This window comes from Engraulis encrasicolus, unplaced genomic scaffold, assembly GCF_034702125.1.
Source record: "Engraulis encrasicolus isolate BLACKSEA-1 unplaced genomic scaffold, IST_EnEncr_1.0 scaffold_28_np1212, whole genome shotgun sequence".
NCBI lineage: Eukaryota > Metazoa > Chordata > Actinopteri > Clupeiformes > Engraulidae > Engraulis > Engraulis encrasicolus.
In genome coordinates this window covers 1,823,546-1,895,634 of record NW_026945577.1, presented here as the reverse complement: position 1 = coordinate 1,895,634, position 72,089 = coordinate 1,823,546, and the positions used below count along the sequence as shown (strand labels likewise).

General features: G+C 41.7%; 3 long non-coding RNA genes and 3 gene segments (V, D, J or C); 5 read left to right on the top strand and 1 right to left on the bottom strand.

Annotated features, from left to right (window-relative positions):
* Positions 1-9,449: 9,449 nt before the first annotated feature.
* LOC134443207 (immunoglobulin kappa constant-like) lies at positions 9,450-11,693 on the top strand. The segment is given in 2 exon segments: positions 9,450-9,484; positions 11,234-11,693. A coding segment is annotated over 1 exon segment (237 nt).
* Positions 11,694-25,131: 13,438 nt separating this feature from the next.
* On the top strand, positions 25,132-25,576 carry LOC134443218 (immunoglobulin kappa constant-like). The segment is given in 1 exon segment: positions 25,132-25,576. A coding segment is annotated over 1 exon segment (237 nt).
* Positions 25,577-26,286: 710 nt separating this feature from the next.
* LOC134443147 (uncharacterized) lies at positions 26,287-29,064 on the top strand. The gene is made up of 3 exons (XR_010033581.1): positions 26,287-26,443; positions 28,180-28,270; positions 28,503-29,064. It is a non-coding gene; the product is annotated as an uncharacterized LOC134443147 (long non-coding RNA).
* A 5,155-nt stretch (positions 29,065-34,219) lies between these two features.
* On the top strand, positions 34,220-35,627 carry LOC134443199 (immunoglobulin kappa constant-like). The segment is given in 2 exon segments: positions 34,220-34,251; positions 35,231-35,627. A coding segment is annotated over 1 exon segment (237 nt).
* Positions 35,628-43,521: 7,894 nt separating this feature from the next.
* On the bottom strand, positions 43,522-54,014 carry LOC134443141 (uncharacterized). The gene is made up of 8 exons (XR_010033575.1): positions 53,590-54,014; positions 47,289-47,358; positions 46,928-47,020; positions 46,392-46,482; positions 46,092-46,167; positions 45,774-45,989; positions 45,396-45,540; positions 43,522-44,676 (listed from the first exon to the last, which is right to left on the bottom strand). It is a non-coding gene; the product is annotated as an uncharacterized LOC134443141 (long non-coding RNA).
* Positions 54,015-54,411: 397 nt separating this feature from the next.
* LOC134443214 (uncharacterized) lies at positions 54,412-57,925 on the top strand. Its single transcript, XR_010033606.1, has 2 exons — positions 54,412-54,647; positions 57,181-57,925. It is a non-coding gene; the product is annotated as an uncharacterized LOC134443214 (long non-coding RNA).
* Positions 57,926-72,089: the final 14,164 nt, after the last annotated feature.

Here is a 72,089-nt window from a genome sequence, read left to right as displayed (position 1 = left end):
ATGCCTTCTTCAGAGAGTCAAACTGTGGTAATGGTGGAACAGAAGCATTTTAAACAATAAACAACCAATCAGAAACTGACACATTGTTGGTGCAGATCTGATGACCCACTGTCTTTACAAAAAGCGTCCAGCAGGTGTCCTTCTCCCATACCAGGGGGTGTTCACTCACGGAACTAGCTACTAGCCACAACTGGCTAACCCTAACCACGGGCCAGTGCAAAATGAATGGGTGTCAATGGAGTTTTCTACCATTATAATTTTTGTGATTTTTTATAATTTTTTGTCCTGAAATATTAATGTTTAAGGATAGTTCCGGCGTAAAATGAAAGTTTCACCATCGCTTTCCCATGCCACATAATGTATCTAATGATGAGCCATTCCGGGCAATGCCGCACCGTTATGGAGTTAGCTAATTTTAAGCTTTTTGGTGAAAAACGCAGCCAATGCATCACGGCGGGGCCAATTATAAGCCTATTATTTTCTGATGTTTCCCCGCTATAAACAACTTCAAAAACGCTACACACTTCATCACAAAGGTCTCGTCAATCAAACCGAGGCACAGAGAAGGTCATCAGACCACATGGGCCCAATTCGAAACAGGGAAGGCAGCTGTCCTTCCAGTGAGCTAACTGGACATCGAGTCATGAAGTGTGGATCGAAACAAAAAATTGCTTTATTTCCTCTCTCGGCAGTTGACTGCATTTGTGGGCGTAACGAGGATATTTCGAGGATACATCAGATGCTGACTTCGCTGCCTTGGTACCCAACATGCTATGCGTCACCTCCCTCTCAACCGGAAACCTGAAAAACAAACATGGCTACTACCCAAGCTACTACCTTATCATACTCTTTATTCTGACACTTATGTATGTAGATATTGAAAATCGAATGCATAAATCAACATTGTAGTATCTAAATATGCTGTCGCTAGATCTATTTATGGCCTATTTTACGATTCCGCCGTCTGACGATCATTCACCGTTCAAATAGCATGCGTAAGCTAAGCGCTAACGTGATGAACGTAACTCCCGCGATAGAATCGCAAGAATCGCCGTAACATCAAATGCGCAAGGCGGCGCACTCGTTAGTGCCGTTCGTAACGGCTGCCTCATCAGCTAACTTCGCCTCTCTGATCAGTGACCTGTTTATGTAGGAGGAGAGTCATCGAGTCACTGCCTCCCGTTTCGAATTCAGCCACAGTCTTTCACTGGCCAGCGTTTTGAGAGGTGTCTCACTGTTGCAACTCTCTGACCCGGATGCAGGCTACTCAATCAGGTGGCTAGGTAGGCTAAACATGGTCCGCGGTTCTTACACCGGCTGCGACCGTAAAATGAAAAGCTGGAACCCCGACCGTTTTCACCGACTGCCACTGTCTAAACCAGCCATATTCCGGGAATGGCTAATAGCATTAGAAGTGGACGAAACTGACGTAAAAACCCGGAGGGATCGCTACTACCGTGTGTGCAGGCAGCAGATTTGAAGAGTTGCATGGAGAGTACAGGTAGGCAGACTACTCTTACAAAGTAATTGCAACACGGTATAATATAACATGGATTCAACTTTGTAATAACACACCACTGGTGGTGTACTTACATCTGAGCACTTCTAGTACGAATTTATAAAATTCCTCCAGCCCTCCTCCGTTGCGTAATGGTCCATCTGACCTCGCGCGCCCTCGTCATTAGAGTCTACTTCACTGAAACTACTCTAGCATGCTTGACATCAACCACATCGAATGCCTCAGGTCGCACAATTTCACAATTTCACTTGCCATCCCGCGCTAGTTTGTTTTGACAGTGTATTTATCTTCTGTAGTGGGCTACATTTACTGCACCTGTAGGCTATGCCTTCCCAAAACAGAGTGCTCGCTGGTAAAGATGCGCGGTGTTGCAACCAGTTTCACAGATTCACAGACAGTCAAGATTCATGAGCCAGACACATTTACACATGTTCTCTCTCCTCAAACATACCTCCATAGCCATGCGCCTTTTTGGCACAGCATTCCTCTTTAGACGGTTTCGTTTAGGTGTTCCATCTCCCTTACTCTTCTTGTAGCCATCATCCTCGAAATGCTCCCTCCACACACGGTAGTAGCGATCCCTCAGGGTTTTTATGTCAGTTTCGTCCACTTCTAATGCTATTAGCCATTCCCGTAATATGGCTGGTTTAGACAGTGGCAGTCGGTGAAAACGGTCGGGGTTCCAGCTTTTCATTTTACGGTCGCAGCCGGTGTAAGAACCGCGGACCATGTTTAGCCTACCTAGCCACCTGATTGAGTAGCCTGCATCCGGGTCAGAGAGTTGCAGCAGTGAGACACCTCTGAAAACACTGGCCAGTGTGTGTGGTCCGATGATCTTCTCTGTGCCTCGGTTTGATTGACGAGACCTTTGTGATGAAGTGTGTAGCGTTTTTGAAATTGTTTATAGCGGGGAAACATCAGAAAATAATAGGCCTATAATTGGCCCCGCCGTGATGCATTGGCTGCGTTTTTCACCAAAAAGCTTAAAATTAGCTAACTCCATAACGGCGCAGCATTGCCCGGAATGGCTCATCATTAGATACATTATGTGGCATGGGAAAGCGATGGTGAAACTTTCATTTTACGCCGGAACTATCCTTTAAGTTCGAAGCTAGAAATAATAAGACCCCATTTGAGTAGCGTTTCGATTATTTTGCGCCACTAGATTATTATATACTGGGTCACAAAGCTCAATTTTTATGGGGCCAAACCCATAAACATTAGCGCGATGCTAGCGAGTACAGGGTGAAATCTTCTAACCTGCTGTAAAACTACACACCTGAACGATTTGTCAATACAGCCTATTGTTAAACAACAGTCATAGTGCTTACCAGGAATGTTTTGTTGAGGATATTTGTGACTGGAAATCGCAGTAGCAATGTATTTAGCATGGGTTCCCCTTTCCAAGCCATACATTTTCCCACATGAAGGACTGGCCTACGCTCGTTACTGCAGTATGCATGCAAAGCTAACTGGCTACAATGGGAACCAATGAGACTGAGCCTTCTCCCTGTTAGAGATTCTCTGCCCATTCTAAGACTTAAAAAAAAACACTTATAATGTGTCAATTTCTCAGAGACAAGTTAATAAAATGTCAGAACCTACCAGCACTTGCAGCATTGTAACATTCTTTCTTGATTACACATCCTAGTAAAGCAATATAAAGAAGGAATGTCATAGAGAGCTTGAATCCTCCAAATAGTAAAAGTACAGACAGAACATACAGCATAGTCAATCAAAGGAATACACTGAAATCCAGGTCCTCATTTAGACCTGGATATTTTGTTGCTTGCAATTTATATATCCAAAATGTTTCTCTTTGATTTAGTTGCCTCTGTCGATCACCTTTAATGAGACTGGAATGTGATCTATTCCACAGGTCTGTAGAGTAGATGGGTCATTATTATGGCATTTAGGTAGTGTCTTGCCATTGGGTAATTGTCGATGTTGCCTGTGCAGATGGCATATTTGTGTGTGGCAATCTATCTTGCAGGCGTCGTTTGGTTCTGCCTACATAGAACACTTTGCACACAGGACACTCCAATCTGTAGATGATGAAGGTGCTTTTGCAATTGATGAAGTGGTTAATTATATTCCCAAAAGGCGGAACGTCGAGAATGTACTGGTTTTGTGTGCACCGCCGCCGCGCTAACTCACCAGTTTAATTCTTAATAACCAGAAATGAAACCCCATTGAAAATGAATGGGGTTTTATTTCTGTTGAGTTAGAATTAAACTGGTGAGTTAACACCAAAACGTGGCATGGAAATCTACAGGGTATATTGAAGAGTGAAGTGTGGGGCACCAGGTCAACAAACAAGAACAGCTGACAGCAAAGCATCAAGGATATCTGGGCTTCCATAACTCCCATGCACTGTTTTTGCCATTGACTTCAATGTTCAACGCAGCATGGCCATTATGAAGACAGAGAATGTCCTAACCAAGTATTGACCATTGCATGTTATGTAGAAAGTACCAAATTTCAACTGATTTAATGTGACCCGAATTTTGATGAAGAAAATTTTGATTTTATAACAATATTCTAATAATGCGAATTCCCCAATTCATGGGTTTTTTGAGCTGGAAGGCCAACGTATATAAAAAGAAAAAAAAATAATGATTGGAATAGTTAAAAAACTGGGCCATGAATCTACAATCCATGACAGTTTAACATTATTGATGGAATTATGGAAATAAATCAACTTTTTCATGGTAATAAAAAGGCCTGGAGCTGTATATATAAAAGAAGAAAAGAAAGACATCTTTTCTTGATCATACACTGAAACAGACAAAAATATAAAATAGAGACAGACAACAATTAATAACTAACTAAATGACAAGAAAAACAACAACAACAAAACAGTTCATAAATGAGAAACCCCTAACACAACACAAAGTGGACAACAAAACTTGAAATCTGACCAAGATTACATCCTAAAGGATTATGTACAGTTGGCCATAAAATGCTGCTTTATTTGCCTTTTAAAACTAACTTTACATTGGGTTTTTAAAATATGGTCTGGGAGGGAGTTCCATTCCACCATAGCTCTACATAAAACAGTGCGTTGCTTTGAGTTTGTTTTTATAGTTGGTATTGTGTAGTTACCATTATTGGCATGTCTTGTGGGGTATGTGTGCAGAGTGGAGCTCAGAGTAAGACGTTCAAACAAACTGTCAGGTTTGCTGAATGTATTAATATGTTTAATAAAGGACAGAAGGGATACTTTTAATCTTTTGTCAACTTTAAGCCAGGATAGTTGGTTATGTAGGACATCTGTATTAGCTCTCTGTGTGCATTTAAGGGCAAGCCTGGCTGCTCTGTTTTGCACCCTTTGAAGCTTCTGAAGATTTGTCTTTGTTGTGCCTGACCAGACCACTGAGCAGTAGTCGAGGTGGGACAGTACCAGGGTCTGCAAGACCTGTTTAGTCAACTGAGGTGTTAAAAAAGGAGAACATCTTTTGACTACGGATACATTCCTACCCATCTTTTGCACCAGGAGATCGATGTGTAATGATAAATTACAGTCTAGGGTTACCCCTAGAAGCTTGATTTCTTGCACCTGCTCCACCGCCACATTGTTCAGTGACAGGTTCAGCTGGGGTTTGGATCTTAATGAGTATTTAGTCCCAAAAACAATACTCTTGGTTTTTGATATGTTAAGTACCATTTTGTTATTAGTTATCCATTCATACACCAACTGCAGCTCTTTGTTGAGGACCGAGGTGATTTCTTCCATTGTTTGTGCAGATTTGTACAGTGTAGAGTCATCTGCATACATAGGCCTACACACACAAGCACTCTTACAGACCTATGGGAGGTAATTTGTAAAAATGGAGAAGAGCCAGGGCCCCAATGAAGAACCTTGCGGAATTCTACATTGCATTTGTCGTGCATTTGAGAGACATCCATTAAAAAACACTTTCTGGGTTCTGTTGGTTAAATAACTTTCAATCCAAGATACAGCAGATAGCACCTTTAGTCAATAAAATGTTGTGGTCAATGACATCGAAGGCAGCACTAAAATCTAACATTACTGCTCCTATCATGTTTTGTTGGTCGATATCAGTTAGCCAGTCCTCTGTCATTTGTGTCAGTGCTGTAGAGGTCGAGTGTCCTTCTCTGTAAGCGTGTTGGTAATTACTAGTTAAATTGTTCAGTGCAAAGTAGGATTGTATCTGATTAAATACAATTTTCTCCAATAATTTGCTTAGAACTAGTAACAGGCTGATGGGACGGCTGTTTGAGCCAGTAAATGCAGCACGAGGATTCTTAGGTAGAGGGATTACCTTTGCCTCTTTCCAGACTTGAGGGAACCTGTTGCTATTAAGGCTTTGATTAAAAATGTGGGATACAGGGATGGCAATGTGATCGGCAACAATCTTCAATAATTTTCCATCCAGGTTATCAATACCTGGTGGTTTCTCATTATGAATAGACAATAAAAGTTTTGTCACTTCTTCCACCGTTACTTCACAGAATTCAAAGGTACATTTTATATCATACATTATTTTGTTTTGTATATATGAACACAGTGACTCATTGTTAGATGTTAGAGTTTACATACCTTATCAATGAAGTAATCATTGAAATAGTTTGCAATCTCCACAGGCTTTGTTATAAAACAGCCTTCCACTTCAATGAAGGATGGAGTCGTACTACTATTCCGCCCCATGATGTCATTTAGGGTACTCCACAGTTTCTTCCCATCATGTTTTATGTTATTTTATCTTGATTCATAATTCAGTTTCTTTTTCTTTCTGTTCATCTTAGTGGTATGGTTTCTTAATTTACAGTACACCTGCTAGTCAGACATGCAGTGCTGTTTCTTTTGCTTCCTTTCTCTCTGACATGCATTGTTTTAATTCATCATCGATCCAGGGGGCTCTAGTGGTTCTGACAGTCAACTTCCTGACAGGTGCATGTTTATTCATAATTGGAACCAACAGTTCTGTAAAAGCATTCAATGCAGAATCGGGGTCACTCTGCTTACTGACACTAGTCCAGCAAATACCGTTTACATCATTGACATACAAGTCACAACAGAAACCCCTGTATGATCTCTTGTACACAATTTTTGGTCCTGCCTTTGGGATTGAACTGATTCGAGGTTGGAGGTCAACACTTTCAAGATGACTGAATTCAAGATGGCAGAATTTTTGTTTGGCCCATAACTACTGACCGGGTGGATGGATTTGTCCCAGATTTTGTGTGTGAATGCTCTAGGGTAGGTTCATGAACTGATTCGAGTTTGGAGGTCAACACTTTCAAAATGGCGGAATTTTCATTTGGCCCATAACTTCTGACTGGGTGGATTGATTTGCCCGGTAACACCTTATTTTAATGGTTCGCCATTTCAGTGAATCTACCATATTAGGTACAGTGTAATAACCAGTGTAACAATATGCAATACCATGTAATACCACTTACACACAAATACATGATGTAAGTACAAAATTGGTACATGGTGTTACACTGGTATTACATGGTATTAAATATTGTTACACTGGTTATTACACTGTACCTAATGTGGTATATCCACTGTAATAGTGAACCATTAAAACAGTGTTACCATTTGCCCCATTTTTTGCTTCATTTTCACAATAGTCGTTTGGTTTTAAGCCTATGCACGTCATTGATCTATGTATAGATATTAAATATATTTCTTTTATATTTTGTATTTATCATATACGTTTATGAAAAGGTGGACGGGAGTGGTAGGAATGATGGGGGACTGGAAGCGTCGCGTTTCGGGGATATACCTTAAGCGGAGGTGACTGCACAGGCAGTCTAGTTGAAAAATGTCTTTGTAGATTCACATCTTGGAAAGTCTTAGTTGGCACTACATTGGTACAGTGGTTACAGTGATGACACGTATAGCAACCTTTGGGCCTGTTGTTCAACCATGTTTGTTTGGTCTGGAGGTAGCTATGAACCAATCTGTCTTGCAGCATTGGGCATCTTCTAAAACTCACCAGGGGGAGCTCAAGACAAATATGTCTTAGTTGATCATCGCTTTCTATAATACCCCAGTTCTTCTGAATGGTTTATTTTATTTGCTCAGCCTGATTTGATGTCGTGACGAAAATAGGTCTGTCTAACAGTGAGGTTCTGTCTGTTTGTCTTGCGATACTGTATGCATTTTGGAGGGTAGAGTTATTATAACCTTGCTTGACAAATCTTGATCGCATTTCCTGAGATTTGTTTTCAAAATCCTGGTCTTGATCACAAATCCTTCTAATCCTTTGGAATTGTCCACAGGGTACATTGTCTTTCAGCCATTTAGGGTGAAAACTTCTGCCATGTAGAATGGTGTTTCTGTCAGTGGGCTTTCGGTAAACTAGGATGAGTAATGTACCTTCTTCATCTTTGGTGATGGTAAGGTCAAGAAAGTTAATTGACTCTTTACTGTACTCCAAGGATAATTTTTCATGTTGTATAAAACTCATGGACTTTTTTCACAAAAAAGGTGTTTGACTTGCCATCTAATCTGATGTATTTTTTATCTAAATTTGTGGTTTAAATTTGTAGCATCATGAGTACATCTCAAATGTGGCAATATTGTTATTAATAAAACTCAACTTGGTCTTCAGACACACACACACACACACACACACACACACACACACACACACACACACAAACATACCCCACAGCACCTGCAGTGAGCTCCATTAGCAGCAGTGCAGTCATGTGGAGCCTGATTGAGGGAGGTTTTTGTACGGCGCTTTATCACTGTGTAAACACATGGCTCCTATGGGAACTCTGACAGTAGTAAACTCCTGCATCCTCAGCCTGGACATTACTGATGGTCAGACTGAAATAACTGCCATCCCTGACTCCTCCGCCAACAAAGCGGCTGGGAGTTGATCCAGAGCGGGTGCTTATATAATACATTAACAGTTTAGGAGCTTCTCCAGGTTTCTGAAGGTACCAGGAGACTCAGTTGCTACACCATGATACATCAAGGCTTGTGCTGGTCCTGCAGTTCAGTGTGATGGTTTGTCCCACAAGAGCAGCATTCACTGCTGGAGTCTGAGTCACAGTAATCTGACATCTGCATGCTGAAATACAGGAACACATATACACTGTAGGCCTACTGCGAAAAACGTTGTCAAAATATGATTATAATTCTCATTCTTAAAATAGTTCACTTTGCTTAGACACATTACCTGTGATACAGAGCAGGAGAGTCCAGATGAATTTGATGTTTGTCATTTTCTTTAGATAACGCCCTCTAAAGTTGAGTGCTCCAGTCCTCGTCTCCCTCACATATAAAGATGTTAAGTAGCCTACATGCGTTTCTCAGTTTAGATATGCAAACTATACAGTACTTCCCTCCCTTATTCCCACAATACATTCTCATCAACAGTGTGTGTTCTCCATCCCCTGTAGACCCATTACCCAGTAGAGTTTGAGGATAGAGGATACTTTGACTAATCTACTGACAGTTTATATGCATCATCAACATAACACAGTTTATGCATCAACAATGTAACAGCATTTGCTGTATGATGGCTTCAAATAACGTTGAGTGGAGTTTAATTATATCCATACCATATTTACTGTCTTGCAGTCAATAATCAGCCCCTCATACATGTAGACTGGATCAGTGAGTTAATCCTGTCATTGCTTCGGTGAAGGTATCACATAGCAACGTCCAATGCTGTCTATCCCTGAACATCACCATTGGCTAATATCTGAGTGTGTGTCAAAAGACGTGCAATGTTTATTATAAATAAATAAAAATCAACTGTCATTTAAATGGCAACTGATGAGGGCTACAACACTGAAATCATCCAAAATTATAAATGACTTGATAAGCTGCTGTATGTTCCCCTCCCTGTAACGGCACAGTCACACAGTCAGGCCCAGTGTAGCGTGAAGAGGTTTTTGTACGGCGCCTCTATGAGTCTGTATCACTGTGGTACACGTTTGGAGGAGGCAGCAGACTTGACGTGGTCGTAAGTAAGTAAACCCTTTAAACCATTCTAACCAGCATTCAATGTTTTAACCTAAAGTTGTAATAGTGTGTGCTTTATGCTGTGACAAAATTACGTCATTTAATTGCATTGAATAAGCTAATTGTATAGGCTCACGAGCCCCATTTAAGGGTCTGTTTTAGATTGATCTAAAACTGGACTACAGTTCAATGTGTTTCTCAGATTCATTTGAACTTTTAATCGTTTACAGTGATTTGAGTGCTTTAATAGTTGATGTTGGTGAAATAATGTCTTTTCATGGGTTCTGAAAATGTTAATTTTTAATTTACTGTACACACTATCATGGGTTTTAGTATGGGTGCAAATACTGTGCGGTCAATTGTACTGTGGTGCACATTTAGATAGGCCTTTAGATTTGATTTGAGAAGCAACTGAGGGACAATAGTTTTTTACATATAACTTGTGTGTGGGTCGGGGACTTTTCATCAATGATATGGTCTATATATATACTATGCATACATCACACTTGTGTGAGTATAGTATGAGGACTTTATAGCGCTAGACCGTAGACTCTTATCATGGGGTATTAAAACCTGGATCAGAGTCAAGTTGGAGCGGAAAAAAAAGTTTTTCAACATTGTGGTGTGACTTTTATACATCATGAATTGTTTAGTATAGTGCATACCCATTGCAACATGTTTCAATCATGTTTTATTTCATTAGCTGTAGTTTTGGCTAATGTAGTGTGTCCTGTTGCTTGAAAGTATTTGAGGTCGTATTGCATTGTATTGTATGAGCATTTATACAGATTCAGAAATCTTGGCATATCTGTAGAGCAAGATTACAGGCTAAGACGTACAACCTGAAACTCAGTCAGCTTGGTTGAATGTTGGATCTTTAGCTGACTGGGGGGAAAGCTGAAAAGAAGAACTTTTCTTGAACAAGGCACTCAATGAAGTTAAACATTATTGACAATTAAAAGTATTTGTGTCATTGCATATAATATAAATGAAGAGTTCAGATGCAAAACCCCCTAAGAGCCTTTTCAGAAAATAATCTTGATTCATTTTTATTTAATACGAAGGTATCAAAATTGCATATTTTTTATTTTATTTATTTAATAAAACTATTTATATGTATTATCAAGTACATGAATGTAAACCAAGCCAACAACGGGGTTATCTAAAAATATAGAAGTGCGGGTCTTCAGAAATGGAGTTCGGGGGTTTTGCATCTGAACTCTTCAAATATATTTTAACTTCATTTAGTGCCTTGATCAAGAAAAGTTCCCTGTTTTCAACCTGTTTTTTGAACTAAACTTCACGGTATTCTCTAAAATACAGTACATGTAATTTACATGCTACTAAATATGCTTTCGAGTAACCAGTGAACAACACTATAATATAGTGATCTGTTATACTGGAAGAAGAATTTCCCCTTGTACTGATCATTATGAATCCATGACTAGTTTGAATTCGTCATCTCATTTCTCTCATTTCGTCCCTTTTTTATTATTCCCCTGGTGACACCTTGGGTATTTCTCAAAGTCAAGTGTCTTAGCCTTGCTAGGACGAGTAACGCCCATTTGCACCCGGTGTGTCCAATTATTCATTACACTTAGAACTAGTGATTGGATACTCTTTGGTGATTCCTGCGAAAAATGGGTGTTAGTCGTACTAGCAAGACTAGAACAATTGACTTTGAGAAATACCCCTTGTCTTTCATCTCATACCCTCGTTTCTCTCATTTTGTCCCTCTTGTCTTTATTCCCCAGGTGACACCACTCCCAAACTGACAGTGCTGCCCCCCCTGGACACCAGCGGGAGTTCGGCCACGCTCATGTGCCTGGCTAACGGAGGCTTCCCGTCTGACTGGAGTCTGAGCTGGTCTGTAGCGGGGAGCAGCAGGAGCGGGGAGACCAGTCTCTGGGGCCCACAGAAGGACGGCCTGTACAGCTGGAGCAGCACCCTGACCCTCCCTCTCCAGGAGTGGACCCAGGACGTCCCAGTGACCTGCCAGGCAACACGGGGCTCCCAGACTGTCACCAAGATCCTGAAGAAATCAGACTGCTCCTAGACTCTGCTTTAATGTCTGCCATTATTCTGATTTAGAGGGTGTCTGATAGGGACTCTTCCTCTCTTCCTCTCTCTATGTCTGTGCAGCACTGAGAGACATTTTTAATCATCCCTTTGTTGTTCTTTCATATCATTTCAGAATTTGAAGTGCTTGTTACTTTGCGGTTTCCTTGCATTTTGACTATTTCTACAAATAAAGAATATTAATCAGATTTTAGAGTTGTTGTTATCATTGTTTTTGTCTTTCAAATGGTTATACAGAAGGCCTATTGGTTGTATTTCACTGCTACTCAATGATGAAAGAACAAACAAATAGCAAAATAAATAAATGATTTAAAAAAGTACCAAGGGCTTGACTTTTCACATACTCAAAATCTTGAAAAGGATCGGTTTAACAATTACAAGTTACTTACTTACTTAATTATAAGTACTTCTACATATTTCCATCATACACAAGTTGTCTGCCTTTTTCAAATCTGGTGGGAGCTCTTGAACATCTGGCAGTAGTGATGCTCTATTCTGGGACTAGCAGACCCACTCAAGCCTGGCAATGCAAATACTAGTTTCCCCCACAGAGTGCACTGTTTCCTGGGTTACACCTAACTGCCCTGAGACATCTGTGCTTAGTCACACTCTTTCACTTTCACACAGGTTAACTCCACATGCACACACACACACACACATGTACACATACACAAATGCACACAACCACACAGTGTCCTGTCTAAAAGCTCCCTCTAATGTCCCTTCCCTGTAGGTGAGTTCAAGTTTAATCGGTATCAGGGATGAACATTTAAAAATTGTTCCAGTATTGCTTTATATATTAACTTTGTTACAGATGCATACAAGTGCGCTTCCCAGTTCACTAATTTAATATGATTTAGGAATGATTGTTACCATATTTTTCAATAATTTCATAACGGGTGTATACTCTGTATTTTCTCCACTTATTGCATGTTGCTGATGACAGTATGTCCTCTTCCCTGGCACCTCCATGGTTGTACAAGTGCAGGGCCCACACAAGAGGTGGCATGTTATTCCTGATACCCTCCACTAGGGGGAGATGCTTGATCAGGACCAGACTGTACCAGGCACCATGTGTCATGCTGGGTGGACCAGACTGTACCAGGCACCATGTGTCATGCTGGGTGGACCAGACTGTACCAGGCACCATGTGTCATGCTGGGTGGACCAGACTGTACCAGGCACCATGTGTCATGCTGGGTGGACCAGACTGTACCAGGCACCATGTGTCATGCTGGGTGGACCAGACTGTACCAGGCACCATGTGTCATGCTGGGTGTCTACCACAGAGTCTTGTCAGTCTCTACAATGAATGTTCACACATGAGCACCTTGGAAGTGTAGGCTTATATTTGCAGTAAGAGCTCTAGGCCTGACGACAGACCTTATACTGGTGTGAGGGTGTCCTGGTGTTTCAGGACTTGATTGAACACACTCCTCTGAGGTATGCTCGCTTCATGTGTTCAGTCCTTAGTGTGTGGATTATCCTATTCTGTTAGTTTATATAATAGCCTTTTAAAAGATAATACTACAGCTAATACCACCCAAAAATTATATATTTTGCTGTGATATGGTTTTTATAGACCTCTTCCACTTTCTGCAAAATTATGGATTTAACCAGTCCACATTTCACAGCAAGGTAGATGGCAAAATAAAATAGCCTATATTAATACTGATACTTCCCCCCTATTTTCCCATGTTCCCCAAATCCAGAGAGTGGGGCTCTAACTAGTAGCCTCTGTATCCCCACTGTCTCCAGAGAGCCAATAGGAAGCTGCCTGCCTTTATCTGCACATGTAGCAGAGAGAAGCAACACGTCAGTGGAACACAGTCATTGGGAGTGGCCTACCACAGCTGCCAAGGAGAGGGATATAGATGATATTTTATTTAGTTATGTTGAAGGACACTTACTTATCTGCCTGTGTTGGGGGGAAGGAGTAACCTGACTCTCACCAGATGAATGTAGTGGGATTACATTCATTTGATGAGAGTCAGGTTAGGTAAAGACAGCCTGGAGTTATCATAACAATAGGGGTTTGGGGAGCTGTAATAGTAGTGTTTGTGCTTTGACATGTATTCCTCTCTCTGCTGCTCCAAATGAGTCCATCCTCCACATGCTGTCCTGGGATCAGCACTGTCCCCTTTGGCTCCTCTTGGTTGTGTCCACTCTACTCCACCTGCCCTCTCTCTTCTGCTGCTGTCCATGGTGCTGAAGCTTCTGCAGATCACTCATGCCAAAGGGTCAATTCGAAACGGAAGGCAGTGACTCGATGACTCTCCTCCTACATAAACAGGTCACTGATCAGATAGGTGAAGTTAGCTGATGAGGTAGTCCTTACGAAGGGCACTAACGAGTGCGCTGCCTTGCGCATTTGATGTTACAGCGATTCTATGGCGGGAGTTACGTTTATTTGAACTATTTGAACGGTGAATGATCGACAGACGGCGGATTCGTAAAATAGGCTATAAATTGATCTAGCGACAGCATATTTAGATAGTACAATGTTGATTTCAGAATAAACAGTACGATAAGGTAGTAGCTTGGGTAGTAGTCATGTTTGCTTTTCAGGTTTCCGGTTGAGAGGGAGGTGGCGTACAGCATGTTGGGTACCAAGGCAGTGCAGTCAGCATCTGATGCTGCCCTCAAATATCCCCGTTACGCCCAAAAATGCAGTCAACTGCCAAGGGAGGAAATAAAGCTATTTTTCGTTTCGATCGATCGTGACTCATCATGACTCGATGTCCAGTTAGCTCACTGGAAGGACAGCTGCCTTCCCTGTTTCAAACGGACCCACAGTCCATTTGCACAAGTCCCTTCACTTGGCGGACATTTTGGCCATGCCCAGTGGAGTAGTCTACTTTTTTGTAGTTGGTATACTGTATATTCAAGCATTTTTTGAATTGGGTATACTGTATATATTTGTGCTATTCTAAATAATGGATCAATCAATTTTAAGTGGGTATACTGAAATCCCTGAAATTTTGAAGTGGGTATACTGCGTATACCTGCATTCTACGTAGACTACACCAGTGGTTCTTAACCTGGGGTGCGGGCACCCCCTGGGGGTGCGCCAGAGATTTCAGGGGGTGCACGGAATTTTGTTTGTGTTGAGGTTGTGACCAAAATTCTGCTTTCAAACATTATAATTAGGCCAAATGAAGACCAAATTTAAACATGTTTTCTTTCCCATGTAAAGTCAATAAAGTATTGATTAATGTCTAAAGTAAGAATCATTGTAATTAATCACTTAAATCATTTTTTGGTGTGTATACACGTGTAGACCTTTGGGTTGGGGGTGCGCGGCTTGTCTTGGGAACATATAAGGGGGTGCGTTAAGAGAAAAAGTTTAAGAACCACTGGACTACACCAATGGCCATGCCTCAGGGCAGCTATTTCGGGCAGCTATTTCTCTATATGTTTCAACAGCCCATGAGCAGCATTTGCCTGAGAGATGATTGGTTCAATGACTTTCAATGAATTGACTCTTTTTTTCCCGATATTGGAAATGAAAAAATGCTCCCTCATGCTGCTTTCCCTCTATGCTGAACTCGTACAAAAGGTGTTAAACTTTCCATGTGATTTCATCTGATGTTTATCTAAATATGTGGTTTAAAATGGTTGCAACATTCTGACTACATCTCAAATGTGGCAATAAAACAATTACATTTGGTCCCCAAACTCAAAACCACCACTACCATCCCACCCACAAACACACACACACACACACACACACACACACACACACACACACACACACACACACACACACACACACACACACACACACACACACACACACACACACACACGTGCGCACACACACACACGCACGCACGCACGCACGCACGCACGCACGCACGCACGCACGCACGCACGCACACACACACACACTAACTCTCTCTCTCTCTCTCTCTCTCTCTAAACCACAGCACCTGCAGTGAGCTCCAGCAGCAGCAGTGCAGTCATGTGGAGCCTGACTGAGGAAGGTTTTTGTACGGCGCATAATCACTGTGTGAACACTGGGCCACTGTGTCCACTCTGACAATAGTAAACTCCTGCATCCTCAGCCTGGACATCACTGATAGTCAGAGTGAAGTCACTGTGAGTTCCACTGCCACTGAATCTGGATGGAGTCCCAGACTGGAGTGTTTTGGCGTAATAGATGAGGAGTTTAGGAACTGCTCCAGGTTTCTGTTGGTACCAGGCTAACTCACGATTTGAATATACGTTACTGCTGGTTCTACAGTTCAGAGTGACTGATCCTCCCTGTTGAACAGCTTTCACTGCAGGAGTCTGAGTCACAGTGATCTGTCCATATGACTCTATAGAGAAGACAAAACATCATTAACTTACAGTATATCATGCAGAAACATTCCTCATTTCTATCTGAATACGAAATTAAAGAAATGCTTTACTTGTAAAGGAGGATATAAATATCCAGAAGACCATGAAGATGGGAGTCATGTTGTGTGATTATTTCTCCTCAATGATGACAGACTCAGTCACTGTAGAGTTTGCTGAAAACACAAACACATAAATATGACCTGTGCCCATTCATGCAAATCAGTGTCTACATGCAAATAGTTCACCAGAGCTGCATCCACTATGTCGGCATTAATGCCAATTAATGGTAGGCTATATACAATGCAAATGTTTAAAATAAATACTATTATTTTACAGTAAACATTTTCCAATGCTGTCTAACACTGAATACTAGACAGCATGATCATGCATTTTAATATCTGAGTGTTCCTAACAAGACTTGTGATTTAAAATAGAAATAAAATTAAGTAAAAATTTGGAAATGATTAGGACTACAACCCTAAAATCCTTGATGATCCTCCAACCTTTGAAAAGAGTTTGTAAGCTACTGTATGTTCCCCTGCCTGTAACGGCACAGTCACACAGTCAGGCCCAGTGTAGCGTGAAGAGGTTTTTGTACGGCGCCTCTATGAGTCTGTATCACTGTGGTACACGTTTGGAGGTGGCAGTAGACTTGAAGTAATGGATTTCAGGTTTCAAGTTTATGTGGCCATGGAGTGTGCTTTTATGCTGTGGTGAAATTATGTCGTGGAGTAAGCTTATTTCATTTTAAGTGTCTGTTTTAGAGTGATCAAAAGACTTCAGTTTTTTTGTATTTCTCAGACTTCTTTGTCTTTTGGGTAGACAGTGACCTGTGTTCTTTCACCTTTGTAGTTAGTGAAATCATGTAAAAATGTGAGGGTGATTCACTTAAACTGCTGCGATGGGTTTTTGCAAAGCTGCAAACACTGTTTTTAGCACTGCTGTACACATTTAGCACTTGATGTGAGAGGCGACGGAATGGTTAAAGATTTGTTATTAGTTGGTGTGTAATTTTTTTAGGGTGAAGGGGGAACCTTTCTTTGATGATATAAACTGTATACAACATATAATGTATATTGCAGTTATAGTTGTGAGCACAACAGCACTCTATAGGGTAGTGGGATACTGTAAGCATGGTGTGTACAAAAATAGAAATACATTATGGACTTGAAATGTTAAATATTATGAAAAATACAAATATAAATATTTTCTTTTATTCCTTGTTTTGACCTTTTGTGAACACAAACACACATGGGGCATTACGTATGTACTGTGGTGTGATATTTATGCATCATGACTTGCTTTAAAATTGTGCATACCCATTACATGGCAAAATGATTACATCTTGTTTTATTGCATTAGCTGTAATATGTGCTTAATTTATCTAGCGTCTTGTGTGTCTTCTCAAAATAATTTAACCCTTATGTTGTGTTCGGGTCATTTTTGACCCGTTTTCAAGTTTTAGTGTGGAAAAAACACACTTTCCTTTATTTTCTTGGAATAAGGCTTCATCTAATCCTCAGTCACAATCATTTCAACACAAATAAAATATGTTTTATAATTTTAGTACATTTTAAAGGTCTAAAAAAAAAAGTTACATCTGTGGTGTTCGGGGTCAAAATTGACCCGGCATAGATTTTTGGTTGTTGTATGCATTTCTGAAAAGCTGTTGGTTGCCCTTTGTCTTCAGTTTGGTGATTTATGGTGAGGAAAATATATTTCTTGCCTGGAAAAAAAAATTGCCAGCTTTTTCATATTACAAATCCAATATGGCCGCCGGACAGTCCCATACACTACAATACGTCATATCTCCTGTTGTGAAAGGAGTACAGATGTATTTCTGGTGTCTACACATATGTTTTCATGGTCAGGGAATCCATTTCTGCATTATATAATGAGATTTTTTGCACATTTGTTTGCAAAATACATTTTTGCACATTATTTTTTCCAAAAACGTATCAAAAATTCATAATGGCACCCAAACATGTAGAACTGGTCTTATACTTTATATAAAGTTGATGTGGCAATGACATAATGGTCCATGTTCATGGCATAGGGGATTCAGATGAATAGTGTGACTTTTTTCATGTTCATTGAGGTGTTCATTTCCAATATCTTTGCATTAGATTGGCGGAATAGCTGTGACTCTGACAGAATTGTTATTTTGTGTATTTACCACACTAAAATCATATAAATATTGAAAAACACCAAGTCAACATGTTTAAACATTGATTTTATGCACTGAAAAACTAATTTAGTTGACATTTGGTCTTTATCCTGCTATAAATCTCTTTGGGTTGGTTTGGACCCGAACACCACAAATGCCACTATTGATGATATTTTTTAATATTAGAGAGAAACTACTAAAATAAATTTGGAGGTTTTTGTACTCTCATATCAGCTGTAATACAAGGACAACATAATCACTAATTTTATCACTTTAGGAGGTATTAATAGTGAATTTATGCAGATTTTGATTTTTTTTTTTTTTTTTTATTTGACCTTTATTTTACCAGGAAGGTCCCATTGAGGTAGAAACCTCTTCTTCCAGGGAGTCCTGGCCAAGACGGCATTAACCCTCTACTGCATGAATTATTATTTTTACAGTGTAAAAAATGTTTCAGTGCTTTTTTAGTGTTAAAATGAGTTAAATAATAGATTTCCAAAACATTTTTTAAATTTTTATTTTAAATTAAGTTTTTAGTTAATGGTTGCCATATGGCAACTTCATGCAGTCGTGGAATCTTGTGTAAAATCAGGTTTTTCCTTAAAAAGAGAATTTTCCCTTCATAAATCTTCAATATATTACTTTCCAAATGTTAAAACTCATTAAATGACATAAATAAAAATGTATATTTTTAGTATTTAGTGAAAATATTTTCTGTACTATAGCAAAATATGGTCTACAAGACGGCCCATAGACATGTACACACATTTACATAAAAGCTTCCGAAAAGGTTGTTTACACTTATTTGCAGACATTTGCAATGCATTTTCACATTAAGCATGTCTAAAATTACAAATATAAGTTCAAATGATTAATTTGGCACCAAAATTATAAGAAATATCTGTAAAAATAGCCTCATACTAATCTAATTCTAAGTCATTCCAATGGGGTTGATTGGGGTGAATGGCCAACAATGTTGTTCCATAACTGCATGAAGTTGCCATATGGCAACCATAACATTTTACCTTTTTCCAAAAAAACCTTTGCATCTAAAGTTGTTTTAATGATGAAAAATAACAGTTTACATATTCCAGATAGTGTTTGTATTTTTTTCATAACAATATTTTGGGCTGAAATGAGAGTAATATCTTGGTTTATGGAGGCCTCGAGCAATGACTTCCACACACAAAAGTAGGTGATGAAAAAGGACTTCCTGTGTTTATTTCTTAATCATGTGACCTGAAAAGTTTTTTTGTTTTCAAAGTAAAAGGCTGTCTTATCACAAATAAGTATAAATAAACAGGTTATAGTGCACCCTCTATTAGAAAAACTGGAAAAAGTTTACGGTTGCCATATGGCAACCCCATGCAGTAGAGGGTTAAGACAGTGGAGGCACTTGCATATTATTATGACATAAAAAACTGATTTTTTTTTAAAAAAAGCACACGTAAGGATAAAAGACATATCAGACATAGGGGCAAACAAAAATAGACACTGGACAAGACTAACAAGTAAGAACATCAATCACTAAACAGTAAGAACTAACAAACTAATAAAATCTGACATAAAAAAAACACACACACACACAAAACCTCTGTAAAACTGAGTTTAAAAGCAGTGACACTCCTCTACTAAAGTTGTTTTTAAAAGATTTTTAAAACTCTCTACAGAGGGCACAGATGCCAAGCTTAATGTGTTTTGGAGGTTATTCCAAACATGTGGGGCATATGAACTAAAAGAAGTCTTACCTAATTCAGTACGCACAGTAGGGATATTTAAGATAATTTTATTTCCTGACCTAGTGCCATAGGAGCTGGTTTGGCGTGACACCAGACAATTGATATATGATGGGAGTTTACCCACCAATGCCTTCACAATAAAAATGAGGAAATGGCTTTTTCTCCTAAGTGATAGTGAAGTCCATGTTACCATTTCATACAATGCGCAGTGATGTGTTTTCATATTTGCGTTTGTAATAAAACGCAGTGCCGCATGGTAAACTACATCTAGTTTCTTTAGAAGAGAGGTGGACGCATGCATGTATAATATGTCACCATAATCTAAGATGGGTAAAAATGTACTCTGGACCAATCTTAGCCTAGCAGCAAAAGGAAAACATTTTTTCAAACGGAAATAAAAACCCAGTTTTGGTCTAAGTTTTTTAAGAAGATGGTCAATATGTGATTCAAAGTTCAACTTTTCATCAAGCCAAATCCCTAAGTACTTGTATGTTTTAACCCTTTCTAGCAAGGTACCATCAGTAGTGGACACTTCAACATTAGATAATGATGAGCGGGTACGCGTGAAAACCATGTACTTTGTTTTCTTTGCATTTAGGACCAAACGCAGACTTAGCAAAGACGTCTGCAAAACACTAAAAGCAGTTTGAAGAGTCTCAACTGCAGTATTTACAGAGGGGGCAGATGTATACAGAACAGTGTCGTCAGCATACAGATGCACCTTTGCTGAATCAAGACCAACACAGAGGTCATTTATATAAATAGTAAACAAAATAGGCCCCAAAATTGACCCTTGAGGCACACCCATTTTGACCCCTACCAGAGCAGAATTACTATTGTCAACAGGGGCGTATCCAGGACATTTTTACTAGGGTGGCCAAGATGACACACAAATATAGTCTGAGGTGGCCATGGAATCATGGAATTATATACACATACGGGGGTCCTCCCACACAGAATGGGTAACTTAAAATAGAAGGAAATCATAATGGTGGTAACTAGAAACATAAAATGTTACAACATACCGTGAGGTCCAGGGGGAGCAGCATCATTATCACCTATTGACATGCTAGGACCTAAAGCAGTGAAACGATAACCATTAAAAACACAGACTGATTGTGGGCAGATTAGTCTCACATGTTCTAGATATTGTATTGAAATGTTCTATGTTTAGGTCTTTGTTTTCTATGTACATATTCACAGAAATTAAAGATAAATGCACACACATATCCTCATTAAGTTATTTTAATGTGCCAGGCTTTTAATTGAAAGTGCAGTGTAATCTGGTTAAATGCTATGCATTCACATATAAATATGCATAATTGGCCATTTTTAAATAACTGAAGTATGAGAGAGTAGACACCAACTTCATGAATGACATCTGAACCTGACATACCATGCTCAGTAGGTGGAGATCCAGACAACACAGATTCACAGTCCGTCTCCTCCTCCTCCAAATGTGGCTGGTCAACTGTGGTAATACAGGGATAGTTTAAAATGACAGACAGACAGACAGACAGACAGACAGACAGACAGACAGACAGACAGACAGACAGGTCCATGCACATATACATATAATACACATCTTTAGTTCATCATCTTCTGTCTCAACATTTGTCAGCTGTTAAACCCTTTAATGCATGGCGTTATACCTTTGTCGTTACCAGAGTTACCATAGTGTATTACTAAAGACCCTGTGTTATGTAGTGTGGCACTATGACAGAACCTTTTTGATGACAATAACAGTGTTCCACTGGTTGAACGGCGGGCATGAAAGGGCTACATGTAACTAATTCAAACTTTCCATGCACAACCTACCATCTTGTATTGGGGTAGTGGACTGCTCATCAACACTATCCCTAGGCTGCTGGCTTGTGTGGGCATCTGCACTGGTGCTGGTACTGGCTGTAGCTGACTCTGACTCTTTTTTTTTCTTGATAAAGAAGCTCTCAATATCGTTTCTTCTCTTCATCTTAATGTCACTCACTGGAGGAAATGTAATCAAATCAATGCAACCAATTAATCATTCAATCAACTCACTTCTAAGCATAGTAACTGGCTACAATATCAGAGGGATTATTGTCGAATTGGCAGAGTACACATGTTGTGTTCATGAGTTTTGTGTTCGTGGTTGTGGTTCCCCTTAGAGTAACAACTTTGACTTCATTCAACAATGTCAGAATACAAAAAAAAACCTATATTATTGATGTTGACAGTGTCAGATGTCAAAGCAGTGGCATATGGTTTTAACAAAGAAATTACATGACGTGAATTTCAAGTCTGAGGCGCCGTCGGCCTGCAAGGCAATTACAGCTGTGAGCAGTGGCTGATTCTAAAGCCGTGGCTGCAGGGTTTTAGCAAAGAAATTACATGACGTGAATTTCGTTGGTGAACAAACTCACATCTGTACCATGATTTTGTGTGCGTGACGATTTATTTTCGCTACGTTTGAACAAAAGGATTACGATATATTGACACATTTGAGGTCAAATATGTACCGCAAATTTAGCTATTGGGGGGGGGGGAGTCATACTCTGAAGTGGACTAGCGCTGTGGGTTTAGGCAAAGAAACTCAAGAGAAAGAACAATCTCTTGGCAGGGAATGCATTGGCCACGGTGTAGTAGGGGGGCGTTGCCTGAGGACACGAGTGGATGGAAAATTAACTCCCTTGCGCATGGTCATTGGTCAGTGGGTGCGATGGATGCCATTTTCGTACTCCCTTGCACATGGTCAGTGGGGGCGACACCATGATGGATAATTTGTGGCCAAGTAACGGCAGCTGTTGGTCAGCAGTAATTGCTGGGGGTAATTAAGGACAGCTGACAGACATTCACGCTGTCCTATGACCTGTTCCACAGTGAATAACATTTCCGTACTCCCCTCGCCATCATTTCCTACTACGCTGTTATGACGTGAGTAAGCCCTCTTGTCTCAAGTCTCTTTGGTTTAGGCAACACATCTGTGAACTTGCTTACTCTAAAGAGGCAGAGGTGCTCTTCACTATGACTTACTCTGACTTTATTTAAGTTTGATTTAAACTCCAAGAAAAGTCAAGACAATCGAAGAAGCAAAGGAGAAGCTTCTCACTGAGAGAAGGCATCACAACAATCATAGTCCAGCTTAGCATAGATTCTAGTTCATTTCACATGCTAGGTTTCGAGCTAGGTACTGACGTCTGCCTACCGATCCTGACTGTAGATAACAACAGAGACTACCCTTTCCAATGCGTGGCCAATGGGCCAATGCTATCCATGCCATGTCCCTATCCAAACGGTTTCATATTAACTATCCTGTTATCAACAAAAAAATAAACTGACGTGCACGTTAGGATTGTGCTGTGCTACTAACTTGGTTTGCAGCTGCCACAACACTAACTTGCTCTCATTTAGTCATGTTGTTGTTTCGTGTAGCTATCTCGTATTTTGGCTCTTCCTGGCTGCTAATACTTGCATAAAGTTTTCAAAATTAGGTTTTCCAACACATTCAGACAATCAACAAATCATTAAATTGCCATACCTTATTGTCCAAATTAGACTGTCCAGGCAGTTAGTGGATGCGGTCTCTCGTGAAGGAACTGCAGGTGACACAGTGCTGCTCAGCATCGCTGGTGCGGGGTTGCCAGATCTTTCACGATAAATAAGCGACTATAGGGGCAGCAGGCGACACGCAGTGGTCATCTCGTGTAAGCCTACTGATCAGAAATCAGCCTTGTGCAGCATCAGTCCAACGACTGTCGTGTTAGTTAAAGTGTAAAACTGACCCTAGATCTGTCAGCCAGCGATCACCATGGATTGACAGTTTTCTCTTGTTTGTTGTTGGGTTGACGAACTTGAATGATTACAATTACCTATTATTGGTCTTATACTGTTGTTATTATTGTATATTTATTTATTTATTTTTAAAAATATATTTTTTTATTAATTACTTGTCGAATCAAGGGTGGCCAGTAGGGTGGACAATGGCGTCCCAGGGGTGGCCCTGGCCACCCCCTGCCCCCCCCTAGAATCGCCAGTGATTGTCAACAGCTACACATTGGGTTCTCCCAGATAAATAATTTAAAAACCACTTCCGTGTCATGTCACTAAAACCAATATGTTGTAGTCGTTGCAACAGAAGGTCATGATTTACACAGTCAAATGCCTTAGAAAGATCAACAAAAAGAGCTGCACAGGACCTCTTGTTATCTAGGGCAGAGATTATGTCATTGGAAACTAAAGTAGTGGCGGTGATAGTGCTGTGATATTGTCTGAATCCTGATTGTGTAGATGATAAAATTTCATTTGCAGTCAAATAATGTTTAACCTGCTCATTCACTAAAGACTCAAATATTTTAGCAGTTACTGATAATCTAGAAATGGGCCGATAATTGTCAGGCAATGAGGGGTCACCTCCTTTTAGTAGCGGGAGAACCATTGCTGATTTCCATGACCTTGGAATTTCACCACTTGTGAGGCTAAGATTAAATATTGAGGCTATAGGACTGGCAATCACACTTGCTGCTGCCTTCAAAAAAAGGGGCTCAATTTTGTCTGCACCAGTGGATTTTCTTACATCTAATTTTGACAGTGCTTGATACACTTGGAAGGGTGTAATAGCTGCGAAATTAAAACAGGATGAGATTTCTTTTTGAGGCAGAGTAAGGTTACCTGACACCGGAAGGTGCGATGTAACTTTCTCTGCCGCCATATTAAAATGTTCATTAAATGCATTTATAATATTATCCTTCCCTTTAACCTCACCTTGAGATGATAGTTTTGGTCATCAAAAACGATTTGCATAATGTAAGATAAAAGACCTGTAAAGTCAAAAAGATGAATACATGAAGAAATATTTCCATGGATATGAATACATACCAAGTTAACCATAAGATGAAAAACAAAATTTGATGATAACTAGTGTTTTTAGGTATTTTATGGCTGAGTTTTGTTATCACGGGTCAAAAATGACCCGAACACCACAGGTGTATGCAGCTTACGAACACAACACAAGGGTTAAGAACACATTGCACACTGTGAAACGTGCTTTAAAAGAAAAATCTGACTCTGAAATCCAATTCTGTAAATCAAGACCAAAGGCTGAAATATAAGGCCGAAAACTCACTGTGTTCCCTAAAAAAAGTTTTAATTTATTATTCAAAAAATGTATTTGAATGCTTTCGCAGATTTAAAATTAACCACAAAAAATTATTGTGATCATTTATATTGTTTTAAGAATTACTCTTGTGCTTCTGTCCTACTGCATGACTCGCTTTTCACATGTTTCATATTATAACCTTGTGTATCCCTTTTCCTCCCTTTCATTATCGTTATTCCCCAGGTGACACCACTCCCAAACTGACAGTGCTGCCCCCCCTGGACACCAGCGGGAGTTCGGCCACGCTCATGTGCCTGGCTAACGGAGGCTTCCCGTCTGACTGGAGTCTGAGCTGGTCAGTAGCGGGGAGCAGCAGGAGCGGGGAGACCAGTCTCTGGGGCCCACAGAAGGACGGCCTGTACAGCTGGAGCAGCACCCTGACCCTCCCTCTCCAGGAGTGGACCCAGGACGTCCCAGTGACCTGCCAGGCAACACGGGGCTCCCAGACTGTCACCAAGATCCTGAAGAAATCAGACTGCTCCTAGGCTCTGCTTTAATGTCTGCCATTATTCTGATTCAGAGGGTGTCTGATAGGGACTCACCCTCTCTTCCTCTCTCTATGTGTGTGCAGCTCTGAGTGGCATTTAAAATATATGTTTCTTTTTTATTCTGTCATATCATTTGAGAATCTGAAGTGCTTGTTGCTTTGAGGTTTCCAAACAAAAATACATATGACTAAATGCAGTCAAAATGTCAAAAATAATTATGCTAGCAAAATTATAAGAAGTACCTCGGAGCTTAGAGACGCACGTCTCTTCACCAGCAGCTCTCTTGCTAGAATGAAATCAAGCACCATTTCTACACACTGGTCTCGTGACCAAAATGGACTGTACCAAGCTGCGCTATGAATACAGGGGTGCCAAACGGTGATACTCTAGAAATCGCTTTAAACAGCTTTTAAAGACATCATCTGAACATGACATGACACACAGATAAGTATTAAAAACAATCGCTGAAGTTTGACGATGCAAACATGAACACTGCAGCCTAAATAAGCATTTTAAAATAATGAACCGGTTTCCTTCCGGGAAACCGGAAGACCAAAGACTTTTATTCTGACCGCTAAGCGGTTCAGACTCTTTTAGTTACTGGAGGTGATGCTGCTGAGCTGGTAAGCTGGAAAACATTTTACTCATGAGCATTTTAAACTTAAAGCTAAATAAACAGAACCAAAGAAATGAGTTGTGTGGTTATTTTAACTTAAGACGAATGGGATGTAATGATGAAATGGTTTTTAACTGTAAGGGGTTGTAATGGCAGATGACGCTAGCGTTTGTAAACCTCACCGTAGTGTTTTGATGTTTCAGCGCGCTATTAGAAACATTACGGGAGTCTAACTCAGAGTCATGAATAGGAAAGAGTTGTGTATATCCCATTGGCATACGTGGGCAAGGGGCGGGGTCTATTTTCCGTGTCATGGCTCCTCCCTGTAGACTTCAAGAAGTTCCATATCCGGAAGTGGGCCCCGTAGACTTTCGTTTGACTGTCGACACCTTTCTCGGTAAGTTGATAAATGGGAGAACAAATCGAAATGTTTTCTGTGTTTCAGTATCCGTTGTCTAAAGTATAGCCTTCAATTATGTAATTGCATGTGGTTTGCATGAAAATTGCGATGTCGATGTTAAAGACGAACGCTGTTTAGGAATGAATAACCACTTCTGGTAGCTTAAGTTAGCATAGCGGCTTGGCTCCGGTCCAACTTCACAAGTGGCTACGTTACAATCCTATACAATGCGCTACTATCTGTATCATAAACGACTGTGTTTTCTACTTCCCACATTCATATAACGCCATATTACCCGTGTACATTCGTGGTTTGATCTTCCCAGCTATTTGAATGCATGTAGCTGCATGTGGTTAGCGTAGCGAGTAAGCATTTACGTGTGGATGTGTTGGCTAGCTACAAAAATTACAATTGAGTCCCGAATATTAAAGTACTGAAGTTGATGACCCCAGGTATTTCAGAAACCGAGAAATATATATTTCTGTTGAGTAAACCATGGATGTTTGCTGAACAGTTGCTGAACAGTTTGCTGAACAGTTTTGAAGTTGGCTAGTCGAACTACTATGCACAGTCCGTAGCCAGATGTGCACCGCATTGACAATGCGCCGTATACCTGTATTTCTCCTTTTAGATCTGTGAAATCAAATAGTTTCTGATTGATTTGAATGAGTGGTGGATTCATGTCTATTTTTTTTGTCTGCCAGTCTATCACTCCTCTATCACTCATCTGTTTTGTGTGTTTGATTAGGGACTTTGGTTCGGCATACACTGCTGGCTGTACCTATTGTTGTCATTACTACCATGTGGGACACAGTAAGATGCGTAAGATGCCTTGTGAATCTAAGGTAATTATTGTATTGAAATTGACACGACATATATACCAGTATATGTGAATAGTCTGGTACTATATGTTTGTAGTTCATATGTGTAGGTCCAAACTCCATGACAGCTGATGAGGTATTGAAGGCACAACTGTAATATTTATTTCAAAGCAATTGAGGTTCTTTATTTCATTGCTCCAGGTGTGTCATGTTCACTCATCATTCACAGATATCCGGCCCTTCTTCATACAGCTTGCCCCCCTCCCCACATTCACAGCTTGGTGTGTTGCTATCATTACTATGTGATTCCTTACTTCACTGATGATTATTATTACTATGTCATTCTTTACTTCACTGATTACCCCAGAACTTCATGTGTTTCTTTATTTCATTGCTCCAGGTGTGTCATATTCACTCATCATTGACTGATGACCCCTGAACAGATTGTCAGTGCCCTTCCTAACTTCATGTGATTCTTTATTTCATTGCTCCAGGTGTGTCATATTCACTCATCATTGACTGATGACCCCTGAACAGATTGTCAGTGCCCTTCCTAACTTCATGTGATTCTTTATTTCATTGCTCCAGGTGTGTCATATTCACTCATCATTGACTGATGACCCCTGAACAGATTGTCAGTGCCCTTCCTAACTTCATGTGATTCTTTATTTCATTGCTCCAGGTGTCATATTCACTCATCATTGACTGATGACCCCTGAACAGATTGTCAGTGCCCTTCCCAACTTCATGTGTTTCTTTATGTCATTGCTCTTCCTCATACAGCTTGCCCCCACATTCACCGCTTGGTGTGTTGTTATTATTACTATGTGATTCTTTACTTCACTGATGACCCCTGAACAGATTGTCAGTGCCCTTCCTAACTTCATGTGTTTCTTTATTTCATTGCTCCAGCTGTGTCATATTCACTCATCATTGACTGATGACCCCTGAACAGATTTCCGGCCCTTCTTCATACACCTTGTCTTCCACCTTCACAGTCATGGTGTGTATATTGTTATTACAATGTGATTCTTCATTTCATTGCTCGTCTTCATACAGCTTGTCTCCCACCTTCATCTGGTTCTTCACTTAATTGCTCCAGGTGTACCATATTCACTGATAATGATATTTGTTGTTCATATACAGCAGCATAGACCCCTTTTACAGTTTTAATTTTCTGTCTATTTCAATGTTACACGTTGAGTATGACCGCTGCATGTCTGTGTTGTTGACAGGCACAACACTCAGGAGTGCTGTGAGTTGCATGACACCTGCAGAGGCTCCATACTACAGACTACTACTACTCGGTACTACAGAAACCGGATCACTTGACAAGCCTGTGTCCTGTTTTGGCCTTCCACACTCTGTAGGATTGCATAGGCTCCATTTCTTCTCCCACATCACCATTCCAAAACAACTCCAGATGTTTCGTTTGTATTATGGCCAGTTTCTTTACATCTGTTACACTACCTGTGTTTTGCACCCAAAACTGGACTGCTCTATCTGTTTCTTGTTTTTTATCATTATCACTTGCATTGCTGTAAATATGTTCCATTAGCTCAGTTTTGCAACTATGAAGTGTACAGTTTTGTTGTTGTATTACTGTTACGCTGAGCAAAAAGAAACCTCAAACCTTACTCTTAGGCCTATGTGAATTCTTCATGCGTGTCGTGCTCTGTCAACAGTTTGATGCTTACAAAGCATTCCAAGTGTCTGTATGATGTTCTACCATTATGCTATGCCTTCACACAGTTAATAACAAAAGGTATACAGTATTAAAAATGCATATTCACACTAGGTTATTGTCTAACTTGGCACCATAGCAGTGAGCATCCAGTGTATTTCTGTGTTCAAAACATACATAAATACATTTAAAAAAAAAATTAATTGACCCACTCAAGTACTGGTTATACAGTTGTTGTCTTTTTTTAATTATAATTTATTTAGTCCACATGACAGATCCATGGCCCTGCTCCATGCCACTAATTCAGAGTCGTGTGTAGGGACTACACGTCTCTGCCCTGATCCTCTTCACTCTGCCTGCATGCAACGATGCATGTTTTTGGCAGGTCTGATGCAGCCTCATAAAGGCTAAAGCTGGCCTGCGTCTCACTGCTAGAGATCTATAGACATACAAGTGTATGTGATTAGTTTTTAACGAATTAATATTTGTAGTGTAAATAATGAACACAACGCTTTTGCGATTACAGTCAAAAGCTACCAAGAAAGTTAGCATCTCATAGGTAAGTGGCGGGCTCCTGGCTAAGCTAATGGTGATTTCCCTCAAAACGTGATAAAAACACACCAGTTCTACGACAGTAGCGTGTAAACAACACAGTATTTTATATCACCTAGATGTACTAGACGAATTACCTAAAAAAATGGGATGGATCCCGTTTGTGTGCATATTTATTCAATGCTTACCGTAGAAAGGCTTATTCTGCTCAGTAGAAGTCAATGACGGCTCTCTGTTTGTTTAGAACTTTAGCGTGTCAATGGCTCTGTACACAGCCACTAGGTGACTTTCCCGCCGAGATCAAAGGTAGGCGTAACTCTGTTATCAATGGCTCTGGTCTAACTGTAAACATGAAATGGTGACTGGAATGATTAAACAATGCTCAACGGGAAACAAAAACATATTTAGAAAACAATGTGGCAGAAAGCCAAACAAATGTCCGTAGTGGATACAAAATGTTCATGAAGGCAACTTGTATTGGTAAGCAGCACCTGGCTGCAGTGACGGTGCAGACTTGCCCCGTCACACCCCCACAGAGTGCACTGTTTCCTGGGTTACACCTACAGCCACACTGCCCTGAGACATCTGTGCTTAGTCACACTTTTTCACTTTCCGTCGGCTGACTTCTGCAATCTACAGTAGCATATAGGCATATAGGCACACACATCCACACACGCGCATGCACGTGCAGGCACGCGCACACACACACACGCACATGCACGCACACGCACGCACACGCACATGCACGTGCGGGCACGCGCACGCACCCACGCGCACGCACACACACACACACACACACACACACACACACACACACACACACACACACACACACACACACACACACACACACACACACACACACACACACACGGCGTCCTGTCTAATAGCGCTCTCTGCTGACAGTAAATGGTACTATCACTCAGAAGAGTTCCTTTGGGGGAAGACATTTAAGCTTGACGATAGTCCTAATTCTTCTAACACAGTGATTCTCAAAATGTGGGCCAGGGACCACTAATGAGCTGTGATGGTATTCTAACCATAAAGTCTAAATAATTTTCTAAAAATCTAAATAATATGTTGCTGTGTTGCTGTGGACTATTCATTTGAGTTGTATTGTTTATTCAGCAGAGGCGTGGCCCCAAACATTTGTCAAAATTTCAAGTGGGCCCCAAGCTGGAAAATGTAAGGAGCCCTGAGGGTTGAGGGTGTTGCAGGAATAAACCATTGCTGGGGAAAAGGGGCAACAACACAATGCAGGCTACTAATATTGAACACCCAAGGAAGAGACTTTACCACACCAAGTGTCATTCTGGGGGTCTGCCCTAGAGTCTGATGACAACTCATTTTCTGACGTGTGAGTCTTGGTCTGTGAAATACACAGGACACCTCATCAGTAACGTATAACAGGATCTCTGAGCGTTTCTGGACTTTAGTCTTTGCATCCTCCTCTGACTCACCCTCACTTCTGTTGCAGCATGTGCATTATCCAATCAGTTGATGTTGTCCCCTACAATCATTTACATCTCCTGTCATTTACATTTGGTGAATGTAAATGTTGATAGTCCGCAAATGTAAATTAACAGACTTGCTGTATACTCAGAATACGGAGATGAAACCATTCGAAGAGTTCAGATGCAAAAACCCCTGTGCCTTTTCAGAAATTAATCTTAATTCATTTTATTCAATACAAACCTATCAAAAGTGCACATTTTTTATTTTATTTATGTAATACAACTATTTATATGTATTATCAAGTATATGAATGTAAACCAAACCAACAACCAGGTTCCCTAAAAATATAGAAGTGTAGGTCTTCAGAAATGGAGTTAGGGGGTTTTGCATCTGAACTCTTCAATTGATACAACAAACACAAGTTCAGTGGCCATTGCTGTGTGGTGTATTGCACACATGTAGTTCATTGTTTAACCCCTTAGCACAGCACTATAGCTCTCTGTAATGTCATAGCAATGTTGTTATGATGTAGTGAAGCATTTTCAGCAAGTGAATAGGGTTGCCGGCGACCCCTGCTGTAGTAAGAGGCTACGCATGACAACTGGAAAGCCATGAAGGCAGATATGAAAGATAACACTAAACTGGGTCTATTGATAAATGCATAGCCACTGAACACATTGTGCTTCACCCAACACGGCAGGTGCAGGAGAGAGGGAGTCTCTAGTGGCGCAGTAGCGTTTGTACCCCACAGAACAGCCAAGGAAAACACATCATTCACCAGTACCAAAATCTAAAAGAAGCCCTCATAAAAATAAAATCACATCATCATAGAGTAATTATAATTCTTTTGTGTTGGAAATACCACAATTGCTTGGTGATGGAAGTGGGCCTGGTGTCCTCATGGGAGAGGGAGAGGAAGAACAGTGGACAGTCTGCAGTAGCAGGAATGTGAACCGGACAGGCTGCAGTCTAGCATGAATGTGGACAGGCTGCAGTCTAGCAGAAATGTGGACCGGACAGACTGCAGTCTAGCAGGAATGTGGACTGGACAGACTGCAGTCTAGCAGGAATGTGGACCGGACAGACTGCAGTCTAGCAGGAATGTGGACAGGCTGCAGTCTAGCAGAAATGTGGACCGAACAGACTGCAGTCTAGAATGAATGTGGACCGAACAGACTGTAGTGTAGCAGGAATGTGGACCGGACAGGAAATAACTGTATATAATGTGTTTGTTTCTGGGATATTCATACTACCACGGTCTCAAATGAATTGTCATTCACACACACACATGCAGGCACACACACACACACACACACGCGCGCGCGCGCGCACACACACACACACACACACACACACACACACACACACACACACACACACACACACACACACACACACACACACACACACACACACACACACACACACACACACACACACACACACACACACACACACACACACACACACACACACACACACACACACACACACACACACACACACACACACACACACACACACACACACACCAGACCCTATTAGAGCACCTGCAGTGACATCCAGCAGCAGCAGTGCAGTCATGTGGAGCCTGACTGAGGGAGGTTTTTGTATGGCGATTTATCACTGTGTGAACACCCATTTACTGTTGATGTACTGTTGACTCTGACAGTAGTAAACTCCTGCATCCTCAGCCTGGACATCACTGATGGTCAGAGTGAAGGCACTACCATAACTGGGTCCTCCACCAAGAAAGCGACTGGGAGTTGATCCATAGCGGGTGCTTATATAATACATTAACAGTTTAGGAGCTTCTCCAGGTTTCTGAAGGTACCAGGAGAGACAGTCGCCAGAGTGACACTTATTAAGGCTTATGCTGGTCCTGCAGTTGAGTGTGATGGTTTGTCCCACAAGAGCAGCTTTCACTGCTGGAGTCTGAGTCACAGTAACCTGGCTCCTGCATGCTGAATAATGAAATATAATAACACATTGTGCATTTTTTAAGTAGGCCTATACAGTATATTTCAGATCGTCTATGTTAGTTCTGTATGTCACATTACCTGTAATACAGAGCAGCAGAGTCCAGATGAATGTGATGTTGTTTGTCATTTTCCTGTGATAATGTCCACTGAGTTGAATGCTCCACTGGTCTCCCTCACATATAAAGACATCAGTCACACATTTCTTAGTTTGCTAATGCAAATTATGTACCGTCATCCGTTCCCACCAGTTTCTCATCCATAGTGTGTGCTCTCCATCCCCTGGTGGCCATGACAGGAAATGACAACTAGGCCTGCATGTTAACATGCATGGATCTTCTTTTTTTTGGGCCATTACTGACATCATTAGCCATAAACTGGAGAGGTCCAGTCCACAACTCAATTGGACCAAGCCTTAGAACCAGTGATCAATAGTTTATGTTTATGACAGGCAAAGGTGCATCTTGCCACCAGGCTGCATCAGGCAGCCGCTTGGAGCCCCCAAGCCCCTAGATAGTGAATAACAGCCCACATTTTACCACAGTAGTGGCGATTTTGGTTCAAATGCTCATTCTTTTGCACTTTCGCTTGGGGTCCCACCTGACCTGAGAATCGCCTCTGATCACAGGACATGGTGAATTAGGTGCTGAATGGTTTAGGGTAAAACTCTAAACAGTGAAACATCCTAGTGTGAGTAGTAGGTCTCAGGACAGATGATACTTTGCCTGCTGATATTGTAGCGTTATTGAACTTAGTCAGAAAAACATTATATGCTTTTATTTGATCACATGGTAGAGGTTAAGCACAGGACTTACATTGCACCCATAGGCCTAATTATTTAACACATAGTATTATAAGCTAGACCAGTGAGATAAACCCATAGGCCTAATTATTTAACACATAGTATTATAAGCTAGACCAGTGAGGTAAAGCTTGTCATTGCTGCATAGCCAGTCAAAATGTCAGAAAACAATGCTGTCTAAAACTGAACACTATAGAGACCATGGCTTTACCTTTTGATATCTGTGTGTCAGGAAGACAATGTTGATTAGACATTAAACAGTAATTTCCTTTCAATGGCAAATGATAAGGGCCTAAATCCTACAATCATCCATGAGCATCCAAAATATTAATTGATTTAGTAGGCTATGCTCCCAACACTACTACTACTCACTGCTGTATGTTCAACTGCCTGTAACGGCACAGTCAGACAGTCAGGCCCAGTGTAGCGTGAAGAGGTTTTTGTACGGCGCCTCTATGAGTCTGTATCACTGTGGTGGACTTTCGGAGGTGGCAGTAGACTTGAAGTTGGAGGTAAGTTAAGAGTTTTTGATCATTTTTCATCAGTTTTAGATTTTAGGTTTCAACTTCATGTGGCCATGGAGTGTGATTCTATGTTGCGGTAAAATTATGACCTTGAAGAATCTTATTTCTTTTTAACGGTCTGTTTTAGAGTAATCAACAACTTAACTTAAGTTTGTTGTGTTTCTCAGATTTGTTTGTCCTTTGGGTAGACAATGACCTGTGTTCTTTCACCTTTGTAGTTAGTGAAATCATGTAAAAATGTGAGGGTGATTCACTTAAACTGCTGCGATGGGTTTTTGCACAGCTGCAAACACTGTTTTTTAGCACTGCTGTACACATTTAGCAGTAGACTTGATGTGAGAGGCAACGGAATGGTTATATCTTTGTAACTTTAGTTGGTGTGTAAGGTTTTTTAGGGGGAAGGGGGAACCTTTCTTTGACGATATAAAATGTACACTACATATAATTTATATTGCAGTTATAGTTGTGAGCACAATAGATCACTCTATAGTGGGATACTCTAAGCATGGGGCATTACGTACTGTGGTGTGATATTTATGCATCATGAGTTGCTTTAAAATTGTGCATACCCATTACATGGCAAAATGATTACATCTTGTTTTATTGCATTAGCCGTAATTTGTGCTTAATTTATGTAGCGTCTTGTGTGTCTTCTCAAAATAATTTAAGAGCACATTGCACACTGCGAAACGTGCTTTAAAAGAGAAATCTGTAAATGAAGACCAAAGGCTGAAAGATAAGACCTAAAACTCAATGTGTTCCCTAAAAAAAGTCTTAATGTATTATGCAAAAAATGTGTATGAATGTTTTCGCAGATTAAAAATTAACCACGAAAAATGATTGTGATCATTTATATTGTTTTAAGAATTACTCTTGTGCTTCTGATCTACTGCATGCTTGTTTTTCACGTTTCATATTATAACCTTGTGTATCCCTTTTCCTCCCTTTTATTATCGTTATTCCCCAGGTGACACCACTCCCAAACTGACAGTGCTGCCCCCCCTGGACACCAGCGGGAGTTCGGCCACGCTCATGTGCCTGGCTAACGGAGGCTTCCCGTCCGACTGGAGTCTGAGCTGGTCTGTAGCGGGGAGCAGCAGGAGCGGGGAGACCAGTCTCTGGGGCCCACAGAAGGACGGCCTGTACAGCTGGAGCAGCACCCTGACCCTCCCTCTCCAGGAGTGGACCCAGGACGTCCCAGTGACCTGCCAGGCAACACGGGGCTCCCAGACTGTCACCAAGATCCTGAAGAAATCAGACTGCTCCTAGGCTCTGCTTTAATGTCATTATGTCATTATTCTGATTTAGAGTGTGCCTGATAGGGACTCTTCCTCTCTTCCTCCCTCTATGTGTGTGAAGCTCTAAGTGGCATTTAAAATATATGTTTCTTTGTTATTCTGTCATATCATTTGACAATCTGAAGTGCTTATTTCTTTGAGGTTTCCTTGCATTTCGACCATTTCTACAAATAAATCATTTTAATCAGATTTTTGGACTTATTCCTTTTGTCTTTGAAATGGTGAAATCCTTTCATATATTTTCATCCTAAGAAGGATCTGCGCCTGCCATAAGTTATATAATATGCTGGTGGTTTTATTTCTGGTTAAGTCATATTACATACAGTATGTTATGCACAAGGGTACAAGGATAGAGGGTATTTATTGTCATGTGCATATGAATACAGGAATTCATGAGCAATGAAAAGCTTCCTTGCTCGGAGAGTCCCAAAAATTAAAAAGAAAAAAAGTAGAAGTTAAAAAAGTATAAAAGTTTAAAATCTGCGTGGTGTCCTTTTAAGCAGCTGCCACTCACGAACCAGTGGTCATGACACACTCAACAATGAAAAGAGTACCAAGAGCATGGCAGTTTATTACGACCTCTAAATCTTTAAATAGGATCACATGGTTTAACAATACTAATGCCGCCTTTTTGAAATCTGGTGGGAACTCTTGAACATCTGGCAGTAGTGCTGCTCTATTCTGGGACTAGCAGACCCACTCAAGCCTGGCAATGCAAATACTAGTTTCCCCCACAGAGTGCACTGTTTCCTGGGTTACACCTAAACTGCCCTGAGACATCTGTGCTTAGTCACACTCTTTCACTTTCCGTCGGCTAACTTCTGCAATCTAGCATAGGCGCACACACGCACGCACGCACACACACGCACACACACACACACAGCGTCCTGTCTAATAGCGCTCTCTGCTGATAGTAAATGGTACTACCTGTTAAGAATTGTGAGCCCTGAGTCCCTTGAGCCCTCAACAGTCAGGCCTCTCCTCACAACTTCTTAGCAGGTTGCCCATCCCCCGTTGCTGGTGGGCTACCTGTGTCCCCCCTCCTTCTACTGCTCTCCTCTGCCTGACCTGTGCACTCGGTGATTTTCCGTTCGTGGCCCTATAGTGGGTTGCTAGGGGCCCTCGGCAACAGGCGCTCCCCCTGCTACTGACATACAGACCCCTTTCACTGACCTACAGACCCGGTACTTTTCCGTCATGCACCGAGTGTGTGGGTAGGCAGTGATTGGCCCAGCAAGCAGACCTTCCGGCTCCAGAGGTGGGTCCTGGCCTGCTGGTAACACCCCTGGCTCGGCACCCTGCTGTGCAGCTGGGAGCATATAGGGCCAGGACAAGAGGTCACTAGTCAGACCACTCATCGGACGGGGACTCCATGCACACTTGGGATCCATCTTTCACATCATCTTGGACGTTTCAGGATCCCAGCGTCCACTCATGTACTCTAGTGACATTCCGTGCGTCTTTGAGATAAAACCACGGTTTACCACGGTTCACGGTTTTCACGGTTTCACTTCTTCATCTGTGTGTGTCTGACTTCATTGGACATCTTCATACTGTTCTGGCCGGACAGCCTGTGGTGTTTGTTGTTACCTGCACCAGCCCCTTTTCAATACAGTCCTTTTCGGGTGCACACAACACTATATTTGTCACTACCACTCAAAATACATGAGTACCCTAGAAGAGTTACTTAGGGGGAATACATTTAAGCCTGGTGATAATCCTAATTCTTATATAGCAGAGTAATTCTCAAAATGTGGGCCGGGTTCCACTATGGGCTCTGAAGGTATCAGTGGTGTAGTCTACTTCTTTNTGGTGGGTATACTGTATATTTGAGCATTTTTTGAGCTGGGTATACTGTATAGTCCAGGGGTATTCGATTAAAAATCAACAAGGTTTTTTCTAATTCCTCCCAGTAAAGGGGCCGAACTATACGTATGTATTATGGTTGCCGACTGTCAATGAAAAAAATATGGGAGACTTCATTGAAGCAGAGGTGTCAAAAGTAAAAGTAAAAGTACTTTTGTGGTGCATTAAAACACTAGCACATGGCATACTTAGCTGTTACACCACTAGCACATGGCATTACATAGCTGTTACACCATTTACTCCATTGTAACAAATTGGATAGATAGACTGTGTTGTTACTGAAAAGCACTGAAAACCTATCAAGGACCCACCACAGACTTGATCCAACCAATGCACAGTTAGTTGATTGTAAGACGAGTACACAGACTACTGTTTACTCAGATAAGTTCCTTGTGTGGGAAAGAAACTGTTTCTTTTTTTTTTTTTAACTTTTACTTTTGACACCACTGCATTGAAGTGGAGGGTCTGGGGTAATCCTCCAAAAAGTTTAGCATTTCTTAGATGTAATTTCCTGCATTTTAACATGTGTCCAGTTTCAGCATGATAACGGAACCCATACTTTTATCTCTAAATTTTGAAAAACGATTCTGTATTTCAAGGGGATTGTGGGGGGGCAGAACCTTGCTGTCCAAGGGCGGCATCTGGCCCCAGGGCCACATTTGAATAGCCCTGGTATAGGTCCATATTTGTGCTATTCCATAATAGATCGATCAATTTTAAGTGGGTATACTGACATCTCTGAAATGTTGAGGTGGGTATACTGCATATACCTGCGTTCTATGTAGACTACACCACTGAAGGTAGTACTCTTAGAGGGCCCTGAAGTCTTTTTTTTTTTTTTAAATCTAAATATTTGTTGTTTCTGTGTTGCCTTTGACTACTCATTTGAGTTATATTGTTTATTCAGCAGAGGCGTGGGCCCCAAACATTTGTGAAAATTTCAAGTGGGCCCCAAATAGGAAAATATTGGGAGCCCTGAGGGTTGGTCTGTGAAAGGCACTGCCGGGTGTAGCAGGAATAAAGGATTGATGCATACAGGGCAACAATAGAATGCAGGCTACTTTGACATGGCACACCCTAGAACAGGAGTACTCAAATAAAAGTCACCAAGGGGCAGATTTCCAAATTCCTCCCAGAAAAAGGCCAGAGGAGCTGTGTTGGCAAGGCCTTTGCTATCTGCTATTGTTGCCATGGAGACAATCTTGGTACAGTACCTCGACCTGAGAGGTACTTTTTCAAACTAAGTGCGGACAGCACGATAGAAAAGAATCTTTAGAAAACAAAAATAAATGAAACAGTTCACAGGCCAGAGATAGATGCTCGGCGGGCCGTAGCCTCTTACTGCAGATGGGGTCGCCGTCGGGCCTGTTCACTATTTGCTGAAAATACTTAACTACATCATAACAACATTGCTATGACAGTGCCAAGAACCTTAAAGGGCAACAGATTGAGACACCGAATATTATATTTTCGGTGACTGTAAGGGTTATAACAAAGGCTCTGCGCTAAGGGGTTAAAAGGCCCAGAGGCTGCTAGTTGAGAATGGGGGCCCAATAGGACCAGACTGTACACCACCTTTTCCATTGGGTTCCGCATTTCGGTGCGGGCTTTATAAATATTCATGAAACTTGACGGGGGGTCGATGGTGCTGTCTCGCACGCATTTCCATACAACAGGGACTAGAACTGGGCCGTATGATCAGCTGCTGCAACTAGCCGCGACAACACCGTGTTTTCACGCCATGGTGAATCTAAGCCCTAATCTAAACAATAGGACCTATAGGCTATAGGACTAAATATAACCAGCGATCTCCTTCTCTTAGACCCATAGACATGTGTTTGGGCTTGTTCGAAAGCTGCGAATCTTAGCTTTTCACAGGTTTTTACGGAACGTTTTTATGTTCTTTCAATCCAAAGTTATATAACTTTAAGCGGCCGCTGTTTCAAGTGAAAAAATAGCGCTTTCCAACCATTTTTTTTACCTCGTCATTTTGTTTTCGAACAGACAGCGATCTCCTTAACCTAGACCTACAGACATTTGTTGGGGTTTGTTCAAAAGCTGAGATTCTTAGCTTTTTACAGTTTTTTACGGCACGTGTTTATGTTCTTTAAATCCAAAGTTATTTAACTTTAAGCGGTCGCCACTTCAAGTAAACAATGGCGTTGTTCTCCAGCCGGATAGAGAGGAAATCTTTTTTGTCATGGCTGTGTTCTTTGTTCCCTCGAATAAACCACAGTTGTCTTTTTCATTCGAAATTTTCATTTTTACATTTAATTTGATAACAGCAAATTCGCCATCCCTCTGCAGGTTCGTAGGCCTAGGCTATATGAAGATATGTGCAATGAAAAGGGCTACTTTAGTGTGCCCTATTTTGCATGGTGGTAAAAAAAACGACTTCTCACAAGGAGGAGGCGTGGAGCTTTGGAAATAGCGTGATTTTAAAATAATAGCCTAATAGGCTAATAATATAACTCCTTGGCCAAGGACTGGAGTTAGGCTACTTTAAAGAACATGATAGGATAATTGCTTGAGCAAATTTTCTCTGTCTACTGTAAAACTGCCGACAGAAAAGCGATGTTGATTTTTAAAGTGCGTGGGTGGGGATAGGTGTTTGCACATGCCGGTAAATCCTAACACAGGCAACATGTAGCCTAGTGGAACTCAGCTCCGCACGCCTCGAACCACGTCTTTCGCGATTCTATAATCGCCCCTGTTTAAGCCCTGTTTGAGCTGATGATGGGTGTGTAGGCCTATGGGTGGAGTAAATGCAAAAAGAAAATGAAACCACGCCCCAGCAGTGCGCAGCCCCGTTCTAACAGGGCTAGTCGAAAAGAGGCTATGTGTCATTCTGGGGGTCTACCCCAGAGCCTGACTACAAACCCTTTGTACTGCAGCTCCCTCATGCTGCTTTCAATATGAGCTCTAAGCCAGGGGTTCCCAAACTCTACCATGACAAGGCCCCCCATATACCAGCAGATTTCAGCCAAGGCCCCCCTAACATGGGCCGTATTTTTTTTCTATGTACCACCTTTCACAAGTCAATGTAATTTCTGTATCCTTAAATCCGCCTACAGCAGGAAACATTTTAGTAGCATGTCAATGAGGCCATTTCAAAGTGTCGAATAGAAGCTATTCTTAAAAAAGGAATATTATTTAGCTTATTTTTTTGGTTTATTTTGCTTAACTTAAGCTATTTAATTTATTCAATATTTTTTGTTTTGCTGTCCTTTTCCTTCCAACCAGCTGCGGCCCCCCTAGTACCCTCTCGCGGCCCCCCAGGGGTCCCCGACCCCCACTTTGAAAACCATTGCTCTAAGCTGCTTGTGAACTGAACATGTGAACACGTATAACAGGGGCTGAACTTGCCATCTAATTTCATCTAAATTTCACCTCAACTTTATTGGGGTCTAAATTGATTGAGACTTCATAAAGTGGAGAAGACGCACTCACACTATTGCCTAAATAGGTTACTTAAAAATTCTTAACTGGGTGCTGAATCCCACAAAACTTGAATAAATAAATGAAGTGAAGGACAGCACTCTTCAGATTTCTTCTTTACTTTTTCGCCCACGAACGTTTCGGGCAGAGCCTTTTTTCAGCGTGTAATGGCGTTTGCACCCATAGGTGGTAGGTGTGCCCTAAAACAGGGTGTACAGCTGTGACCCCATGATTGACACCGAAACCCCACCCTAAATTGGTTGAGACATTCCTTAATATATCCCCACCATCAAACACACACCACACACACACACAAACACACACACAAACCAGGCACGTGCACTCCAATACGGCAGGGGAGGCATGGCCTCACCAGCCCCAGATGATTATGATGAGATGCAGTAGGCCTAAATATGAATAATAGTTACAATAACAGCTATTGTTTTCGAGCATCTGCACCATACCCACTGGGCAAAAAGACGTCCAAACAACGTCTTTTCCAGGTCATTGTTGGACGTCCCAGCAGGGTACCAGAATGTAACGCCAGATGACGTCTTTTTTTTGCGTTATTATGACGTCAGGTATGAACGTCATCAGGACCTCCAGATAAGGGCAAATTCTAGTCCATATTAGGTCATTAGGGATGTCTTATCAACGTCTTTTTCGAAATTGGAATGAACCTCTCCCCCTCCTTACCTCAGTAGTGCGGCCATTAAATTGATTCCATCTGTAGCAGAGTGGACTTTTAAATATTTGTAAATAATTACCAACTACGCCAGGGGTAGATCGTAATCTACCACCAAAATGTACCTTAGAAGGGCTCACAGGTTCGTGGTACAGGCACAAGAGACGAGGATCCCAATTACAATAGTTTTTATTAATTACATATTGGACCAAGCTATATACATCTCCACAAATGCAACACTGTACAAAGAGGCAACATTAAAAAGGGTTCACATTCACACAGACGACACGTACACTCCTAGCAGCAGATAGGCTTTACAGGAACCAGTAGGCAACCGATGATCCCCGGATGACAAGATAATTAAAGCAACACAAATCACACTTAAAATAAAGTCACAAATGAAATCAAAAGGCACACACTACACGTCTATGAATAAACATGCAATACACAGCACACAAGGGGAAAGTTAAATATTAGGCACAGCACACGGGTCAGTCCATGGGGTTTCGTGCTGCCACTGGATACTATTCAGCGGTTAATTGGGCCGGAGAGCGCGCGCCGGCGCACAAGCACACTGTGCAGGGGAGGGGAGGCGGAGTTGCAACAACAGCCACCCACCGTAAACACAGCGCAAGCACGACGAAACAAACATAAAGTAGACCACATGTAACTCAAATAAAACAAAACAAAACAAAACAAAACGGGCTGAATCTTCTCTCAATCAAAACAGCAGCTGACGGAAGGACGCATCGCGCACCGCTGATCACTGGTCGAAGATCACGGGTGTGATAGCTACAAACACAAAGAGACCTTCAGTCAAAACTGTGAACTCTACAATAGGTGGTGCGTGCAGGTGTTACCGGCTACCCACCTTGGAATGTACTGGCAGGCATATAGTGCAGAACCATCACCAGGGAGCCACCACGCCACGGCGATTCTCGCTACCAGGAACTGTTTTAAAACGCAAGGTTTCCAATTACGCACCAGTGTCGCCAAGTAAGGGAATGCGTGAATCGATAGTACAACTAAATCCATAACTTACCACGGGCTGGTTTACAGCGCCACTTTAGCAGTTTAACTGCACACAGCAGGGCGAACTTTGACGTTCAACCCAATGCTCTTCATTCAATTCGACCTCGAACAGTAGGCTACGCGACCAGTGTCCACGGCGCGACCGGGCAGTGAGCGGAAGCGCCAGCAAGAGGAATTAACCTCTCCAGGTATGTAACGACTTCAGCCCGCCTACGGCTGTCAATCAAACAGGAGCGTCACCAAGCAGGTGCGCCCTGTTACACATCCAAAACTCCATTTGCTAAAACGAGATAACCTAACATAGCCTCATAACAAAATCCTAACAACCTAACAAACAGGTCAATTCTTACCCACAGACTCGTTGAATTAAGATGGCAGATTTTCAAAGCAAAAAAGTTAAACTACACAGCTCAACACCCAGCAATGGTGGTATTTTGAGAAAATTAAGGGTAAAGGGTTCTTGAAAAGCAAAACAGTTGAGATTCGAACAAATCCCATCTTAAGACAAATAGTACACACAGTCTCACCTATGCCAGACTTTGTGCACAATCTTTAAAAAGCAAAATAGCATTTCTTGTTAATTGTATCGACTGCTTCAGAACTGAAGTAACCTCATCACTGCCTCCCATTCAGATCACTCAAATGTTCTAATCTGTTGCTAAAATAAATAAAATGTCTTATAGCAAATGGGACATCACTCTTTGTGGACGTCTTTTTGACTTTAAATTAACTCTGTGAGTTGTCATTCAAACATTTAAGTGACAGCATTAAAAACCTTGAAACTTCTAGTTTTCAAAATATACAGACAATTATCACATGGAAAGTGACAGGGGGGTTTACTTTTATTTAGCAAACACTTTTGTTTACAAGGTTAAATCTTCAAAAGTCTTGACTACATACCTCCAACGTTTTTTTTTTTGTTTTTTTGTAGACTTGTGTTTACATTCAATTAAAAAAAAATTGTATTACATTAACTTTACTGTCATATTCTTTTTTGTTAGGCTTTTCAGAAGAGGGGGAGATAACAAATGTGATCTTTTTCAAGAATAATTAACACCACTGCGAATTTCATGAAGTATTGATGATTATGACTCGTACACTATCATCTCTTAACAACATTACCGGTGTATTACAAAACCCAAAAGTCTTGAAATTCGAAGTAGTGTTAAATACTCTTGAAAACTTTCTTATGAAATACTGTAGGATCCAACATATTGGAAGAAAAGACATTGTACCTTGGGTTAAGAGACAGTTCATCTGAATGAAAACTCTGCATTACATCAATGGGTCTTACATCTGCCACATCATATCATTTCACAATCGTCCAGTTTTACAACATATATTTTTTAAAAATATGATGGTAACACTTTATTTTAACATTACATAGCTTAGCACTAATACATACAATGTTAACCCATTGATGCCTAAAGCACTTGCAGAAAAGGGTGCTGATGCCATACAAAACTCCAGGCGCCAGGGCCAATGTTGCACAACCCAACATCCAGCATCAATGGGTTAATGCCTGTATAAGTAACTTGTAAGGCATGTACTAAGCGAAATCAAACATTTGTTAGGTCCTTACTGAGGTTATATTAGGTAATAAATCCCAAATTGTGCATGAACAAGGCATTTGCGAATACATGCCTAACGTATGTTTGATTTTGCTTAGTGCATGCCTTACAAGTTACTTATACAGCATACAGGCATTAACACTATGTATTAGAGCTAATAGATGTAATGATAAAATAAAGTGTTGCCAAAATGATAATCAAAATAATTCTGCTGGGAAGCTTTGAGAGAAGTTGTAGTGCCTTTGTTCGTTTGTTGGTTGAGATGGGAACGTCATAAACATATTCAAAGAAGGTGAAAACAGAGCTGAGCTGTGCTGGATATAACAAGTTGCAGACCCAGTAAAGCTTGAACAGCTTGTCAATTGTGCAAGTCAGGCCGTCTGCAACGGGAATGGTCACACGGTCATTCCTGGCGGTTATGACAGACTCTTCAGGTTCCCAATGCAGACCACTAGTGGTTGGGTTGTGGATTCCATCTCAGTGTCAGTAGTGCAGTGAAGAGGGATGTGAAGTTGGTTCCAGACTGAGAAGAAGTAGAAGAGGAGGAAGAAGAAGAAGGGGGAGAGAGAGAGAGAGAGAGAGACATCATCAATAATACTTAATAGCAAGTTTTACTTAACTGATTGAAAGGTATGAAGCATACCAGTCAAACTAAGTATACAGGCATGAAAACGGGTCAGGGGTGAAAAAGGTGAGAAAGGTGCGGCGTGGCGCGGTGGCACGGAGCGGCGCGTGTGTTGCAGCGGTGCGCGCGAATGTGTGGTGTGCAGTGGCGTTTTTGGGGGATAGTGTTGAGTCATACTAGGGGGGTCTGGGGGCATGGTCTCCCATGGGAGAAAATTTAGCTAAAACCGTCTTTAAATGATGAATTTTGAGCATACTGTAGCGACCCAGGGACAGTGAACATAAGAACTGTCAACCATCTTCGTTACTTCATGACTGTCATGCTGACGCAAGAAATTTAAGCGGTTAAATAAGTTGTTAAAAGGTCACTAATCATTGTGTCAAAGTGAAATTTCTGTAATGCTTTCCTATGAAAATGTATAATCAAAAATCTGCAAAAACTGTGAGGTGTGTATTCACTTTCGTGATATACTGTATATGAAATTCATTTTGCAATGCGGTATACGTATGAACTTATACAGTATAATATCAGGAAGGAGCCAAGACTGACTTGCACCAACACAGACCCACACGCAAACACACCCAAACGCAAACACACACACACACACACATTCCTACCAAAGATGTCAGCGATGCAGAGTCCTAGCTGGCCAATAGTGTGTGAGGTGTTAAGTTCCGCCTCTCCGTGCAGCAGCAGCAGGTTGGAGGGCGGGACCTTTAGCTTGACTGACAGGTCTTCCACTGCATGCTTCAGAAGCTCTGTCTGCAACACACATACACATAAATATTACTGACACACACATCAGCTGTATAGGGTTATCTACTTTCCATGGCTTCCCCCAACTATAAAACAGAATTATAATACTTCCTGTAAAAAGTCTTTGACTAGGCAAAGCGCTATACAAAACAGATGTACTGCTGTGTGTGTGTGTGTGTGTGTACCTGTGCTAGTTGTATTTGGTGTATGTCTGGTCTGTGGCGTATCTTTAAGTTTACCAGTCGTGCCGGTGTGTTCTGCTGATGCTGCTGCAAGCGTTTTCATTGGCTGGTTTTCCTGCGAGGGCGTGGACTGCATACGATGGCGATGTCGGCATCGTCAGACTCCTCTCCTTCATCCTCCTCCTTTAATTGGCTAGCTGCCGCAGCAATCCCGGCCCCTCTGGTGATGGACGCAGCAGGGAGCCAAGCGCATCCAGCCTCATGTTAATCTCCCTGTCACACGCACACACACAATGTAAGGAAAGTTGACAAGTCACTGTAGAGAAAGTGTCAGTGCGTGGCATGCACACAAGTGTGTGTGTGTTGTGTACTCACGTTAGTTTGCGGTTGGGCCGCCGCCGTGCCTTGAGTGGTGTGGAGGGGGAGGGGGGCGGAACGCCTCAGCACAGTCCTAACACCAACACATACACACACAAGGATGCATTAACACACATCAACATGATGGATATGGTAAGCATACAGCAATAAATTGGAAAAATATTGTAGGGGCTACTATGTTGACTCATGGTCTGTGTGTGTGTGTGTGTGTGTGTGTGTGTGTGTGTGTGTGTGTGTGTGTGTGTGTGTGTGTGTGTGTGTGTGTGTGTGTGTGTGTGTGTGTGTGTGTACACTCACATTGTGCTTTGCATGGGTTTGGTCACCTGGTCCGAGTCATCTGAGAGTTCGGTACACTGCTTCCCTCACCATCGCTGTCGCTGTCAGAAATCTGTCAAACACACAATATACAGTCTCAAGTTTGCCATCCGTGTTAGCTGTAACTCATCCAAATACTGCTACTTTATACAGCAGGCACATATTTACTGACCAAGTTGCTCTCTATGACAAAAGTGCTATGGGCTACAGTGACAGGTAAACAAGAAACAACAGGTTAACAACACTTGGCGCTAATTAGTTCTCTACAACTACAAACCGCTGCTGTTCCCTTCCGTTTGGGATCCATATCACCAAACTATAGTTCTCTTGAACTTAACGGCATTGTTATAAGAATATGGCTATGACAGCCTTAAATAGCAGGTTAAAATATGGTCATTGACATTTTGGTGACAAGGTCATAACTCTGTATCGCAATGAGGTCCTAACAGAGGCTCTGCATGAAAGTGTTTTTAAAGATTAAAAGAAGTTTTTAAAAGTAACTATCCTTTGAAAAATACCTGCACAAAATCAACCAGAAAAGACATCTCAGATTTTACACTGCAGCGGCTTCGGAGTCAGAAGATGTGTGAGAACTGTGTAGCACTTTTCATCTGAAAATGAGAGCAGAAAATTGTACAGCAGTACTTAAATTTCACATTTACCAAAGTCTCTGTGTTATTATAACACTATCACAGTAACATATTTATCACAATTGCATACAATACAACAATAAAAAAAATCTAAAAAAAACAAATGAAAGGAGGCAGAGGGCCTGTGGATGGCAATTAGACACATGATCACAGACAATATGATACACACACACACACACACACACACACACACACACACACACACACACACACACACACACACACACACCATCAGTCTGATCATCCAACTGTTCAATCAGAGTAGGAGCTTGGACAGATGTGGCCACAAGACCTGGGCCCTGACGAAGAGAGAAGAGAGAGAGAGGGGGAGAGCACGTTAGTTCCCAGTGCATTGAAGGTACTTTTAAAATCCCGTAGCCATAACTGGTGTTGATACCTTGGTAGTCGCCACACTTCACACGCAGCTGTTCTACTCTGCCACATAAAACTCAAACTTTGAATCTTCTTTTCAAACGTCATGGTATCGTCACCAATTACCATTGCCTACAAAATCTCGTGCGTGGCAGTAGGTGAATACGAGTTCTATGCTGTCGATCAACATTGACGGAAGCACGTGAGCGAGAACTTGTTGTCACGATGTGGGTGTTATTAAATACAGCGCATTTGCAGTCGGCCACAAATATGAACGAGACGATGAGCTCGCACCAGTTTGCTCTACTAACACACCACGTGTGAGGAGTGGGGGGACAGGCAGTGAGGAGGAGCTGAAGTGGGGACCTGCGCAAACTTGTGTAGAGGTGTGAGACAAGACCCATATACACACGTGAGTGAGTTGTTGACCAACCAGTTCATGGGCGCGTGACCTCGGAGGCAGTCCGCCGACGAGCGTTGAAGGGGATAAGCAACTGCAGAGGTTGCAAGATCTGACTGCAGCCGCATTCATCCCGCGATAGTTTTACACCATGTGACATGTCACCTCGTCAACGCAACGTCGACGAAATTTCGAAGTTTGACAGGAAATCTAACCGTCATGCAGCATTTTCCATCCAGGGTGCATTGCTGTCTAAATGCGCATATATGCGTTGACACATATCGAATGCACCTAGTTTTATCCCTCGAACAGCGTACATCTGGCACGTCGCACCCTCCATCTGAAACAACTGCCGGTATTTTCCCAACACACCGTCATACGAGGTCTACCGAGACAAAACACGACAGCGTTGACCAGTTGCCCAGATCTACCATATTCAACTACATACTGAAACAGTGAAAACCACGACACTTACATGGAACTACGGTTCAAAGCTTGTCTATTGACTGGCCACAACAACAACCAAGCCGACATTATGTGATTCGGAAATTCGTTTCTATCACCTTTCATCGAGCCAACACAAAACAGTGGGATACTGCTTGCTTTTACTGGTGCTATTCTTTATCATGTACGAGGGTGGCGGATGGTCTGATTTCCATGATTTGACGCAGAACTGCTTACGTTTGAAGCGCTGAAGTTTAAAATCGCCTCTATGCTAGCTAGCCCTTGCCTTGCCCCCTCCGATACCTGTTACTAGCAGCATCCACTTTTGCCCCACTACCAGTACTAGCTCTACGTCAATCCATCCGTGGTGTTTCAGTATCAGGGTTCCCACACGTCCTGGAAAACCTGGAAATTTAGAGATGTGTTTTCAAGTCCTTGAAAGTCCTGGAAATTCACCAAATGTCCTGGAAAAAAAATATTTGTCCTGGATTTTTTTTTCCTTCAACTTTTTCCCGATTTTGTTTGTGGTATAATTTTTACTCTTCTCCGAGTCTAGATATGACGATTCAATTTATATTCACCTATTGAATACATTATTGTCCACACACACACACACACACACACACAGTTTTGGTCAGGTTGCCATCTTTGATTGCACTTATACACAGTCATAATAAGCCCATACGACTTCATTGCGAGCGTCGACGTTGCGCAACGGACGTCAGCGAGAACTTGTTGTCACGATGTGGGTGTTATTAAATACAGCGCATTTAAAGTCGGCCACAAATATGAACGAGACGATGAGCTCGCACCGGTTTTCTCTACTAACACACCACGTGTGAGGAGTGGGGGGACAGGCAGTGAGGAGGAGCTGAAGTGGGGACCTGCGCAAACTTGTGTAGAGGTGTGAGACAAGACCCATATACACACGTGAGTGAGTTGTTGACCAACCAGTTCATGGGCGCGTGACCTCGGAGGCAGTCCGCCGACGAGCGCCGACGAGCGTTGAAGGGGATAAGCAACTGCAGAGGTTGCAAGATCTGACTGCAGCCGCATTCATCCCGCGATAGTTTTACACCATGTGACATGTCACCTCGTCAACGCAACGTCGACGAAATTTCGAAGTTTGACAGGAAATCTAACCGTCATGCAGCATTTTCCATCCAGGGTGCATTGCTGTCTAAATGCGCATACATGCGTTGACACATCTCGATCGCACCTATTCTTTGACTCAGTGTTGCCAAAAGTCGCTAGAAGTTGCTAGTTGGCTTGCTGAAAAGTCGCTAGCTGATATCATGGCGTTATATATCTCTCGAAAACCTGCTTACGGTCATAATAGGCCTACAAATAGGCAGTGCTAGCACTTCCTTACAAAATTTTTTACTGCCATCTTTTTTGGAGATCAGAGCTTTCAGTCTCACTAGCCACTTTGAAAGCTAGTTTGATCTTTGGTGTGACAAATCACAGTAGTCGCATCAATTGTTTGTATGCAAGAATATTCCAGAGAAAAAGAAACTGGCAACAAAACTGGCTTGCAGAAAGACAGAAACCACTGGCCACAATGGTTGGTGAGCAAAAAAGTCAAAGTCAAGTCTTGTGGAGAATGCATTTAAATCCAAGTACACTAATTTTTGCGATAAGAGAGAGACTATTAAGGTATTAATTTCTGAGATAATGTGACATTAATGCTTTCATTTAATTCCGAATAAACGTGTTGTGGATCAGAAAGCATTTCAATTGAACAGAGGCTGCACGTGCTGGGCTTGCGAAATTTGACATAGGGGTGTGGTCGCCAAGCTCCAGCAGATTCCTACTACAGTGGAATCCGCTTATAGTGGTCACGTTTGTCCGAGCCAATTTGAACACTGTAAGCGATTGATTACTAAAACCGAATTTGTATTATTTCACCCCTTTTTTTTGTCTCTACCTGTCTGGCAAAAATGAGCGCTGAGAAAGACGAGGCTTACATGCATTTCAAAGCATAGACCACGCACGGGTCGTCATCTCTTATGATGTCAAATAAGTTTGTAAAGTTCCCATTCCACAAACGTTTTCTGGCGAGTTTCTGCACAGTGTGATTCAGGTTATGCATGCAAAACGCCGCAAGACTGCGCACTTAAAATTGCCACGCCGATAAATAACACACTGTTGCATAGCCTGCTGTACAGTAGTAGCCTACAACGTGTTTTTTTTTTTGGGACACCGTTTAAAAAAAGCCACGCAAAGAACTGGTTGGAATTGGGAAAGTCGCGCTGGGCTTGCTGGCATAGGAGAGATGAGAAGGGCGAGGGGGAGTGGGAGGGACTCGTGGGGAGACGCAGCCTGTACAGCTGTTGCAGTTTAAACACAAGGTAGCCTGAGGAATGCCAAGCTTCGCCAAAACATCTCGTTGGCTCGTTTTTGGTAAATTTTCATACGTTTCGAAGAGCCTATGTTTTTCATTCCCAGAATAAGAGAGACATGATTCACGTGCTTGCTGCCCGGTGTTAACTCGTTAGGCTACATTGGCTAGCGAGACAGAAGCATGTGTACACAGCCTCATCACCAGAGAGTTTCTATGTAAACAGGTTGCGTCCCCACTCAGTCGAGCCATGCCTGCAGTTCACTGGGGTGCTGTCGGGAGAGCGCAGCCCATTCACTGTATGGAGTTTGCACTCCTCGGTTGGCGCCCCTAGAGTAGGCTACAGTAGGCTACCACCCGGAAAAGTGGCGAGTTGAGTGTCGCGCAATACCCTTACAACCTATCTGGCATATACAGAAGCAGACGTCGGGAAAGGAATCGCGGGAGTAAAAAATGAAATGGCTACACTGAGTTTTTCAATACTTTTTGCACATGTTTACATTCATAAAATGACAAAAATGAACATTATAAGCGGATTTTTGATCACTGTAAACGAATTATTTAAACAGCATTTGTATAGAAATGATTCTGTCCCAAGCTTTTTGATCTATATAAGCGGTTGATTACTATATCCGTGACCACTATAAGCGGATTCCACTGTAGTGGGACAGCTGGTGATCTTCAACCACAACCCAGGTCAATACCTTTGGACAAAGAACATAGAATGGATAAGAACGCTTATTCGCAGGAAATTGCATTGGCCACGGTGTAGTACGGGGGCGTAGCCCGGGGACACCATGCGCAGTGGATGCAAGGCCATGATCGATAAAAATAGAGCTCTTCAGCGTTGACGTCAACTTGTATGCGGCGTTTGGACTACCGGTTCCATGGCGATTTTTTACATTGCAAAACGCCATAGAGATTCAGGTTTGGCAAAAATATAAGTTGCACGGCAACAACGAACATTAGCGTGTCCCCGCATCCCTTTCTCATTAGTGGAACGGATCGTATCATCATGTTGGTGTATTCACATGTTAAATCATGACGATTATAATTCAATATTGCTAACCCCTTTCTGATCATTAAAACTTCCGAACTACATACTTTCCTTTGGTTGCCATGGTTACAACCCTCCGCACGTACATGCCGTTAGATACAGGCGCCGCTTCTGTAGTCGCCAAAAGCTTCCGGGTTTAGCATATGGACGCAACATCGTATTTATGTCGAAGTTTGACACAAAATGATCAACCATGTCATACCTACAGCCTATTTTTAACACCCTCGACAGTTTGCGGGGGTTCGCTAAGCGCGTGCTTGCACTCGGAGCTTATTTGAAATTTACCCCTATTCATTCCCAATGGAGGCCGGAAGCCGATAGGAACCAGGACGTCCTTAAATGCTAACATGAAAGACTACAATCTACTACATGCTTCCGCTTCCGCTGAAGAACTCTATTGTGACACTGGAAACTCCGCAATTTGAATTGCATTGTGGGTGCGAGGAGCTGCTGCTAGTTCCGGCCCGGTCAAAATAGGATGTCCTGTCGTCAATGTTCAGTTTGTGGTTAAATTACAGCTGTCACAAATTCACTATGTCCTATGATCTGTTCCACACTCCAGCCCTGGCGGTAGTGGCTTTGCCAGTACTCAGCAAATAACGTACATTGGATAAGAAGTATCACTCAATGGAAAATGCATTGGGTTAGGTGTAGTCCGAGGACATTGCTTAAAGACACTGTGCTCATGGTCAGTGGATGCAACGCCATAATGGATAAAATCTGAACTCTGTAACTTCGCAAAATTGGTCAAGAGAGGAGATCCAGTTGTCAGTGTATGCAATCCCTCCTATCACTAGTCTCCTTTGTACTAACTGCAGAAGAAGAAAGTGACTCCCCTTGCGGCCATGCCATACTATGCTCTTATGACGTCTTTGGACGTACCCTCTTCCCTAACACACTGTACTCATTTATTACAACTCATTTCAACTAGGGATGCACGATGTATCGGCCAGATGTATCGGTATCGCCCGATATTTGACATTTCTCAACACATTGGACATCGGTCCGATGGGTGAAACTGGGCTGATGTTAACACCGATGTTTTTTTTAATATGTTACGGTTCTAATAGATTGGACTTGACGGTGACTTTCATTGTTTGTCTTCTAGTTTTTATCACAGGGAGTTAAAAAGTGTTTTTGGAAATAAGAGGACATTCAAAAATTCTGTTTGTTTGCATTAATGTCATCTCTGTAAAAAAAGAAAAGAAAAGAAAAACATCGGTATCGGTTAATATCGGTTATCGGCGATATCAATATCGGATGTCGGTATCGGCCGAAATTTTTGACATCGTGCATCCCTAATTTCAACCTTAAAGTCACATTGTCTCTAAAATGCATTGTGTGTCGCTGTGTATGTCCAAATTGTGGGTCCGACGGATGAAATATCCGTCCTGAATTATCCAAAAATAGTCCTGGAAATGTCCTGGAAATATCCTGGAAAATGATTTTTGAAAAAGAGTGGGAACCCTGAGTATCCTTGCACAAATCCTGTCAGACTTTCTTTCTTTTATGTTCAGAAAATAGCTTTCAAACTTCACATCAGTAAAGTGCCGCCTGATTTATTCCACACCAGCTAATTATCAGTTACCATATTAGCAACCAATGTTAGCAAACCATCCAATATCACATTTCAAACCTTTAATTTTCCCAACACAACACGTTTTAACCATTAAGTTAGTCCACATGTGAATTAAAAGAAAATAAATATAATTTATAGTGCAAGCGTTAAAGATCAATAGCTAACTGAGTATCAATAACTAGCTAAATCTGTAGGCTAGCTTAATGTTCACAGAATCACTGAGGCTGTTCCAATGTTCGTACAGCAAAACTTGTGAAGCAGGGTTTGATTTTAACCATACATTAACGGTAACACACGTAATTGTTACGAAATTATACCAATAAAGTGAATTACTTACGCCAGCCTCTCTCGGTGTCTGAAGTCAAGTCGCCGCATCTTGCATTTCCAACGGTAGAAAAGGCGGGCGGAAGTCTGCTTTCAAATGTCCACAGTCACGCGATTGGACAGCCAAACGGCCGTTAGTTTCTCACTTGTTGTAGCACGACCCAGAAATGAATCTCTTAACTTCAGGTTTCACACATTCTGTGAAATCTTACACAAAAATGACACATAATCTGTCAATGCTGTCTACACATCCCAATGTGTTATTTTTTTTGACACATCTGTTTAGGCAGTCCCCATTGGGTAAATGATTAACTATATTCAGACGTCTAATGGACCTCATAGTTTGACGTCAAAATAGTATACCTATTTTGCACGTCATTTTTGGGTACAGAACTGGTCTTAGACGGACGGACGCGATATGGACAAGATATGAACGTCTATGTGACGTTCTATGTTTAGTGGGTAACTACCATTTAAGCAGTGTTTAAACTGTTTCACTCGTTTTCAATCATTTTTGTGGCCAAAATCGTAATATTTGCCCATTTCATGTCAAATTCCTCCGAATACGCTGAATTTGGGGCAACTCTGAACTTGCCTCACCCCCGGATTGCGCAATTCCTCGTTAACAGGCTTGAGCGCATGCGCCATTTTGCTCGTTCTGTGAATGCAACCTGGTAATATTGTATTAAACGTTTTTATACATTTAATAGAAGTATGTATGGTGTGCCCTCATTTCCTGATAATTTGTTTTACTATTTTCTACATGTGATTATCATTTCTTTACTCTGAACGCCCACTGAAATATACAGTGGTGAGGCCAGCAGTAGGAGTAGCAGTCGGCTGCAGGCTGAAGCTGGTTGGACGTCCCCAGGGACATTCCAAACGGCGGACGTCCCCAGGGACGTTCCAAACGGCGGCCATATTGATAAGGTCAAGGCTCTCGTCCAAGTTGATAGGGTTGATAGTGATAGCCATATTGATAGGGTCACCGGCACGAGCTCAGCCAGCCGAAGCAAGTAGCCGAAGCGGACAACAAACCTCGCAGACGAAATCACGGAAAATACAATGACAGTAAGTGAGAAATACACGTCCATGCTAACATGATATTTGTCATCAATGATGTTTTAATATTTTCGAACAGTGTTTTTTTGTGTATTGCACATCGATATCGATATTGTTCGGCTGTCTCCTTGCGTTCGTTTGTTTGCTGGTGGCATGTACTTGAATGTGCTAGCCAGCCAGCTGGTGGCATACTTGAATGTGCTAGCCAGCCAGCCTTACTGACAAACCGCGGTTATCTCAGCTTTAGTATTTCGGCAAATGGAAATAAACACTTTAATTAACAGTTCCATCGTGATCTAGCTGCATTCAAAGCTTTTTAGATGCGTCCCACGCATCTCTATAAGAGGCTTTGGTGTCCGTCCGTCCGTCCGTCCGTCCTTCCGTCCGTCCGTCCGCCCTCCCGTGATGGGTTTCTGAATTGTGATTCCCTCTTGTGATTCCCTCTTGTGTCCACAAGGTGGCAGTCGCTCAGTTTTGGCCTGGAGCTCATGCGTGCAAACCAAAAGCTCTTTGCCAGTGAGAAAAACATGGCGGCACTTCCTGTTGATTTTCACATGAAAGTTTTGCTTAATTTAAAGTCCCTAAGCGACTATAAATGTTGTGGCTTCCATATATTGATGTAAAAGTGCCCCACAAAGTAATGAAGCACAACAAAGTTACTCCACATTACCATTTGACCACTCGTTTTTCTATGCTAACAGGGTAGCTAATGTAGCATTGTAAATGATCCAGGGAGAAAGGGGGAAATGTTGTGATTTCAGTCCGCCTGAGGCAACGATTTTCGTGGGGAAGATGACCTGCATCTCGGTGGCATTGAACCACGCCCCCGTGCCTTATTTGGCTCGCTCAGCACGTGCGTCCTCAGTCCAATCGCAATGCTTTATTTTCCCCAGACGTTTAATCGCATTTAAGTGAAAGTGCCATGTATACACATCGCAAAATAACTCTTAATCCGATCTATTTAAATCGCATTTATTAAATCGGACTTAAAAACATCACGTACACGTAGCCAATGTCTCATTGATTAGTTTATGGAACTTACGGTTTGTCTGTTACGGCCCACGAAGACAATATCCACGTGAAAACGCAAACGCCTGCAAACCACTGTTTTGACAGAAATACAGTTCACCTGTCGCCTACTCTGTTTTCTTCCCAAAGCGGCATTTAAAAGTATTCCATGAAATCCAACATCAACGTCACTTCAAATAGGTGACAGCATCATGCACACACATGAAATAACACTTCAGTGAGGGGGGGACATCACTGCTCTCATATTAAAGTGAAAAGAGAATTTCACATTTTAGTTTATTTAATGTAGGCCTATGCAAAATTGCAAATAGCCTATTCATTGAAATGTTTCATTGTAATTCATTGTAATGTTTGCCTGTTTTTTATGTTTGTAATTATTTATTTATTTTAAATAAAAAATCGTGATTAAAAAAAAAAATAGCCTAACAAAAATAGAGATTTTATGTTAAAAAAAAAATGTGATATGGGATGGACCGATGGCCCCCCTAAGCTAAATTCGCCTTAGGTCCCCACATTGCTAAATGTAGTGTAAGGGATTATTTTGAAAAGACAGTAACATGTAATCAGCAATGCATTACAGTTTTTCAGTAAATTGCCCAACACTGTTGAAATCCTATGGTACTTTTTCAAATCCAGGCTTATACAGTACATGGTAGGCTTATTGATAAATTGCCTTGACAGGTTATGAGGAGGCCAAGGGGGCGTTTGGGCAAAAAAGGTTCAGAACGGGCATAGACGGACGCATCTGTTGTCCGCCTGTCGGACTTGTTAAACCAATAATGAGAGTGCCTTAGATTTGTTTCATTAAACACTAATGTATTACACCAATGTCAACGAAAGATCCGATGGACGTGGTCGTTGGTCGCATATGCACTATGTTGCTAAACGATAACACGTGGCTAACTATTTGGCACATAGTTTGATGGCTATTCTTCGAGGCCGTTTCAAAGTGAAGTGTTTGCCATGTGTTAGTTGGCTATTCTTGCACGGCGGAGTGTCTTTATCGCGTGCTTTTATGCCGACGACGACTGGCCCCTGGCTACTGCTGTGCTGGGAGTGTTATGTTCTAGATGGGGGGAGTTGTAAATAGGGGTGGGTGGGGGATGTATATTTCAGGGCAAATGTTCTGTTCTGTTGTCCCTTTTGTTTTGAAGAGCAGAGAGCACATCTGAGCAGAGATGTCAAAAGTAAAAGTACTTTTGTGGTGTAATTACAACACTTGCACATGGTAGGCCTATTACATAGCTGTTACAGCATTTACTCCATTGTAACTAATGGGATAGATGGACTGTACTAAAAAACACTGAAAACCTGATAAGGACCCACCATAAACTTGATCCAACCAGTGCACAGTTAGCTGATCGCCAGACAAGTACACAGATATACTGTGTTTACTCAGATACGTTACTTGTGTAGGAAGGAAACTTTGTTTCTTTTTTTTACTTTTACTTTTGACACCTCTGACTCTGAGTCACTTAATTCGTGCAGTATGAATGTTGTTTACCTCTTTCAGGTCAAGTCTGCCTGGAGATACAGAGCCACAAGGCCGCAGGAGAAGATACCAGGTGAAATGAAAGATGTGAATACTTGTTAGTGATTTGATGTATTTGGATAAGGCTTTGTGATTTGGTTGCATGGCGGTCTGAAAGAGTCATGAGGCCTAAAGATAAGACACGGTTTTGCACATGGGTGAAAATGTATGAAAAGTAAAGTTTTAATCTAATGTCTTTTTAGGTAGATGATGATTACGAAGATGCAGAAGTCGGGACATCAGAAAAACAGCTTGACGTGTTGCTGCACTTCCTTTCACCTGTAACCAAACTGTCAATAAGTGGTTGATGCATGGTGTCACTAACTTGATATATTTGATTCTAGACACATCTGGAGGGTGGCCTGCATGATTAACATTTGTACACACATACAATCTCAATGTGGTTTTCTATAGCAGGATATGGATGCTCCATTTCAAAGTTGTGTGTTGCCGGTGGAGTGGATTGTGCTCTTGTGTGCAGGTGTGTGTTGGTGTTCCAAGCAGACGAGCAAGGCATGAGCATGAGGGCCATGGGCTAGACGTAAGGAAGCAGATGGGCAAGTCAAAGGCCATGAAGTAGGAACAATGGAGACCGTGGGCGAAGAGGAGGTGGCAAGATTATCGGAGTGACCCTATCAAGGCTCAAGATTATTCAAGCAACCCAACCTGCTTATTTTGAGATTTCATGTGCTAAGATTAATAAATCATCATTATTATACAAACAGTGTTCAACCTCTCCGTCTCAACTTCTTCCTAATGAACAATTCAAGTCTGCCTTATTAGTCAATGTCTTAACATGTGCTGGTCATATAAAGAAATGAATGCCTATACATATAGGCAAGACTGGGCAACAGAAAACTTGCACAGAGCAGGAACCAGCTAACAGGATTACCAACAGGATTGTAAAACAGTTAATAATTGTATGCTGCCGTTGGTGTAATAGTCATGATTTCATGAACCCAGTCATTCAAGTGTTATTGTGTAATAACTTAATACACAAGGACGATGAGACTCGGGTATAAATGTCACAGTTGATGTTTGCATTGTAACTATCAACTGATTGACCCACCCCAGACTTAAAACGCGGCCAACGTTCTAGTAGGCCTACACTCGGCGTAGGGTAGCCTACTAGTGCAACATCAATCACAAAGCACAAAACATTTCGAGTATCCTAATGTTTTATTGCATAAACATGTTATTATTCAGCTTTTAATGCCTTGTGCAGCGTGGAACCTCGAAGTAGATTAAACAATTCGAATGTGAAATCATGCCGCGAAGTTCAAATAAAAACAAAGATGGGCACATTACCACACTATTTGAATATGAACATGAAAAAGAACGAAAGTCTTGCACGCTTTTCGTTGACCTGCTACTAAAGTTTAGAAACATTAAATAAATAACCGGTATTTATTGTATTCCGGTAGCTTGAGGAACTCCTCAAACATTATATGAATTCAAATTTAAATGAATTTTACATTAAATTTTACGGTTTAAATATTTACGGTTACGTACGTAGCCGAATTACGGTAATATGGACGAGGCGAGTTACTTGGACGTGTGACGTAATCAGCTTGTTCGATGAACGTCCCTAGGGGCGTCCAACTCACAGATGAACGTCCCTAGGGACGTCCAACTGGCTTCGTGCCGCAGCGAACTGTACTTGAGCAGTAGCCTGGCCGCAGACTCCTTCTGGCATTGAGTCTTGCTGGCCAGTTACGTCATAGCGAATCTGAAGTTCACAATACAGTCAGTCGGTGTTGTTGGCTAGCTTGTTCACTTTGACTGCTACAAGTGGATTTCATAACGAAACTAAGACCATTCTCAAAGTTGGATTTCCAAGGGGAAAGTATGTGATAAAGAATGGAGGACCGACAGAGCTGAAGGGTTTGCTGCAGGTGACCGGTCAACTACCCGATCATTTCAAAGTGAGCGGTACAACAGAAACTATTTTTTTTGTTTCCCCTGTGTCTTGTTTGCAACCGGCGAGAATGTGTGGAAGCACATTCGCATGGGATTTCACGACTTAACAATTTACTAAGGACTAAGGAGCCCCACGAAACAAATCCTCGCGGCTACTCATATTCATATTCAATGCCAAATTGCTTTGGACGTTTGGGGCGTCTATAATAGATGTGGCTTTGGATGAACAGCGCCGGCTAAAGTAACGTTAGCGCAACGCCAAAAGTGAAGGAAAAGAGCGGCGCCTGGACCTGATGTACCAGTTAAAGGTAAGATCTGTGTTTCCTATGTGTGTGAAGCCTGTGTTTGTGAGACCCGTGGGGAGATAAAGAATCCGCCGTGATTCTCTCTGGTGTGGTGGTAGCTTTTGTGATCTGAACAGGATTCTCATGTGCCCTGTAACTGTTTGTAAAGTTGAGTAATACAGGGCGTTGAGGTAAATCAAATATACCCGTGTAGCTTAACTACAAGACTCTGATCTAATTCCAAAATCGCGCATAACATAAATGACAGTCCCAAAATATTTGGTGACCATATCGAAGCTTGTGTAGTAATCTCTGTTTAAATGTTGACATTCGCTTCCTGCCACACCTTTGTCCCACATCATTTGCCGTAGCCTCGTACACGTAGATGTAGGCCTACATTTGCACGAGAATCCGGTGCTTATCACAAACGCTATCACACCAGTTTGTTCGCCGTGGTGCTCAGCGGTCTATATGACACCATGTTTTGAATCCTGTGTGTGTGTGTGTCTTTCATTGAGCATCCGCCCTGATGTGGTTTATGTGAGACCACTGTTTGAATCCTGTGTGTGTGAGAGCAGTGGGCTGTGAAGGAGCTACACTCTTCACTACTCTCCCCTCCTCCTCTCCTCTCCTCTCCTCTCCTTTCCTTCCCTTTCCTTTCCTTTCCTCTCCTCTCCTCTCCTCTCCTCTCCTCTCCTCTCCTCTCCTCTCCTCTCTTTTCCCATCTCCTCTCCTCTCCTCTCCTCTCTTTTCCCATCTCCTCTCCTCTCCTCTCCTCTCCTCTCCTCTCCTCTCCTCTCCTCTCCCCTCTCCTCCTCTCTCCTCTCCTCTCCTCTCCTCTCCTCTCCTCTCCTCTCCTCTCCTTCCCTTTCCTCTCCTCTCCTCTCCTCTCCTCTCCTCTCCTCTCCTCTCCTCTTCTCGCTCTTCTCCTCTCTCTCCTCTCCTCTCCTCTCCTCTCCTCTCCTCTCTTTTCCCATCTCCTCTCCTCTCCTCTCCTCTCCTCTCCCCTCTCCTCCTCTCTCCTCTCCTCTCTCCTCTCCTCTCCTCCTCTCTCCTCCTCTCCTCTCCTCTCATCTCCTCTCCTCTCCTCTCCTCTCCTCTCCTCTCCTCTCCTCTCCTCTCCTCTCCTCTCCTCTCCTCTCCTCTCCTCTCCTCTCACTCCTCTCCACTCTCTCTCCTCTGCTCTGCTATCCAGCTCTCTCTGCCGTGATGCTTTTGTTTGTTTGTCCACATTGCTGCTGTGTGGTTTATGTGAGACCACTGTTTGAATCCTGTGTGTGTGTGTGTGTGTGTGTGTGTGTGTGTGTGTGTGTGTGTGTGTGTGTGTGTGTGTGTGTGTGTGTGTGTGTGTGTGTGTGTGTGAGAGAGAGTGAGAGATCTAATAACATTTTCTCTACGGAAATGCAGCATGTTTTATTTTGTAGGCCTACCTTATGTTAAGAAAGCTATGACATACGTATGAAACTTATCAGTAGGCCTATTTGGTAAATTTACTAAAATGTACTTATACTGTTGCTGTAGTATTATATATTTGAAAATCTGATATTGGAAAAGTCAGTGCCTCACCAGCCATAAAGTTGACCGCACGTTACTGACACACACACACAAACACACACACACACACACACACACACACACACACACACACACACACACACACACACACACACACACACACACACACACACACAAACAGATTCTCATACCCCACAGCAGCTGTAGTTAGCAGTGCAGTCATGTGGAGCCTGACTGAGGGAGGTTTTTGTACGGCGCTTTATCACTGTGTGAACACATCACCACTATGCCAACTTTGACAGTAGTAAACTCCTGCATCCTCAGCCTGGACATCACTGATGGTCAGAGTGAAGTCACTGTAATCTCCACTGCCACTGAATCTGGATGGAGTCCCAGACTGGAGTGTTCTGGCATAATAGATGAGGAGTTTAGGAGCTGCTCCAGGTTTCTGTTGGTACCAGGCTAATCGAGGATACGATCCCCCTGCACCATAGACATTGCTGCTGGTTCTACAGTTCAGAGTGACTGATCCTCCCTGTTGAACAGCTTTCACTGCAGGAGTCTGAGTCACAGTGACCTGTCCATACGACTCTGTAGAGAAGACAGAAACAAAATCAACTTCTATCCACATACAGTCAACCTAGTGGAATATGAAATTAAAGTAATGTTTTACCTGTAAAGGAGGATATAAATATCCAGAAGACCATGAAGATGGGAGTCATGTTGTGTGATTATTTCTCCTCAATGATGACAAACACAGTCACTGTAGAGCTTCTTATAAGAACACACAAGGACATAAATGTCACCAACGAGAGCCGTTATCCACTCATGCAAATCAGCATCTACATGCAAATACTTCACCAAAGCAGCATCTACTATGTTGGCTGACTAATTATTACTGATTAGTGTAGTTGACAATATGGCTGACTGCTGGTATTAAAGCAGTAAGCGTTATGGATGAATGCAAAGTATACAGTTGCCTTTATTTGTGTTCAACACTCTTAATGTTTTGTCCCAGCTCTAAAGAACCAGTAGCCTCTTGGCCTATAATACTATAGTTCAAGTTCAAGTTTAAGAAGTGTATTGCCATATCAATATACTAACATCAAAGTACATAATGGACAAGATACACCACAGCAAAGCACATACAGTAAATATAAATATAGCGACATAAACATTAAACAGAAAAAGGGTCCCAGTGGTCCTTGGACGATATATAGGGAAATCATATTATAGTATACAATATGGGGAAATTTATTGTATCAAGGTGTCAGTCACTAAAGGTGCTTGAATGACCATTGCATGGTGATGGATGTGGGCCTACAGTATGTACTCTGAGAGAGTGTAAGGGGATGGAAGCTGCTTATGGAAGAGGACCCAGTGTCTTAAGGCTCTTATGGGAAGTGTCTTATGTAACATACATGACCTGCAATGGACCATGTGAGGTGCAGCAGCGCTGGAGAATGTGGAATATAATGGGACACTACACCCATCAACTCCATTATAAACTGTTATTATTTCAACACTCAGGCCCTCTAGTGCAGGGTAAAGAACGTCTTCTCAGGTAAACCTGCTTATATGGGATATTTTAACAAACAATGACTCAAATGTGTCATGAATACACATTCATGTAAGTATTTGAATAATAACATTCATGTATTGACAATGCACTAATGGTAGATTAAATGTGAGAGAGAGAGAGAGAGAGAGAGAGAGAGAGAGAGAGAGAGAGAGAGAGAGAGAGAGAGAGAGAGAGAGAAAGAGTGTGAGCTCCAGCAGCAGCAGTGCAGTCATGTGGAGCCTGACTGAGGGAGGTTTTTGTACGGCGCTTTATCACTGTGTGAACACTGGGCCACTATGGTAACTCTGACAGTAGTAAACTCCTGCATCCTCAGCCTGGACATCACTGATGGTCAGAGTGAAGTCACTGCCATAATCGGATCCTCCACCAACAAAGCGACTGGGAGTTGATCCATAGCGGGTCCTTATGTAATGCATTAACAGTTTAGGAGCTTCTCCAGGTTTCTGGAGGTACCAGGAGAAGTAGTGATAATGGTTGGGGCTGTTGATCCTGCAGTTGAATGTGATGGTTTGTCCCAAAAGAGCAGCTTTCACTGCTGGAGTCTGAGTCACAGTATACTGGCATCTGCATGCTGAAATACATGAAAACAAAAATACAGAGGAATAATACATTTTGCTGTACAGTATATATACATGTACAGTATATACCTACTATTTAATGTATTTGTTTTGAAACCCCCTTAAGACACGGCTTTATACATTAGCTGTTACCAGAATGGTACTGACCAAGTCGTAATGTATTACTAAAGGCCCCTTGCACTGTCATAGTAGTGTAGAACTAAAGTAGTTAACTTTCAATGTCTATTACACCGTGCCACAGGAGGTACGGTGTGCATTAAGGGGGTACTGCTTGAAATAATCTTCTTTGCTCAGACACATTACCTGCAATACAGAGCAGGAGAGTCCAGATGAATTTGATGTTGTTTGTCATTTTCTTCAGATAATGTCCTCTAGAGTTGAGTGCTCCAGTCCTCGCCTCCCTCACATATAAAGATGTTAAGTAGCCTACATGCGTTTCTCAGTTTAGATATGCAAACTATACAGTACTTCCCTCCCTTATTCCCACAATACATTCTCATCAACAGTGTGTGTTCTCCATCCCCTGTAGACACATTACCCAGTAGAGTTTGAGGATAGAGGATACTTTGCCATCTAATGACAGTTTATATGCATCATCAACGTAACAGTTTATGCATCAACAATGTAACAGCATTTGCTGTATGATGGCTTTAAATAACGTTGAGTGGAGTTTAATCATATCCATACCATATTTACTGTCTTGCAGTCTGTAATCAGCCCCTCATACAAGTTAACTGGATCAGTAAGTTAAAGCCTGTCATTGCTGCAGTCAAGATGTCAGATAAACAATCTCCAATTCTGTCTGGGCAGAGCACCATGTCACACAACTATTGCTAATGTGTATCTGTGTGTCATAAGACATGCAATTTTCATTAGAAAAAAAACAAAACAAAAAAACTATCACTTAAAATGGAAAATGATGAGGACCTCAAGCTTAAATTTATCGTTGAGCATCAAAAGTTTAAAATGAGTTGGTAAGCTATTGTATGTTCCCCTCCCTGTAACGGCACAGTCACAGAGTCAGGCCCAGTGTAGCGTGAAGAGGTTTTTGTACGGCGCCTCTATGAGTCTGTATCACTGTGGTACACGTTTGGAGGAGGCAGCAGACTTGACGTGGGAAGTAAGTAAACCTTTTTTTATCATTTCAACCAGAATTCAATATTATGTTTCAACTTCAATTTGTAATAGTGTGTGCTTTATGCTGTGACAAAATTATTTCATTGAATTGCATTGAATGAGCCAACTGTATGGGCTTATTAGCCCCATTTCAGGGTCTGCTTTAGATTGATCCAAAGCTGGACGACATTATTGTGCACATAGGCCTATTTGTTTGTAGTTTTAATCGTTTACAGTGATTTGAGTGCTTTAATAGTTGGTGTTAATAAAATGTCTTTTAATGGGTTCTTGAAATGTTTGGGTAATTTAATGTAGCCTGTGATGGGCTTTGGTATGGGGGCAAAAAGCGTACTTGCACTGTTGGTTATTGCACTGTGGTAGACGTTTAGATATAATTGATGTGAGAAGCGACTGAAGGACTTTAGTTTTATAGCCTACATAACTTGGCGTGTGTGGGTTGGAGACTTTTCATTGATGATATACAGTATACTGTATACTATGGATACATTACATTACACTTGTCTTGTGAGTACAGTACAATGAGCATTTTATAGGGGCAGTGGCATAGCAGCCTGGGGCAGAGTGAAGGTTTCTGTGAAATGAAATTTATACATCATGAATTGTTTTAGTGTTGTACATACAGATTGCAAAATGTTTAAAATCTTGTTTTATTTTATAAGCAGTAGTTTGTGGCTAATGTTTGTCCTGTGTTGCTTGTTGAGTTTCTTATTCATCGTATTTGAGGTCGTATTGAATTGTATTGTATGAGCATTTATACAGATTCAGATTCAGATTCAGATAACTTCAATAATCCCATCAGAGGGGCTATCAGTTTGCGGTACCAGATTCAGAAATCTTGGCATGTCTGTATGACAAGATTAAAGGCTAAGATGTACAACCTCAAACTCAGTCAGCTTGGTTGAATGCTGAAAAGAAGAACTTTTCTTGAACAAGGCACTCAATGAAGTTAAAAATTATTGACAATTAAAAGTATTTGTGTTATAGTATATCATATATATACATTATAACTTCATTTAGTGCCTTGATCAAGAAAAGTTCCCTGTTTTCACCTTTTGAACTAAACTTCACAGTGTTTTCTAAAATACATGAAATTTACATGCTACTAAATATGCTTTCCCAGATTAAAAAGTCACCAGTGAGCAACACTATAATACAGTGATCTGATATATTGGAAGAAGAATTTCCCCTTGTACTGATCATTATGACTCCCATGATTAGTTTGATTTCATCACCTCATTTCTCTCGTTTCATCTCTGTTGTCTTTATTCCCCAGGTGACACCTTGTCTTTCATCATACACATAAACCCTAATTTGTCCCTCTTGTCTTTATTCCCCAGGTGACACCACTCCCAAACTGACAGTGCTGCCCCCCCTGGACACCAGCGGGAGTTCGGCCACGCTCATGTGCCTGGCTAACGGAGGCTTCCCGTCCGACTGGAGTCTGAGCTGGTCTGTAGCGGGGAGCAGCAGGAGCGGGGAGACCAGTCTCTGGGGCCCACAGAAGGACGGCCCTGTAACAGCTGGAAGCAGCACCCCCTGACCCTCCCTCTCCAGGAGTGGACCCAGGACGTCCCAGTGACCTGCCAGGCAACACGGGGCTCCCAGACTGTCACCAAGATCCTGAAGAAATCAGTCTGTTCCTAAGCTCTGCTTTAATGTCTGCCATCATTCTGATTTAGAGTGTCTCATAGGGACTCTTCCTCTCTCTATGTGTGTGCAGCTCTGACTGACATTTTTAATTTTTAAAATCATCTTTAATCATCCCTTTGTTATTCTTTCATATCATTTGAGGAGAATTTGAAGTGCTTGTTACTTTGCATTTTGACTATTGCTACAAATAAAAAATATTAATCAGATTTTAGAGTTGTTGTTATCATTGTTTTTGTCTTTCAAATGGTTATACAGATGGCCTATTGGTTGTATTTCACGGCTACTCAACGATGAAAGAACAAAAAATTGGTAAAATAAATAAATGATTTTAAAAAGTATCAAGGGCTTGGCTATTTATCACATACTCAAAATTTTGAAAAGGATCGGTTTAACAATTACAGACATATAAAAAAAAGCTTCAGTCTTGTCCTCTCCACAACCTCATTCAAATTTGTAGGCTGTATCACAATGCATTATGACAATCTGCTAAGACCTTGTCCTTCATAAAGTTAATTTAATATTTACATTTACATTGATATGATGTAGGCCCACTTCCATTCTAGGTGAGTTCCTCGTAAAAAAATAAGTTTTACTTCTACATATTTCCATCATACACAAGTTGTCCATCATTCTTAATACTATTGCCGCCTTTTTGAAATCTGATGGGAACTCTTGAACATCTGGCAGTAGTGCTGCTCTATTCTGGGACTAGCAGACCCACTCAAGCCTGGCAATGCAAATACTAGTTTCCCCCACAGAGTGCACTGTTTCCTGGGTTACACCTAAACTGCCCTGAGACATCTGTGCTTAGTCGACTCTTTCACTTTCCCACAGGTTGACTCCACATTTACACACACACACATGTACACATACACAAATGCACACAACCACACAGTGTCCTGTCTAAAAGCTCCCTCTAATGTCCCTTCCCAGTAGGTGAGTACAAGTTTAATCTGTATCATGGATCAACTGATATGTGTCTTGCACTTTATGTCAGTCTGTAAAATGTCAGTCTTGTATATGTCTGTCCTGGCATGGTATAGAGAGAAAACGTAATTTAATTTCCCTTGTATGTCTTGTGCATATGAAGAAAGTGACAATAAAAGCTGACTTGACTTGACTTGACTTGAACATTTAAAAATTGTTCCAGTATTGCTTTATATATTAACTTTGGTACAGGTGCATACAAGTGCGCTTCCCAGATCACTAATTTAATATGATTTAGGAATGATTATTACCATATTTTCACATAATTTCATAACAGGTGCATACTCTGTATTTTCTCCAAATGTGGCATGTTGCTGATCGTGTCCTCTTCCCTGTCACCTCCATGGTTGTACAAGTGCAGGGCACATACAAGATGTGGCATGTTATTCCTGGCCACTTTGTTTTGGCCTCTATGTGCCACTTGGCACATGTTAACACTGTGGACACTTTACACTTTATATTTTGATGTGTGTGTATGTGTGTGTGAGTGTGTGTTGCTATGTGAGTGTGTGTGTGTGTGTGTGTGTGTGTGTGTGTGTGTGTGTGTGTGTGTGTGTGTGTGTGTGTGTGTGTGTGTGTGAGAGAGAGAGATGCCTTGGCAAAATGTATGCAACAGTGAGCTATATATGATTATTTATGTGTTACTATGTGTGTTATGTCTTGTGGGCAATGGCTTTATTTATGTGTGTATGCTACTTGACACCTTAATTTCCCCCTGGGATCAATAAACGATACTCTACTCTACTCTACTCTACTCTACTCTACCTCTACTCTACTCTACTGATATCCTCCACTAGGGGGAGATGTTTGATCAGGACCTGACTGTACCAGGCACCATGTGTCATGCTCAGAAATTATCTAAGCTATGAGATAGGCATCTCTCATTGGCTCCCATTATAGCCCCGTTGGCGAACGCAGCCAAGTAAAATGGGAGATCAATGGGAGCCTATTGGGCTAAATGGCTCAGCAGGGATTTGTGACGGTTCTGTTCTCTGGTTTGTAAAGATGTGTGCACATTCTGTACCTTATCATGGAAGTTGTATTAGAAGTGAAGTTAAAGGTTCCTGACATGGCTTTGTTCTCCCAAAGACGTGTTAGTTTTGTCCTGCAACACGCTAGCACTCGGCTAATACCTGCTGGCTGAGGAATCTCTGCGACTATTCACGACCAGAGCTGACGAGAGACGTACTCTGACTGATCCTAGCAGAGACATCTACGGTCACACACCTCAAAACCACCCACCCTAGCCGTCCAACATGTTAATTGAAGGTGCCCAAATTCTTAAGGATGAGCACAGTCATCTCCTTTACCCCATGTACACATGCCGCTTTTCCACCACCTTAAATGCAATAAATAACAGGTGTCCCGCAACAATCCTAACATAACTTTTAAACACATCGACTTCTGAAGTCAGACTTAAAACTACAAAACAAATGGCGTAGTGCCGTAAAGTCGATTGTCACGTGTTATGTCATTGCTATAGTTGAAATAAGGGTCATTTTCACGAATCTAACACTTGACAAGATGCAAACGTGTCGGCAAATGCTTTCACTTACTCATATCTATCGAACGCGACTCCATTGTTTCCAGGGAAAAAATCACACGGGCAGATAGTTCTATGAGAAGCGTACAGCCCCATTGGCACCCATTCATTATTTACTTGGCTGCGATAACATAGCTGCAGTGCCACTCCTGGCCACACCAGCTAGTGGTCGTTCTTGTACAAGATTCCATTTTCTTTGGTCATGCTGGATGTCTCCCACAGAGTCTTGTCAGTATCTCCAACTAATGATGGAGGCCTGACTACAGACCTTATTCTGGCATGAGTCACAAAGTGTTTCAGGACAATAATCATTAAGTACACTCCTCTGAGGCATGCTTGCTCATCAATCCTAAGTGTGTTCATTATGCTATTATGTTCCTGTAAAAAGTCTTCATTTGGTGAATGTTAATGTATGCAATAGTCTTTTCAAAGGTAATGCTACATCTAATACTGCCCAATGGTTTGTTATATTTTCCTGTGAATCAATTTTTTTTCAATTTTTTTTCATCAACCTCGTCCACTTTCTGCAAAGATAGTTAACTAGTCCACATTTCACAGCACATTGTGTAAAGGTATAACTGTGTACAGCTACAGTACATGACAAATGAAAATGTATTTATAGCCTACTCATTCCCCCTACTTTCCCATGTTCCCCAAATCCAGAGAGTGGGGCTCTAACTAGTAGCCTCTGTATCCCCACTGTCTCCAGAGAGCCAATAGGAAGCTGCCTGCCTTTATCTGCACATGTAGCAGAGAGAAGCAACACGTCAGTGGAACACAGTCATTGGGAGTGGCATGCCGCAGCTGCCAAGGAGAGGGATATAGATGATATTTTATTTAGTTATGTTGAAGGACACTTACTTATCTGCCTGTGTTGGGGGTAAGGAGTAATCTGACTCTCACCAGATGAACGTAGTGGGATTACATTCATTTGATGAGAGTCAGGTTAGGTAAAGACAGCCTGGAGTTCTCATAACAATAGGGGTTTGGGGAGCTGTAATAGTAGGGTTTGTGCTTTGACATGTATTCCTCTCTCTGCTGCTCCAAATGAGTCCATCCTCCACACTGCTGTCCTGGGATCAGCACTGCCCCCTTTGGCTCCTCTTGGTTGTGTCCACTCTACTCCACCTGCCCTCTCTCTTCTGCTGCTGTCCATGGTGCTGAAGCTCCTGCAGCTCACTCATACTGCTTTCACTCTGTGATTGTGTGGAAGATCATATCAAATACATAAACAAAGACCAAAAAAGAGTGAATAGATAAAGTTGTACAAAACTGGGGGGCATTAAGGATGATTTGATTTTTAATTATTATTTTTAATTAAATTATTTGAATTTGATTTACCCAAAGCCCCCCACCTTTGGGCTTGCATGCCCACGGGGACCCTGGTTCGAGTCCGGCCGGAGTCATTTCCCGATCCTCCCCCGTCTCTCTGTCCCACACGCTTCCTGTCTCCATCTCACTCAGTTATCTCACATACAGACATTTTAAAAAAGAAAATTGATTTACTTAGACTCTGATTTTGTGTCTGATTTGGCTTAAACATCAACAATGGACATTAGTATGTGCTGAATATTACTGAACCATGATTTAGATTTGGATTGATCTTTCTGTTCTCATGTAGCTTCACAGCTGGGATATTCTCTCTGTTCATCCAAATAATCCAAATAATGACTTCTGCTGCTTTGGTCACGCTGGGTGGTGTTGGGCTGAAGATGAAGTGAGCTACAGTATCTATCTACACATACCACATTTGAAGTTGTAACATGATATTGCAATTATTACCTTCGCCAAGGATGTTTTGGTCGCGTTGGTTGGTTGGTCTCTCTATTTGCTTGTTTGTCTGTTTGTTTGTTTGTCTGTCAGCAGGATAACTCAAAAAAAAATATGAACGGATTTGGATGAAACTTTGTGGAGTTGTTGGAAATGGCCAAGAACAAGTGTTTACATTTTGGCCGGGATCCGGATTACGATCTGGACCCAGGAATTTTTAAAAGATTTTTCACCATTGCGGGATAGGGCGAATTTGGACATTACCGTTTCTAATTCCACAAAAAGAAGGCAGACTTAAAAGAAAAGTGTAACATAGTCAAATGTTCTTTCAAACGGCTTCCTAGTCCAAGGTCTGCATTCTGTGAGTGTATTTCTAGTTTAATGTTTGAATAAGCCATGCCCCATATACTGTATTTTCATACTGTACACTATATCTGCATATTGAATTGAACATGAATAAGCTTGTAACACTAACACCCTGTCTTGCAGTCCTCAAAACAAGACTTTCCACAGCACCAGCAGCAGCAGTGCAGTCATGTGGAGCCTGAGAGAATGCGAAATTAACAGTTTTGGTGTCACGTAAATCGCCCGGAAGCGAATCAGAGCCGTGGAGAGGTCTCACAGCAGGGTGTTAATGGCCCAACGATTAACATGAAAGGCAATGACAGCCAGCCCGGAACGCGGACTAGCCTTGCTCTTATTGGACGAAAAAGACACGTGACTCAAAGTAAAAGAGCTGCGCTGTTGGTTAGCATGGTCGGCAGCTACGACCTTCTATTGGTCACGTTGGATTAATTTATGCATACCGTAGGCCTATACGGTAGGTCCGTATAATTATGCAAAAATTATTATTACTAATATACCTAGGTTGATTTTACTTTGTGTATTCACATCATTATGTTCACATCATTATAGACTGCACTGTGATGGGGCTTCAGCATGCATGATGTGAATTTATTGCTAAAATGAAAATGAATGAAATGAAAATGATTTTTTTTTAAATGCTTTTAATATCACACCAAACAATGTACACACACTTAGACAGGAACCGTGCATTTCATAAATATACATAATTTAAAACTACATACATACCCTGCAAACAATATACTCTAGGCTATATGCAGTGATGTATAGGCTACAGTAGCCTACTCAGGTCACAAATGTACAACTCAGAAACAAACACGCATCTCTCTCCCAAGCGGCGTTTCCGATTGTCTCCCACGTCCTAACACTGGCCGTCAGAGCAATGAAGAAATCTTAATACTCAACAGCACTCAAATTTTGCCTAGTAGAACAGGTGAGGTCAGGCATAAACGCGTTGTCCTGACCGTCTGTTAAGACAATGCGATGCGACACAGAAAAGACGGGCGGCTCTCCGTGCATAGTGACTAAAAGTTAGCATCAACTTTGAAAAAGGGTCAAGTCATCATCAGAAGAAAACGGCCGTCTTGTAAAACATGTGTTTGAGTGAAACGGTAGACGGTAGGGACTTTGCGAGGCTATTTATTTAATGCCTACATGTGACCCAAAATGTCTCTAAGCTGCACGTTGCAATATAGCCAAGTATTCGAGAAAACCTGATGCAGCCAGAGTCCAACAACTTCAATGCACCAGAAGTGAATTCGCCTTCTAGTTGGGTGCGTGCGTCACGTGTATTTAATAGAATATATGCGCATGTACAATACAGCTCAGGGCTTTTTCTGAACGGGGAAATAAGGGCGCCACGCCCTCATACTCCGTGGATGCGCCCTCATGTTTTTTTTTTTTTTTTTTAGTAGAACCTACATTAAAACGGAATTTGGTTATAAACGCGGAATTGCACGGAATTTGCTCATTTCTTATGGTAAAATAAAAAATCCATTATTTTCGTCATCATTTATCAGTCTAAAAGACATTTCAAACACAAAATATGGCCACGATATCAT